The 65,869-nt window shown below is 37.0% G+C and overlaps 1 long non-coding RNA gene across 2 annotated transcripts; it reads right to left on the bottom strand.

Annotated features, from left to right (window-relative positions):
• Positions 1–19,129: 19,129 nt before the first annotated feature.
• LOC109368243 lies at positions 19,130–34,701 on the bottom strand. 2 transcript variants are annotated; one of them, XR_002116078.2, is made up of 3 exons: positions 34,241–34,701; positions 29,744–29,859; positions 19,130–21,697 (listed from the first exon to the last, which is right to left on the bottom strand). It is a non-coding gene; the product is annotated as an uncharacterized LOC109368243 (long non-coding RNA). The 2 variants fall into 2 exon arrangements; XR_002116079.2 differs by lacking the exon at positions 19,130–21,697 and adding an exon at positions 25,946–29,479.
• Between the last annotated feature and the right edge of the window lie 31,168 nt (positions 34,702–65,869).

Below are 65,869 nucleotides of genomic sequence, written 5' to 3'. Positions count from 1 at the left end.
ACAAATAAAGGAAAAAAAAAAAAAACAGCAAGGATTTGCTGAGTAACGAAGCTATAAAATGACAACATTCCCTCAAATCGTGTACCTGTTACACAGGAACTGTTATTCATGCTCAGTGAGTAACCAGAACCCAGATACAAGCAATGCCATAATGGTATGCTGATAATGATTCTTTATATTCTCAAATGTTCTGACAGCGAAAACTACTTACTTGTGCTAATATTACCACATCTAGGTTAAAATGATTCCAAAGGTGTGGATACCTTCCTAAGCAGTAAATAATAATAAAAATATTTCTAAATAGCCAGACTGAAACCTGGCAACAATTGTAAAAGCAGTGATGAGTTTTCCTTCTCAAGGGAAGAAAGAAAAAAGGTCACCAACGTTCATTTTTCACCTCTCAGTCAAGTGGATCCCAGAATGCTCTGCATAATTAACTTCCCATTAATACTGTGTAATAGAAGACGTAGAAGCAACTGAAGAAAGAAAATGTACAAAATCTTCTAAATAAATACTTAAGAAATCATATATATATATATAAAAAACTATTTTTAAGATGCAAATTGTAGGACTATTACATCCTGTCTGTATAACGCATCCCCAGCACAAGTACAGATTTGACAAGCTATGACTCTGAAGGATAGGCCCTAAATAAAAGTTGAAGTTATCACAAGAACAAAAGTCTCTGATCCTCAGGAGATTCATCTTCAACCAAAATTCAGTTGTGGGGAGGAAACAGTATTTGTGCTCATTTGCATATCAGCACTAAGATTCTGCCCCCAAAAAATTAGCATGAGATACTTCAGAAAATGATTTTTAATGAATAGATTGTACTTCTCTAAAAATGATTAAAAAGAATGTTCTACTCAGTCTCATTCCTTGCTTTCAGGATTTAACTCTTTCCATTTGTAAAGATTACAGTCTTAAACAAAAATGGCTAAAAGATTTCTTAACGTGTGCCTAGATGAGGCATAAAATTCTCTCTAAAAGATGTCTGTACACATCTGAAAACTGTGTATGAAGCAGTTAGTGAACGTAATAGAGAATTATGTACCTAATTATATGTTACCTACATGGTAGACTTTAACGTGCAACAAAAAGGAAGTTCTACAAAGCGTGCAGACTTATCTTTGCTTACTTCAAAACCTGCATATCCAGCACTTGGCGGGCTAGTCAGCTAGTCAAATCAGTCAACAATAGTATTCATCACCTCATCCCACCCTTCACAAAATGTCAGAAAAATGTCACAGAAATTTAAGACTTGGAAAAAATCTCTGGAGATCATCTAGCCCAACACCACTGCTAGAGCAGGTTGTACAGGAAAGCATACAGGCAGATTTTGAATATCACCAGAGAAGGAGACTTCACAACCTCTCCGGGCAGCCTCTTCCAGTGCTCCATTACCCTCAGAGCAAAGTTCTCTCTCATTCAGATGCAACTTCCAGCGCTCCAGTTCACACCTGTTTTGCCTCTTGTCCTACTGGGGTACCATCAAAAAGAACCTGGCCCCATCCTTTTGATGCTCAGCCTCTAGGTAACTGTAAGCGTTCCAATATATATGAATTATAATGAAATCTTTAATTCTTTATATTGACATACTCCAATAATATCTTTACCACTTTCTGTTGTAGCGCAATGCATTCTGACCCAAGAGGTGACCAGACATTTTGCAGTGTGTGAAGGATTAAAGACAGGGATCTCTTGGAAAGAGTCTAGCAGAGGGCCACAAAGATGGTGAAAGGCCTGGAGCATCTCCCCTATGAAGAAAGGCTGAGTGAACTGGGTCTGTTTAGCCTTGAGAAAAGACGACTAAGAGGGGACCTGATCCAGGTTTATAAATATCTGAGGTGTGGCGGCCATAGCGGTGAGGCCAGTCTCTTTTCAGTGGTACGTGGAGACAGGACAAGGGGAAATGGACATAAGCTGCAGCACAGGAAGTTTCGCACGAATGTGCGTAAGAACTTCTTCACGGTGAGGGTGACGGAGCACTGGAACAGGCTGCCCAGGGAGGTTGTGGGGTCTCCTTCTCTGGAGATATTCAAGTCTCGCCTGGACGCCTACCTGTGCGACCTGGTGTAGGGAACCTGCTTTGGCAGGGGGGTTGGTCTCAATGATCTCTAGAGGTCCCTTCCAACCCCTACAATTCTGTGATTCTGTGATCCCAGCTGTCTGATGCAGAATTCTATAGAATGGCCTGGGTTGAAAAGGCTCTCATGCATACCCAACCTGCGTACCTGTTTTATACTTTAACAGTAAACAGATGTCAAGTTCCATAACAGGGAATGCACTTGGCCTTTTTGAACCTCATTAGCTTCACATGGGCCCACTTCTACAGCCTGTCCAGGTCCCTCTGTATGGTTTCCCCTCCCTCCAGTGTGTCAACTCCAACACTCAGCATGGTGTCATCTGCCAACTTGCTGAGGATGCACTTGATTCCATCGTCTGTATCATTTATGAAGATGTTGAAGAGCACTGTCTCAATACCAAGCCCTGTGAGACACTGCTTGTGTCTGGCCTCCACCCTGACATGAAACCATTGATCACAATTTGAAAGGTACTGCACATGCCAGCACCTTGGCTGTGGGAAGGCAGCAAGAGGCCTCACTGATGAGGAAGCTGACTGCTTTGACTGCTCTTGTCACTGCAACAGCCTTCCTACAGCATGTTATACCCCAAAATATATGTTTCTTATCTTCCTGCATCAGGCAGCATTTGCAGACTTTTTGCAAATAAAGTCAATGGAGCTACACACACAGCATTGATGTGTATAGAGAGAAATCATTCTCTATGAGTTTCCATCTCAGTTCCTGCTATGGAGTCAAAATTGAACTTATTCCCTGATTCAAGGACTTAAATTCTAATAAGCGATAATATATTTGCTAATCTTTTCTTTGTATCAGAATACTTCAAAATATCTCAGATCAAGATCAACACAGATAAAACTAAACCCTGAACATCTTGGTTATGCTTGTCACTGAATTAACCTAAGGCAGTCAGCAAGTTCTGCCAGTGCACTACACCAAATGAGTTATGGGTCTTGGGAATGACAGCACAAGGCCCAGTAATTAAAGATTTTACTTTAACAGAAGTACAATATGTGGATGAATTGAAGCAAACTGAATTCCTGAATTCCTTAACTCTTATATTTTTTTCCATAAAAACTTAGCAATATAACTTTAAGTATTTTAATATGCTTATGTGTATTTCATACTATAGCTACATGATTGAATGAGAACTTTTAGTATACTTTTAATTTTTTTTTAAACAATGATGCAAATATAATGAAAAATTATGAAAGATAAAATAATCCAAATTATAAGTGATATAAACTAAAGAAGCAGAGAAACAAAAATTATTCCGACTTCATGGTAACTAAAGATGTGTTTTGTAAATAAATACATCTTCGGTAATAGATGTACAACAATGTACAACATTACTACATTGATGTCTAGTGCCAAACGTTGGCCCTGCAAGCCCTTTACCTAGTGTCTAACTTCAAGTAGACCAAGTGCGACTTTTCTTCCACTTTGTATATTGAGTTTATGCTATTCTCAGAACACAGTGGGGGTTACAGGCTTTAATATATCCTTCACTTGTTGCTGATGTTTTACCAGAGGTTGACCTTCATCCTGTTTAATCACTCTCTAATCCACTTCTGCAAAATGATCTAGACTTACAATGAATAAATAAAAAATACAGACTTAGCTGGAAGAAGAGGAAATGCAAATGTACAGCCTAAGGTTAAATCCACCTTGTCTGGATTTGGATCCCTGGAAGACTGAAGTGGAATGAAATCTTCATACAATAGTCTGTCACACTCAGCTGCAAGACACCAGGCATCAGCAACACCTCCAGAAAGGAGCTGATATAGTTTATGTAATCAAGAACCAAGGACAATTTTTGATGGAGGTGCTAGCTTAGATACAGTTACTGGCCTCTCAAATCTTATGTTTAGTGGAGTACCTACAACTTTATAACTGGATCAAACTTTCCTGAAAGTGATGCAGGGAGACAAGAAAAAGCCATGCATAATTAAGAGAAATTAACAGAAGTTAGGTTAGAGAAAGACACAAAGCAGTTTGCCAAACCTGCAGCATAACAGTGGAACCTACTCCAAGTTACTTCCATGTAATAATATTATGTCTCTGAAATAGGTCTCCAATTAGCTAAAACAGTCAGCAAGAATCAAATTGAATCCCAAGGTATTGGTTTTGGTATTCTTAAGGAAATAACTTTTCCTCTTGCATCTAAAAATGGCCACATCTAAGAAATCCATTAGTGGCTGAGGTTGAAGGATGAGTCTCACACTGCTTGGTACATGCAATGTTGTGGGGTAAACAAAGGCAATAACAGAACCTTTTTCTGGGAAACAAGCACTATGGAACAGAATAACAAAGAATTGACTCACCTCTTCCACATCTTTAAAATGATGTCAGGGGACTACTTTGGCAGTCTGGCTCTAAGGGTACTACTTTAACCACCTACCTTGAAATTTCTAAATATTACATTAAGCATTCAAGTCTTTACAAAGTCTTGGCTAATAAAAATAAATTATGAATATGAAGACATTTCTGGTTTTGAAGGGTCACAGCAGAATCAAGGCCTCTGCAACCAAAAGTAAAGTATGTGGCTACACTGGATGTAGACTACGTCGGTTTTTCAGTATACAGCCATGAGCACAGGCTAAAACCCTAAGATCTTCTTGCAAAATCTGTGTTAAGAGAGAGAAAGAGAGGGAAAGAGAGAGAAAGAGAGAGAAAGAGAGAGAAAGAGAGAAAACGTTGTCCATCTACTAAGCAGACAGCCCCCATCTGTTTCCTGCTGGACAAGACACCAATGCTAAGCAATGCCAGAGCTCAGCTGCACTTAGTTGTGTCTGTTTAACTTAATGCAGGAAGTCATTTCCAGATGGGACCCCAATTTAAATCCAGAAGATATGCCACTGTTTGGCTCATCAGGACTTCTACATCACATACTTCGCACCCTAGCTTTTGCCAGACAGTGTTTTCCCAATACCCTGCTGAGGTAGACAGTGCTGTTATTCTGATTTTACAGAGTAGAACTGCAAGCCTCTGCAAAAAAATAAAATAAAATAAAATAAAAATTACTTTCTTGCCCACCTTTATAAAGTTGATGAAAAGTTCACACACTTTCTTTAAGAAGGTTATCTTAAAAGGATTTTTACTTATTCTGTTTCCTCCATCTCTATATATCAGTAAGTTTTTAAACATTTAACTGATCCCTTGAGACTTTTTTTTTATTACTTTTTTTAAAAGATTCTGTGAAGTCCATGTTAGACAGTTTTTTCCCAAGAATTTACAGCACTGCGAGTTTTAGATTATTTCTGCAATGAAGCTATTACCAGCTGGCTCACATGCAGACCTCCAGCCCATAGAATAAAATGTAGTGCTATTCCATCATTCCTGAGTTTCTTCCCAAAAGGATCTAAAGGAAAAATGGAAAGACTCACAACATTTTGCACAGCAGAGTGAGTTTCCATCAGGTATTAATGATGCACTTTCAGAATTATATTTACTTTTCTTGGAGAGCACTGAAAATATTGAAATCAGTAGAATATTCATGAAACAAAAACAATAGAGGCAGTCCATGTGCCTGAATTATCATGGGGGCAATGGACAGACAAAACAAGGTCTACATATTAAATGCTGTTGCTTAGCACTGGGGACCCAGAAATATTCAATAAGGGAATACTGAAAATGGTACTGGCAAACAGGCCAGCAGTAAGCTAGTATCTAGTGTCACTAACCACAAGCACCATGAACTAAACATTGTTAGAGTCATTACTCCTTCTTTATCTTTCTTTTCCCTTAAGAGCATTGCCATACAGAGACAATAGTGCACTGTACGTAAAGTAAGAAGTATTGGTATATTGATCCTATTGATTAGAGAAGTTTATGTGACAAGAAAACGCCAATGAACACTAAAGTAAATGCCTGCTTCCTATATGACATTCTGACAAAGATTAGGCAGGCTGTGCAAAAAGAAATAATAATATTTTACACATTTAGATGAGCACTAGAGTCATACTCCTGCCACATATTTTTTCAAAATGCATATGCTTTCACTGTAAATCCTCAGTTTTTCATAAGTTAAGATTATGTGAAGGATTAATAGGGATTATAAGCATGCAACTGGTATGAGTAGTATGATTACAACAGTTGTAGCCCATCTGTTAAATAAGGAAACAAACATACTCATACTTTTTCTTATGATGTGAGATGTATTTGCAAGAAGCTTTCAAAAAGCATCTGAAGAATACTGCTTTACAATCTGTCAAATCCTTTCTTAAATTCTATTTTGCCACAACAGCTACTAACAAGCAGAAAAGATGAAACTTTCAGTGTTCCAAGAAGTTTCATGTTCACCACCATCATCTTGTTCTCGTGCATACCCCACCTGCATGCCTGTTTTATACTTTGACAGTAAGCAGATGTCATGTCCCATAACAAAGGATACCTTGCTCTTAAAATACAAATAGAAATAGCATTATAATTATATTATTAATGTAATAATAATGCCATATTAGATTAGTTTCCCTGCGGAGGCAACTGTTGAAGAGAAATTCATCTCTGTGTTTCAGAAATTGCATAATCATTTCATGAGAGAAGAGAAATATTTCACAAGAGAAGTATGAATCATTCAGAGATGCACGTGGTATATATGAATGCCACATCTTTGCATTTTGATTCCTGATTAATCTGACAGATGTGAGAAAATTCATGAAGTTAGACAAGTCCCAAGTGATTGCATGTGTGTAGATGCTGGAAAGCACAAGTTATTCCACCCGCTTTGGCACTAAAAGTACTGAGGTTTTTTGTAATTTTTTCCTTCTGGTTAACTGTTCATTGCAATATAGCTAAAACTGTGCATTATTAGTAATCCCATCATTTCACATCCATTAGGAAGACTCAACAGATGTTATAATAATAAAGCCTAACAGCAGCTTATACTCCTATATTTAATCTACCTTATCATGCTTTGAAAACCTTTAAAAACAAATGAAAAACTCACAACAGGCATTTTAGGCAACATGCATGACACAGGACATGAAGAATCATTTTTAAGATCAAGTATTGTAACAGTAGCACTGACCCATGAGATGGAAGCTAAAGTCATCACACAAACACACACACATATGTATATATTGTCATCAGTGTATGTTATTTATTACAGATTAGGCAGGGCTCTTACAGATTCTATGATGAAAATTCAAGACAGCTATGTGGGACAAGATTATATTCACAGACATCATGTGCATCTCCTGACCCTTCTTCAACTCTCAGAGTAATGCTTTGTAAAATTCACAAGTATGGGACTCACACTTTGCAAACAAACACAATTTGTTTTCAGTTTATGATCCTCACCATCAAATAGACAGCAAAACTCAATTTCCTATTTTATTTCTTTGTTCTTATCCTTCCTCCCTCTCTTCTGCTGGTTATTACCAGCAAATGTGATCATCATCATCATATCTACTTCAAGGTCAGTAGCCCAGCTACAGTGGTTATGTGTTTGTACAGCACCCACTGCAGTGTGGTTTTCGGTTCTAATTTGGTACTGTCACTCTGAATACTTTCTGTATGGTTTTCTTTGGAATTCACAGCTGCATAACTCATAGCTTTAAATTAAATAGATGGAATATACAACAAAGCAGCAGTAAAAATTATAAATATGTACAGTCAATGTTTCTATCTCTGATCTTTAAGTGGTTCCCTCCCCTGCAGGCTCTATCTCCCTTTCACTATGTTCTGATTGTCTAAGAAAATATTTCAACAAAATATATTTTTTAAGAAGTAGATTTTCTCTTGTAAATATATAGACCAAATATCTATTATATGCTGTACAAAATGGTCCCAGTATTATGCCTAAGGAAATAACACATATCCAAAGGCAAGTTAATGCCTTAACTTGAAGTAAAGAAAACAAAGTAATGCTGAGGTATTTCTTAGGTTTGTCACTTCTAATTTTCTAGTACATTATATGGTCTATTGGACTTCACTGCCATAGGATGTATGCAGCCCTGTAAATATCTGTTATTTTTTCCTCCCGATTCTGACTTTTCTTTCATGAGAAATCACAGAAAAGATAAAAACTTTCCCAGGTTTCTTTTTCCTACATCTCTAAATCTGTCTGGCTGTGGTTTACAAAACCATATGCTGCTGAAATTTATTACTGAAGCTGCAAGCATCTTGAGGTGGGGAATGACATTTCATTTTGCATTAATACCACAGCTAAGGAGGCAGATCTACTAAGCGGATGCCTATGGAAGCTGTAAGCCACCTCCTACTCCCAGCACATTAGTCAGTGTCGCTCACTTCCCTACCAAATCCTCCAGACAATTGACAGCCCACTGAGGCTGGGCAGCTTGACACTGTAGCGCTTAAAAGCCATAAAAATAGCCTCATCATCAGTTAAGAAAGGATGTTGTGATCCTCCAACCATGGATACCAACAAGAAAATTACTCTTTGCTATAAAAAAATATAATGTAAAAAGCAATTATTTTATTTATTTGTTTGTTTAGTGCTGTGCAAATCTAACAAGTGGGTGATGCAAAGCACAAGAGAGAGATCAGTGTTATTTCAACATAAACCATTTAAAGCAGGAGCTTACCACTTCATAAAAGCAACTGAAAGGAAAATGTCTCTCACTGGAGGTCACTGCGCTCTCCAAAAGGCGCAGTGGCTGATTCAACATGATGTACATCCACCCAACACCCAGAGAGCATGTCACATTATTTTAAGGGATATGATCAGGCTTTCTCAGCTAGTTGGAATTGCTGGTTCAGCAGTCTTGTGACTAAAAGCAGGGATGAAATACTTTAAGTGTCTTCTTTTAAATTATAAAACTACAAGGAGGCTGAATCTTGATTAAGAGACATGCAGGCAGTTGTACCTTGAATGACTAGTCTGATGTGCAATTTCCTATCATCCTGCTCAGTGAACCAGTAAGGTGAATGTAATCAAAAATGGTGTCTTGCATGGAGAGTTTACAGGATGATAATTGTAGGAAATGAATACAAATTAAAGCTTTTAAGAGAGATCTACTGCAGATAATTGTATCCAATTTGAGATATTTTCTACAAACTACTGAATTCACCACAAGATGAAAAAGAGGCTCTAAATCTTGCAGATGAAATAATGGAGAAAAACAAATATATAAAAACTATGCATCAAAATCACCACCATTTTGCCTAATTTTACAGCAGTTTTTGCAGTAGGAGAAAGATGCCTTTAGGAACTACTGGCCCAGATACTTTAGGAGTTTTAATCTGGCATGACTCAGCTAAAACAGAGGTGGCTCATAGCACAGTTTCAAAAAGAAAAAAATAGTTTATTTTTTCCCCCTCAAAATTTTATGTGGTTTTAGGTTCAAAGTTATTTTAGCAAAAGCATTTTTTATCCTATTATAGAAGCCTTGAGAGTCATTATTATAAGAATAATAACACGAAAATAATTGCCTTTCTTTTTGACCAAAGCTTTTGAGCAGAAAAAAAAAAAGGGAAGAGGGGAAATAGGGAAGTGGGGAAAAAACAGCAACTAGCCCATATGGCAAATATTTACAAACAAAGAAACAAACAAAAAACCCTTGCTGTATTTCCAGAACAAAACTGAGCTTAGACTAAGAAATTAGATTTTCTGAATTTCTATTTTAGACTTTTATGCTATAAACTTTCCTGCATCTTCCCTTCTGCTCTATTTTAAGACGCTCAGAAGAAATTAAGCCTCAGCAAAACAAACTGCAATCAGAGAAGCAATAACTGCGCACTCTGGAAGATGCAAGTAGGTGAGAATCCACTTGAAAGATTGACATAATGGTGAGATCAGATAGTAAAAATTTTCAAATAGTTTGGACCAAGCAATTAACATTAGAATTGTAATGAGAAAAGCATGCATAATAACACATTACTGACCCCTCAATGAATTTGTTCAATTATAAACTAGATGAACAAATGTATTTTGTTTTGTTATTTATTTAATTTAATAGGAGTAACTGAATAAGCAACAACATTGAATTACTTCCTTATCTTTCCTGACAAAGGGTTTGTAGAACAAGATTCCAGATTACTGGGCCTTAGGTCCACAAAGTGCCTTTTCAGAAAGCTCTGCCCTCACTGCTGAGCTGCACCAACCGATTTCACCCCATCATGTCCCATCAGCACCCTGCAGCTTCTGCAAGGCTACAAAACCATCCAGGCATCACTTATCCAACAGAGTCTGTGTATAGCTGTCCCAGCATAGTGCAGAGAAAGATAAAATAAGATGTCATTACCAAGATCAAATGGCTATGAACATTAGGTTTTGCTCCTAGAACCAGACAAGTACAGCAGAATTATTCAAGTGTTTAATTATCAAAAAAGTTCATTTTGACTTGATTTTTATTTGACAACAGGGGAAAAGCCATGAAAACAGGATTAAGTCCATTTCTTGAAGGAGTTATCTTTAAGCAGGACTGTAACTAATATTGTGGCATCTACATGAACTTACACAAAGATGAAACAAAGCATGTTATGAAGTGATAACTCTAAAATTTGCTTTGCTGAAGACAGCCTTCAGTCCTTAATCTAAAATCCCCTCATTCTTCACCTCAGCCAGAGAGTTTGTTTTACTGTCTAATTTAACCTGAGATCCTTTCATTTGGAGCCAGCTCTGGATCCAGAAGCACATACAAAAGAATCATGATCACTGGCAAAGTGTTTCAAGTGTTTCATTTGCTATTTCTGCAACCAGATCAAGTCATTCATCCTTCTTTCAAGGAAGGGACTTCCTCTATGGGTAGAGGATCTTTTCCTCTGTTCCTTCCCAGAATATCAACCTTTCCTCTCCTGGAGAATATACCATCACCAATGATGGATTGAATCAGCCTTTTAGTTGAAGCAGACTTCCATCAAGTTGGTCCTTCATACAAGAACAGGAAAATACCAAGCAAGATGGCAACTTACGAGAAACATTTTTTTTGTTACAGGTTGCCCATTTGTCTGCTACTCACCAAGGGTAATACAAATAAAGCATCTATAATGAGAGCATTTATGTAAACCTGGTTTAGTTACACAGTCTGTGTGCAAGCTCCTACCTCCTGTTCTCTCTGTCCCAGACTGTTGACTTACATGCAACAAAAGACTGACCCTGGAAGACTTTTCCTAATTAGTCTTCCATAAGTAATGTAAAAATTAAGGGAGATAATTGTGTTAGCTATACTACCAGGGAAAAGCTTTTATGAGCAAGGCCTAGCAAAGTGATTTAAAATCCCAAATACTCTAAGAATTTAAGAAAAGAAGGGGGAAAAAAAGAAAAAAAGAAAGAAAGAGAGAGAGAATGGTATGAAATTTACATTTTTAGAGAAGGAAGAATGGGGAACATCTTTTGTCACCAATCAATGAGCTCAACTTTCTCAGCTTTGCACCACTTGGAACCTTTCTCATGTAAAAGGTAAAGAGCAGAGCCACTGTTCAATTTCATAGTCTAGAAATTCTCCCTCCTCTCCTCCCCCAGCACCCAGAGATGTGCTGTCATACAGTGATAGGAAAAATCTCTTCTACTCCCTTTCAGACACCAGCATTTTTACTCTAAAACAAAAAGCATGCTGCTTGCTTTCTGAATCATCTTCTTAAATCACTTATTAGTTGAACTCTGATTTACTACTTGTTTGTATATTTGTCTTCCAGGTCATGTAAAGTAATGCAGTTTTGCTTAACCTAGCTGAAATTATTTTGTTCAGTCATGCACTAAGGCACCAGTACAACTAGGACTTTGACTCAGAAGTAATATTCAGACCCTCAGCGTCTCATAATTGATTGTGCTTCTTAGCCAAGGATACCTCTCTCCTCAACAGAAGTTACCTCCCTTAAAATCAGAGCTGTGATTCATGCCCTAAAAAAAAAACAAAATACTTTTTAAAAGAACTCAGAGGAGTTTAAGAAGAATTCTGAAGAATTTTTCAACCTACACATCTCAGAAGCTTGAGAGTTGAGGGGAAAAAGTTAATTCAAATGAGTGGCAATTTAAAAGCCTGTTCACCAATAGCTTAAACTTGAAAGATCATCTTAAACAGATAAATATTATTTTTCCAATTTTTTAAGTTCTATGTTGAAATTACTCCACAAATTCTCATGAAACCATGAGGAAGGAAGGAAAGGGAAAGAAGAAAAGATTGAGTCTGAAATCTACTTTGGATGAGCAAGATGACCAATAGTCACAATCAGTAAGATGATCAATAGTCTGATTCAGAATGACTTGTGTAAAAAAAATATTTCCCGTGCTAGAAACCAGATTGGCTAAGAACTATTTTGAATCTCTGATGTTTGTTTTTTTTTTTGGAAGGGGGTGGAGTTTTTGTTTGAAGAGAAATCTATGCTTCCTGACTTCAGTATCTTTTTTTTTTTTTTTTTCCCTTCAGTGCTCCAGTTAGCAAGTAATGAACTTTCTAGGGATGTTCTATTAAGTAAACCGATGGCAGGTCCCATTATGATTTCTCACAGCTTTACTCAGCCAAGGAGCTCTTGCTATTCTTGTCCCTGACATACTTATTTCTCCTTGCTTGTATCAGATCATTTAAGGCCATTTCAAGCTCAGCAAAAGTAGAATATTTATGTTAAAATGATACTTGAGATGAACAATCACAAAGAAGAGATTTCCAGCTGCTAGTTTTACAGAAATCAAACAAGATCTACAATACAAATGTTCAGAAAGAAAATCACCTTTGTTTAGATCAAAAGAGATATAAGATGCATTTTTGTGAACAGAGCGTCTAGCAATCATAGGTAGGAATTGCAACATATGGTTAATTTAAGAGTTCAAAGAACTTCTTATCCACACTCAAGTACATTATAAACTGCAAAAGTAGTTTCATCAGACAAACAGCACTTATCAGAGCAGAAATAGATTACTGAATTAACAGCACAGAAAAGATAAACATGATTTAATGCAAAAGAACAAAAGGCAAAACCTGTGTGAGAAAACTAGGTGAGGTGATAGGTATCAATACTGCTACATCATTCCCAATTATCAGATGTAAGAACAACCAGTTCTGAAAAAAACAGAAACAGTGCATATTTAAAACCTCCCTCCCTGAGAGGCAGGAAAGAAGTAGATACATAGCTTGCTTCAAAAGTAGTGCTTCCTATTTATTTCCATGGAAACTACTACAGAATCAAAGAGCATAATAACACTATTTGATAAAGCAAGTTCTCAACTATAAAATACTATTTTTCATCATAGTTGCCACCATTAGTTATGCATTTTTGCCAGCAGTGAACGAGAGCCTGCATGCCATGCTGATAAAAATCATGGTCATTCAGAATGTGGCTTTTCTTTCACTACTCACTGCCTCAGTGTGCTAAGGTTCACTGTTTGGCCTACATAAACATTCAGCAGGCACTGATGAATGTCAGTGGGTGCCATTTTTTCCACGTGGAGGAAGACAGTTCACACTGTCCCTTCATCTACACTTGCATGTCAGATGCCATTTTGTCAGACTACCCCTTTGCTGCTATTTGTGACATGGCCACAGAATCTAGCAAAACATTGGAGGGAAGGTTCAGTCTCTACTGCCATACTACCAACAGCTGCCTCTGACATTGTGGCCAACATAATAACATAGGAGGCATTATTTTGGAGCTGCAGTCATAGTTATGTCTTCCAATTTTTCCTTTGAAACAACACTGAATCATATCCTTATTCTTAAATGTGGAAGACTTTATAAAAATTGTGAATTTATTAGAAATTCACTGTCCTGACCATCACTCTGTAAGGAATAGATAGGTGAGCTTCCATGAATGCTCTGTGCTTGCACAGTGAAGCCAGCACATGAATGGGAGACATACTACAATTGTCTACAAAGCATCAGGCTGGTAGTAAGCTCCACTATGATGCTGTATTGCAAATCAGCAGTGTATGGGGAAATTAGTATCATACCAAAGAAGTATGAGTTAGGAGTGGAAAGAAAGACTCCAGGGGTAGAAAAGGAAGAAATTATTTAGATTAACTCAATTAATCAACAGGTTTGTTTTTGTTTTTTAGCTTCATTGGTTGGTGCTCTTTTTTGGGCTGTGTTGCTTTTCTTCTTTTCTTTTTTTTTTTCATTAACAAACAGAGCTCCTCAGCCTTTAGAGGTCAGTGGTATTTTGTTATACCACCTCTGAATGCTGCTGCACTGCCCTGAGACAAGGTACAAATTTAGTTACACCTAGCAGAACACTGTATGAGCACATAGAAAGAAATCCAAATGCAGAATATGCAGCTACTGCTCTAGCACAAAACCTACAGAATTCCCATTATTTTGATGGTAAATTTAGAACCAATTCCACAGCCTATTAGTAGTGATGTAACAAGAAGGGTGCACTGATTCTCCCTCACCACACAAGTAATATTCAGAGAAGCAAATGGATTTTAGAGTTGCATCATCTAAATTAGACATGTATATGCATACATATTTTCTGTCCTTAGACGTAACATAAAGCCTTACATTTAAGACAAAATTAAAATATAAAACTCTGCATAATCTATTCCAAAGCTGGATATTTAAAGTATCTCAAACTTCTTCTGAAACCTACATCTGCATTTTCCATAAATAAATAAATAGTACTTGTCAAAACTTTTTTTTTTTTTAATCTGAAGATCAGCAATCTCTCAAAGCACTGGATTTCCAAAATACTTGAACCACATCTGCATATAACTTCCTAGCTGCTAAGTATCATCCTGGCTGAATTTTTGCACTAAACATTCATTTGGAATCATCCATTATTTCTTTTAAATAAGAATGAGGGCAGATCAACATAATGTATATTTCTTGTTATTTGTTTGATTTTGCTCACATTGAAAAGGATGGGACCACACTGAAATATGGGTATACAAAATCCCACTGAAAGTATTCCAGATTTTTCTGGTCAAGGGAACACAGCACAGTGAATTAAATGTAGCTTCAGAAATAAAAGTTTCTGAAGAGAGATCAGAGCTTCTTTGGATACCAAATTTAGATTTAGTCCCTTATCCACATTGTCCATATATGCAGCATCAGCTTAAACAGGATGCAGATATGAGAACACTTTTATCCATATCACCACGTGCTTGTACTAAAGCTTTCTGATGCTACTAGAGTCCCAGCACCTGGAACTGTATATAAATACCTATTAAACATTATAGGAGTATCTCCTCTCTGCTTTCATTTAGACACCAAAAGGCTCTCTTCTGACGCCAAGCTCAAACCTGATACTCAAACTATTTGGAAAGTAACCATAATCAGAAAGGGAAGTTTCTCCCATTTGTCAGGGACCTTTAGTACTTCACCAATGCCTCCAACGTTCAAGATTGTTCCAACGCTGAAGTGGGCACTGTGCAGGCACAGACATTCTCCTATGACTAAGGCAGAGAATACAGGAGTGGAAAGTCTCTGAATATGCCCTCATGCAGTGCACCTATGAGAAACATGCAGATGAGTGATATGCAATGATTCCACTTTTTTGGGGAGGGGGGAATGGGAGGGCAGAAACACACAATTGTTGAATGATGATGTTTTGCCGGATTAAAAATAAATAAAGAAAAATAAAGATTTCTCTAGCAAAAGTCTCTTAGGGTGCAACATCCTGCCTCTAGATGTTGGGACCAGGACCTCCAGTCCAACATGCTGGGTCCCTGAACCCCTCACAATGTAAACTTTCACACTTCGTAAAGGCTATAAACACACAAGTCAGCACAAATGCAAGAGCCTACCAACCTTAAGCACTGTACCTTCAGATAGATCAAAGTTAATTCCTGTTCAATTCAAGACAACAGTTAAGTACAATTTGAGTTCCATTTCCCATATGATTTTTTTCCCCTTCAGGAAGCTATGAAGCTTCCCATTCTTTATAATGTTTGTAAGCCTCATAGTGGATCTCTCTGTACATAGCTGTAAATCCTGCGACTACTACCTTGTCTAAGACAAAAGTCAAATACTTACTCCATTTCTAACTCACTGCTGAAAAACAGAAAATAACAGAAGTTTAATCTAAAAATTCTTAGGTACTTTTTGTTAGCTCTCTCTAATTAGCTTACTCCTTTTAAGGCAATAAATTATAACTTCCATAAGTTTTCCACAAAGTTTGAAACAAGCATACTTCAGATCAATGCTACAGTGAGCCTGAATGAACAAAGCACTCTCACTTTCAAGAGACCTACTCTAAATCTGCATCAGTCAGGGATCCAGTACTAAGGAAATAGGACTTCACACCAGAGGAGAAACAGGCCAACAGGGATGTCCTTCTGGATATTTCCTCTGATCTCATGGGAAGAAATCCCACTGTTCCTTTTCCCTCAGAATCAAGCCATGTGGTGATACTCTCATATTCTTCTCTGCTGTATGAAAGACTGTTTCTGTAACAGAATCATTTCTCTCATCTACAGCTTTAGAATTAGAACCACACAGTTGTCTTAAAAGAGTCATAATTTAAACAGGAATTGCATATTTATAGTGTTCTATGCAGGTTTAATAGTTTGCCTGTTTGAAAAATAAAAATTAAAATGTGATTAGGAAGGTTAATGAGAAACATCTTCATTGTCGTCTTCTCAGTGGCCACAAAACAGCATTGCTCTGCTAACTTGCACTTGACCCTTCTTTGACTTATTTCACCTGTAGATCTCACTCTTGGTGTTGAATGTAAACTCATGTCTAAAGACCAAATGCTTAGATGGATTATATCAGTTATTCCCTTCTTTCTAGTTTATGAAATGAAAAGATTTGTAGCAGCTGCAGATCTAGTCTTGAATTGTTTGAGTTTTTAACTTTGACTAGCATAATAAGTATAGAGTGGCAAAATTGGCAAAAATATTGTTTATAAAACTACATATCTGACTGTGTATTAGTAGCTGAATATCATGCTTAAATATAAATATGCATAAATATTGTCTGTCAAAATATTCTCCATTCCATGCAATGGCCAACATGGTCAAAGTAAACATACAAAAAACAATGTTTGTTTGCATCTAGAGTTTACATTCAGAATTTAGTCTCCTGTTTCTTCCAGGATTTCTTTCAATACAATTAACATTTGTGGAGTGGACCCAAAAGATGTGCAGTCTGTTGTTGCAATCCAGTCAGTATTTATCTAGCTGGAGCCAAGTTTACTGACTTACTTTCAGCTTAGAATACAGGTTTTATTTATTAAACCAAAAATTGACTAACTTGGCAGCATAAAGCCAAGTACCAAAATATATAAATACCAAAATACCCTATATTCAGGTATTATGTAAGTGGCCTACTTTTCACAGGCAGAGAAGACCTGCGAATTTCAAAAGAAGTCAGCACCCTCTGAAAATCAGGTCACTTAGCTGCACAGATATGCAATTATCCATGTTTGAAAGAAAGATGCCTTCACGCGCATGGCTTAGGTATAAGAAGTGGCATAGTTGCCCTATGAAAAACACTTCAAACACACCTTTTGAGAGTTATAATTCCTCCTGCAAATTCTCTCACAAAAGCAATAACCTTCTAATTAAATGTATCATTGATTCCTTTCATCTAGGTTGAATATGATCTGACTAGTGAGTTGCCTAATAATGTTTTGAAAAGACCCCAGTGTTTTCACTTGCTTTCTTCTCATTTTAACACTGTGTAAATTCTCAAGCATCATCTCTTTAGTGGTTGTCTAGAGCTGGTTGCCTGAATGAACAGATAGTCTTCATTTGATTTGTGCAATAAAGCTATTAATTGCAGTACTGTTCTGATCTGCTTATGGTGTATCAATTACTGCATGACCTTCTATAGTTCCTATTCCCATATTATCAAAACATCTAGTCAAGTGTTTGGTACTTAAGTGAGTGAGCAGAAATGTCTATTAGAAAAGCTCTCATTTACTACCAGTCTAGGACTACAATAAAGGATGCTATTGCTAGAACACAGCTGCAATATTCTGGCTGTTGTGCCACTCATCACTAAGTCCCTGGTTATAATAGACAAGTCCCTCCTCTTACCAGTCATAACACAACCCTAGCCAAGTTAGTTTCAAGCTGTCTGCAAAAAACAGGAGTGGCTCAGCAGGACATGCCTTGATGGTGCTCCAAATATATACCAATAGCAGCAAGGATTTAGGCTGAAGTGAGCTGGCCAGGCAATATAATAGCTTCCATTTGGAATAGTAATAATTTTCTCTTCCTTTGTACTCTGGACAGATAACGGTCTTCAAAGCATAAGCAACGATATCTTTACTGTGCAAATCTGAAACCAAAACCAACAAGGATGTGATGCCTAAAAAAGTGACTAATTAAGGATTCTTAGCTTCTCCAATAATGTAAGCAAATATGCTAATGTGCATTATCCACTCTAATGAATGAAGTGTGAGGAAACACACAAAATATTTAGAGTTTTCTTAGATTAAGTTAATCGCACGAAATATTCTGAAGGTATTTTCTACATTTAGGAATGCACCTTGACAATTAATCATTTGTATGTATATATAACCATATCTTACTGTGGTCCGTGACGAGTCTTTTAAGGAACCACATTCCTATTATATTGCATACCTGATAAGTACCTGTCTCACTCCGATTTATAGGAGGGAGATGAGGTTCTTTTATTATATACCCGGCGTGAGATTAAGAAACAACAGTTCATATGTTAGTCCAACCAGTTTATTATAATCCTAATCAGGGAAACGGGGAAGGGAAGGAGGGCGATAGAAAAGATAGGAAAGAAGCAAAAATTGCGTAAAGCGGGATAGTCACCACCAGGATCCAGCAGCGGTTCCGAGGTAGAAGCAGCAGGGGGGGAGAAAGAAGCAGCGTGGCCGGCCTTGGGCAGCAAGCAGGTGGCAGAAGTCGCGGAGCCGATCCAGGAGGAAGTAGCAGGACTCAGGTAGCAGGCCCAGGGGAGTCCGCCAGCACGCAGGAATTCCGTGGTGAGGGATCTGATGGCAGACACCTACTCTCATGGTTTTCGGTTCCTCCTTTTCCTCCTGCCTACGTGACATCCCTGGGCGCTTGAGCAAGAGTCATGTGAGCATCCCCCGAGATGGCCATCATCCTGAGATAAGTTCACACAAAAGACCGCTTCACAGCTATTTAGCTACCGCTTATCTCTCTCTCCTTGCCCCTGGCCTTGTCCATCTATGTCCTTCAGACAAAGGATTTCACCACCTTTGCCCAGGACTTGCCTGGACTCGGACAAGTCCATCTGTGTCCCCAGCAAGCTTTGAGACACTGATATTAACAGAATATCTTACAGTACCAAACAAGAAGGCTCTATCTCTGCAAAGGTCTGATAAACTGAACCTTCCTGAAGTTCTGTATACATGAATTATAGAACTCTTTCAATCATAAAATTTATTGCATTCCAAATCATATGTACAGCATCATTTTGAACTGTCAAAGTAGCTAAAACTCCATTCTTCCTTGGCTGAAAAGTCCTAATTTTATTTTATCATGAACTTATTGCATTTCTATCAGCTTAGCAAGGAGGGAAAGCAAGAATGTTTGGCCGTTGATTCACTGAAGTATGAATTGGAAATTACAGAATTTTTGTATTATAGATAAACTCCTTTGAGTGTTGTCTTTAAAGCCTCTTTTTGCTATCAACTGTAAGGTAGTACATTATGCAAAATTTTGCAAATTGTGAACTGAAAAAAATGAAAAAGATTGCAAACACGACCCTCAAGTAATAGCTACAATATAAAGCATACTTTTACTATTGCATACTTGCCACAGTAAAGGAAAACAGTGCATAAATATCCCCAAAAAGTTCAGTTCACAGAAAAAGAGATTGTTTCACAGTAACCCCACTGCATTCCATACAATCGCACTGGGTTGGGTGCCTTTTCATGGTTGTAAACTAAAAAATTCACTCACGCCATCTTTATTGAACTGACCATTACTGAATCTTTCTGTTTTTATTGAATGTGCTTCAAATTATGATCATTTTATTAAGTTATAATTTAATTGGCAGTCTCAGTTTCTAAGTAGCCCAAGATAAGAAAACTGGCAACGTTAAAAGTCAGGGCTGAAATGCAGGCAGAGAAATATGGAAGAAACTTAAATGAAGACTTGCCAAAGACATATACTATTATAATTCAGGTTTGTGAGTAAGTAGTATAAATTCCCATACATTCTTAGCAATTCATTTCCAAAGACCCAGTTTGGAATTTGAACACAGAAACAGAAGTAATTATAGAAATTAAACAGAAAAATGGCTTATAGTTCTATTTTAGCATCAGCCTTTCCTTGGAAGAATGGAACCATGACTAGTCTGCCTTTCCTATGCTGCTAACTAAGCAGAGAAAAAAGGCATTAGGATCTTAAGTTTTATCTATCAGAATAAAAGGTTACAGTACAGAAAATACAGAACACTGATTTTGTTCATCTCCTGCAGAGAAAAATTGGCATTCTTAGTATTTTCAAATACTTTAAATAGGAACTTTCATAACTGATTATTCATACTTCTATCATTTTTCTTAGAAGATAAATCAACTGGTTAATATAGTACTTCTTAATCAGTAAGAATGAACAACCTATAAGTCAGTGATGCTGCAAATGCTATTTATTACAAGAGATACTAAGTTTCTTAATTGAACTAACATACTTAAGAGATCCTGGTACAATTCAATGTTTTGAGAAAATTGATCTTTTTAGTGCACTTGGTACATGAGCAAAGTCCAGTGAAGTCAAAGAGATCTTTTCACAGACTTTAACGGCCTTATCCTCTTCTCTGCTTCTAGATTTCAAATTGCTCCAACCTAATTGAACTCAAAATTGGGTTCATAAGTGCAAATTTTTCTTAATCATTTTAATTATACTTTCTCTAATATATGTTTTGTGTCATATAAAAAAATATATTCAGGTTTTTTTTTGCAGTGAATTGCATCACAGATGTCATGAAGAAAACAAGACACCTTTAATATAGAACAGTGTTCACATTAAAATTAAAGCAGCAGTACACATTACTTTGTTGGATTGTACTGCTAGATCCTCACATTTCAAAGGAGTTCTCAATTTCATCAAAACCACAGTAGTTTGTCATAATAGAACATTTCAAAAGTTAAAGATTTTATTCAAGCAAATGAGTCCATTTTTTTTAAAGTCTCTCATATATTTCCTGGCAAAATCACATTGGAATGGAAGAGTGAAAGCCCTGTTTTGTTTGTCTTAATGATGTAAATGTTCTCAGTCAGAAGACATAATTTTTCTTGCTATAATATCATGAAAAAATACCTATGTCACTTCTTCTGTTGTTGTTATTTATAAGGCAAATTTGTGCCTACTGATTGAAACAGTATTTCTTTGATACCATCAGTATTCAACTGACACTTATGGAAAGACATTAGTATGAAGAAAACACCTGAGTCGTTTTCAAAGACCATTGTATGGATTATCCCACTAAAACAATACCAAAAGCAAACAAATAGCTTTTGTCGTCGTTCTTTTATTTTATCAGAAAGGAGTTTTTGCTATTTGTTGAGTCTTTGACATTTCAACAGAACAATTGAACTTTTAAGATATCTTGAAGTTCCTACAAAGCAAGGTATGTTAGTAGGCACCAATTTTATCATTCCATTTTGTCTTCATTGAGCAAGAAACCTCAATATAGAATATTACAATCAGACAAATATATGCATCTTGTATTCATATGTATAATTATAATAGACACTGTGTAAGTCCTGGTGTTCATCTGTGTTTCAGGTGGCAGTTGATGTCATGAAGCTATGAAGTGCCTCTACTGGAAAAAAAAAAACTTTACTTATTTTGTTGTCACTCATTCTGCTTCCTCACTATCCACAGGAAATCCATGGAGATCAATCACCACAATTAGGATTGAGTTATTCCCTTGAAATAACACAATATCAGTTAGAAGAAATGAAGTCTGACAAGATAAGTCCTCTGAAAACCTCTTTTCATAGCTATAAGAGATATTCTTACAGCTTTTCACAGTTATAAGAAAAAGTAGTGGACAAAGAAACTGCCACAGCAGTTGTCATCAAATACTAGGAAAAGCAAAATCACAGACTAGAGAGGGAGATGTAGAAAAGATATTGGATTATGTTTAATGAACTATATTAATGGCTAATTTGGGAGGAAAGAGATGCAAAAGTTATCTCATACATTATCAATAGATGCAAAAACTTGAAGAGACTGTCTTGTTAAAATTTCAGGCGGTGGGAGGCCATCATTTCATCTCCCTCTTAAATGCCACATAAATAAGCTTTTTCCTTCAAGCAGACTTTCATCAATGGAAGAGTAAAGAATCCGTCTACTTTTTTGACCATATAGTGCTAAGCATATTCTCCAAGATTACACATAATAGATCACAATGGCCTCTAGACAAGCAACTGCAATTACTTTACCAGAGCCATATTAGAAAAGCATAAAAAGGACTATTCACAGATTATTGTTTTATGAGCTCTGTAGCACACCAACAAATTATTAGCTCATTTCCCATTTCTTCCTCCCCTCTAATCCCAAAAAGACTCATGAAAACATACATATTAGAATATTGCAACTGCCCTTGGAAAGCTCTGATTTTAAAATCATTTTCCTTTCAGGTAGAGAAAGCAAAAAAAAAATCTGTGGATTCTAAAATGGATTCATTCTCATGAGAATAGTGGTGCATAAAGAAATCTTTCATAACACTGAGGGAGTTATGAACTACATTTAGTATTACAGGTCCCAGTAATAATGTCTGAGAAGAGATGTGCTGAATAGTTGTGGCATTTCCCTGACAAATCATGTTTTTATTCAGTTTAGTTTGAAGGAAAAGTAGACAAAGTAGATCATGAAATTCATTTTCTTCTACCAAAAATTACATAAAATATCAGTTATCAAGGTCTAAGAAGTTCTTTCTTCATATGATGTTAATAATCAAAATTTAAAATAATAAGAATAAAGGAGGGCCCTACATTCTCTATGAACACACACTGGCCATTTTTAATAGCAGTTGATGAAAACTCCATTTTTATGAAAGTTAAAACCGTTAGGTTTTCTTAATCATATATTTTGAGACAGAATTCATTAATTCTCAGCCATGGTCCTTGGGGCAGTTTGTTTTAGATTATAGCCCAATGCTGCAATGGTTGTTCTAGACATCTTAATTTCTACATTCTAGATTCTATTCCCATATGTACATAAAAATCCTTAACACATTAACTACTTGCAAGACAGAACAATGGGTTCTGTTATTTTAAAGATTGAGCATCTGTGAGGAAATTCTTTTTGTAACCTTTTAAAATAAGAAAGTGACGTCTTCAAGCATACTAATAGACGGATGATATACAAAATTAAACGTCTTTGAAATAATAGAAAATGTTAGACTTCACCTACCACCTAGTAAAGGTCATTTGTAAAACAGCCTTCAGGAATGTAAATATTTATGTTAACAGTATTTCAATAGTATCTTCCTTTATCCACTATCAAACTCAGTAATTGTATGGAAACATATCCAAATATTATAAATTTAATTTTCATCAATGAATGTCCTCAATTATTTTCATAATGTTATACAGGTAACTTCTGCAGAGACAGGACAAAAAAGTTGATACATTATAACATTTAAGTTATTTAAGATTTAGGATAAAGTTATGAGATTACATGATAGGATACTTCAAGTCTAGGCCAGAACTTGCTCCCAGAGTGTTTTTGAGCTCCTTTATCCATTGCATTGAGAACCATTCTGGTGCTACACTATTAGGTATCATCAGTGTCTACCTCAACTCCTGAAGCATCAGTGAAGATTCAAAGCTTTGTTACAGTCAAAATGGTTGCTCGTTATACGAGACCTGCCAACTTTGAATATACTGAAATATCTAACCAAATGGATATTTATCTGCATTAAAATATAATGATAGTATTCCTCTGTATCACCCAGTCAAAAATGTTGACAAGCCCAAAATGAATTAATGGAAAAAAATCTTTGATATATTGAAATATAATAGCTTTTGTGGCAATCAATCAAAAAGCCTGAGATACAACTCAAATAATGTATTTCTTCCTAGAATGTGTATTAGAGAGGAACAGAATACCAGCACATACAAAGAGGCATGTGCAATACAACCACTCTGCATTATAGCTTACATAAGCGAACTTAAAACTGTAATGCATATTGCGATGTTCCAGTGTAGATTCAAGTAAAGCCAGAGAAGATATTTTTTTAAATCCGGCATTTCTCAGTACCAAAGATTGTGCAGTCATTATTAATTTTCAGAATGGATAGCATAAGCATATTTTTAAATGGTATTAGAAACAATACTTGAGTACCTGTACATTTATGAAGTGTCCATATTAAAATATGTCAATTAAGCATGAATTGTTAAAAAATTCTTGAAACATATGGAAAAGCAAAAAAGAAGAAGTTTCACTACAGAAAAGACTTGGCGACATGTATGGGTTAAGGAAGTAAAAGGAAGATGAGGAAAAACAAATTGGCTGCTGAATGGCACAAGTGCCCTGGTGACAGAGGGCAAGAAAAAGGCTGTGGTACTGAACATCACCTTCATCTCAGTCTTTACTAGTAAAACTGGCCCTGAGAAATCCAAGACCTTGGAGAGCTGGCAGTGAGGGGAAAGGAATTTATTTTGCTTCTACTGATTTCTACAGTTAAGTCAAAGTGCAGGCCTTTTCATAATACCTGTACGCCAAAAGAAAATGCAAGCCATTTCACCCCACCCTTCCCAGAATACAAAGCTGCAGTTTGAAAAAAAAAAAAAGTTGTCCTCCACAATTTCTGGTGTCTTTTCTGAAATTATCAGTGACTTTAAACTGTTTATTAGTGTCAGTGTCAAATTCTAAATCTATGAAGGCAGACATATCAATCACACACAACAATGATGACAGTAGCTGCAAATCAGAATAAAGTGCATTAACTGCCAAGGCCTCCCACACATGGAAAAACATTTAACAAAGACAGCTGATTAACTCATTCTCACACAGTCATTTATACTCCACTGCTGAGTGCATTTCCAGAGCGATTTCCATTACTATAATAAGCATACTATACAATTTGATAATAGGAACCGTTCACAGTCTCCTTGCAGCTTTATTGTATTAAGCACAAAAGGCAAGCAAGAAGTTCTGCAAAACATTCTAAAATCCCTCAGAGAAACCTTAACAGCAGTTATTACAAACTTTTAGAGGTATCCAGCCCTTGGATGCTCCAGTCTGACGGGAACTTGTAGTGACCATTCACAAGATTATTAGATCCACACCATGGCCCCCAATTCTTTGTCTCCCTACCTCAAAATTACATTAATCTAACTCACATGGGATTCTTCTCCTGGACTTTCGCAGTTTTCCACCATTCTTTGTCTGAGGCAGGAGCATACAGTAGGTTATTTTTAACAGTGAAAGCATTAGTTTGCAAAGTTTGTTTTAACCATGAAAATACCACAGAGAATCTTGACAACCTAGACAGCAGGGCAGTCATCAAACAGCATAAAGCTCAACAAGATCAAGAGCTTGATTCTACACTTAGGACTAGAGGACAAGAGTCTGAAGAGCAGGCCTGTATTGATTCTGAGTTCCAAGGAAAGAGGAAATGTTGCATAATCCATTGGGAGATTTCAGGAAAAGTTAATGAACACAAATAGTTGTTATCAATTCAGAATTCACAGACTTTAAGACCTGATACAGAGTTTATGGCCACAGAATGCTGTTGAATTACCTGGTACAATTTCCTTTTTATCTCAGGATTTTTCGAGGACTGCTCCAAAACTAATGACTCCTATTTTATTATTTTGGCCCACAGTGTCAGAGATGGATGTTTACTACCATATGGTAGTAAAGGTTGAACCATCCCCATCAATATTTGGTTACATTTAGTTGCTATACAACAGATGGCAGCAGAAGAGCATTCTGACAAAATAGTGTCTGACATGGAAATGAGTATAAAAGTATGGTATTGAATTCTTTCTTGCTGAAAAAAAAATGCTCATGTTGACATTCATTGACACTTGCTGAATATTTATGGAGACCTAACAGTGGATGTCAGCACAGTGAAGTGATGGGTGGCACATTTCAGCAGTGGCAACAGCAACATGAAAGACAAGCCACTTTTGGTTTGGCTATGCACAGTTATCATGCCATGAAAGGAAGAGCATCTTGATCAGCTCAACCACATAAATGGACTAATGGTAGTGAGTGTGTTGAAAAGTTTCATAGCTGAGAATTTATCAACTAGGGTTATTATGCTATTTGTATTTGTTGTAGTTTCCATGGAAATGAACAGCATTATTTTCAAAGTAATCTACATATGTTTCACTGAGAATGCATATACTGTGAAATTTTAGTCGACCTAAGTATACATCTTAGAAGTTGAACTAGAGACAGTAAGGAAAGACATCACTTCCCATCCACCTTTTACTCCTTGCACTCAGTACTTAGTTATTTTCACTGTTAAAATGTTGTCAGTTAATTCCAGTGTGAATTTGCCTAGCTGTAACTACTTCTTATGGTGAATCCTTTTCCCAGATAAAACCTACTTCAGAAGGTTTTTCCACATATGATTCAATGCCATTATCAATTGTATTCATGTTAAAACCCTGAAAGTTAAGGGTTTCCTCATAAGGAGATTTGATAGTTATACTAAAACAATTTCTGCAGCTGCTTCCTAAAGAGTTTGCTTTATAATTAATTGAATTAAAATGCACAGATCACACAAAAGTTAACTATCATCATTTGATATCTAATATTCTAGAAGTTCAGTTAAATTCTACATTATGAACATCTGTTTAACATTAGACTAAACATAAACAGAGGGATTTGGCCCTTTCTCCTTTCTTTCTACACTAGCAAAGTTATCTTAGAGAACACTTCATTAAAGTCTTTTATCACTATCTAGTCATTTACCTCATGGTGAGAGAAAAGAGATGCCAAATAGCTGACTGAGCCTTGATACATTTGTTTGCTGATACTGGCTTAATTTAACATATCCCTTGAATCTGTTTCTTAATACAATCTTGTAAATTACCCTTCCTCAGCTTTTTTTCTGTACCATTTTGATTTATACCTTGAAGACATCCATCATGAGTCGGAAGCAATATATCCACTAATGGAAGACCCACTGCTTCCAGCTCAATGCTTTTAATTCATTGCATATGTCACAGTGCAACACAACTTCCACCCTTCCAGTGCTGGGATCGCTGTCCAAGGTACTCCCAGACATGGCCAGGGAGAGGACACGTTGTGCAGCGGGGTGTGCTGCCCTGTTCGCCTGCTGTTCTCTCCTTTGCTTCTAGAGCTCTTCAGCTCCTCCTCATCAGCTTGCATTATTGATTGCATTCATAAGCTATTTGAAGGTACACCTGCTTCTGCAACTCTCACTATGTTGCATCAGCTACATATAAAATTTACCATTTAAAAAACAAAACAGAACACCTAAATATTCCCACATACCCATAACTACATAATTTATAAATATTTTGCTTTTGCCTTATCAGATGAAAACTGTTAACTTTCACATTGTTTATGTTCCCATGCAATCCTTTACAGATCAGGTTCCAAAAAAGCAGCCTTCCATTAATTACAAACTCAATTAATGACAAGTATAACTAATGGCATACAGACACCCATCTATCTGACCACACTCACAGAAGTCATTTAGTTTGAATGTTCCCCAGTAATCACAAAATCAATAACTACCTTCTTTTAAGAAGTTTCTCTGTATGTGGAAAGCCCTTAATAACTTCCTCCATTTCATGTATCATTTTTCTGTGACTACTCAGCATTCTTACAAAATGAGAATCTTCCCAAAATGGAACTTAATTTTCTATGCCTCCAATAGCTATACTAACAGAATTTTTTTGTATTGTTGTGGTGGACCATAACAGTTTTATTTTTCCTCTGCCAAGAGTCTCAGAGCTTTTTGAAACATACTGAAAAGTCTGATGATGCTATAAATGATGGGTCAGTGGGGGTTATTTGGAATGAAATTTTACAGAGAAGATATTCCTCAGGACTACTGTCCTTGTTAGATATACTGTCCTCACCTTCTACTCTCTGTCATAGGATACATTAACTGAAATGTTAATACAGCAATACTGGACTCACAAATAAGCTTCTAAGTGCACAATATTTGACAGAATCCAAAATCAGTCAAGATGAGTTCACACATCCCCAATATGTGGCAACAAATTTGGTTTACTTTGTCATCCAAATGTAACACTATGTTTTAACTTAAGCTGACTGTGTAAACTACTTTTTTACTCTTATCACATGTATAATTTTTCATGTCATTTCCTTATTATGAGACTCTTTCCCTTTTTTTTTTAAATTGGTACAATTATTGTTTAGTCACAGTAATCCTTCACATGAAGTAGAACTCTTCAATATTGCTTATTAAGGGAAATTATAATAGCCTATTGACTGCAGTTTAGTCAATGATCCATTCATTACTCTGTCCCAAAGGTTTTTGGAATTTGTAAAGTAATGTATTTGATTATCTCAAAAGTCAATATAAGCACAGATGGGAGATTGCAATGAACCAAACCAGTTAAGATTAATGTAGTTGTGAAAACAGGGTATCAAGCTGTTCATCCCACCACCCACTACACCTAAGTTTGAGATGCTTTTTAGCCTTATAGTCTCTACAAATAATAAGTTATAATCCCAAAATAAGACATTTGTTTCCCCAGAGATCTTCAGCCTTATATGTAGCATAAGCAAACATTTTAAACAGCAGTGGAAGAAGGCAATAGCTATCTAAAATGATACTTATGTTTAAAAGTTGAGACATTAAGCAGGTTTGTTCTGTATTCTGTTTGTTCTCTTAAAGTGTCAGGAACACAGATTAGGGAACATGCAAAGAGATAGACCATACAAAAGCTTGATATTTAATTGAATTATCAACTCCCATATCATAATTCTATTGCTTTTCACACCAAATTCTGACTCTGATTCTTTGTATTCAATGTAATTATTTTTCCCTAAGAACAAAGAAAAAAAATGAGATCCTCAAACAGCTCAAAAGAGAACCTAGCTGGGAAAGGACATGGTTAGACCTGCTTTTCACATACAGAGAACTGGTTAGAAACACCATCCCTGGAAGCTAACTTGAGCACAGCAACCATAAAATGGTAAAGTTTTCAACCTTCCTGAAATCAAAAGGGGAGAATGCCCTAGAATTGCCAGGTCACAGCCTTAACCAATGGTTGAGCACCAGATTTGGCTAACTCAGGGAGCTCAGGTGCAAGTAATGCACCTGCAGAAGGGGTAGAGTCAGGATTCATTCCCTCCTCTCTCTCTCTCTCTCAATTAAGGGTTAGAAGCTCAGCTGCATCTGAGTTTGCCCTTCTTTTGAGCTGTTGTCAGAAGGGGTGAATCAATTCTTTTATCATCCTGTTCTATAATACATGTATTCCAGGAAAAAGACTGTCGTTGTCTTTGTTTGCACCATAGGGGGGGTTAGCAAAACTTCTGCCTGCCCTTGGAGGGCAGATTTTAAACAGTTTAGGATACCGTCTGGGAGAATCCATTGGAAGTCAGTGCTGGAGAAGTCCAGGAAGGATAGAAATTCCTTAAGAAGGAAATCGTAAAAGCACAGGAAAAGGAAAAGAAAAGGAAAAAAGTTTAACACCTTTGAAAGAAGATACAGGCAACTTAAGAGGGATACAAGAATGTTGCTAGGGTATGTGGAGAGGTGATCAGGAAGGTGAAAGCCCAGTAAGAGATTAATCTGGCCAACATTATTAAAGATAATAAAAGTTTCTACAAATATATTACTGTAAAAGGTTTTACATATATAATATGGTAAAAAGGGGGGCCAAGGAGAAACTCTCACCTTAATTAGATGTGTCAGGGAACATTATCACTGAGTATGAGGAAAAGGTTGAGGTTCTCAATGCCTTCTTTACTTCTATATTTAATAGACCAGTTATCCTCAAAGTACTCAGTCTCCTAAGATAGAAGACAGGAATAAGGAATAAAATTAAATCCCTATGATTCAAATGGAAACATTTAGCAACCTACTGCTCCACTCAGACTGTCTCAAGTTCATGGGACCAGACAGAATCCACCTGAGAGTATGAAGGGAGCTGGTGGAATTGATTGCCAAGCTGCTTTCCATCATTTATCAACCAGTCCAGGTTAACCAGAGAAGTCCCAGGTTACTAAAAACTTGCCAGTGTGATGCCCATCTACAAGAATGGAAGATCCAGGGAGGTACAGACATATCAACCTGACCTGGTATTGGGGAAGGTCATAGAGCAGATCATCTTGAGTGCAATCATACAACATATGCAGAGCAGTCAGGGGTCAGGCCAAGCCAGCATGGACTCATGAAATCCAGGTCCTGCTTGACCAACCTGATTTCCTATTAGCAGGTGATCTGCTTAGTGAATGAGTGAAATACTATGGATGTAGTCTATCCAGACTTTCACAAACACAAATCTTATGGGGAGTGGTTGAGTGAAGTTGGATTGTTTAGTCTGGAAAAGAGGATGCTCAAGGGAGACCTCATTGATCTCTACAACTGCCTGAAAAGAGGTTGTAGTGAGGTGGAAACAACCTCCTCATACAGGTAATTAGTGATATGCAAAAAGGTAATAGCCCTAAGTTGCACCAGGGGAGGTTCACTTTGGATATAAGGAAAAAAATTATTCTCTGAAAGAGAAGTAATGCATTGGAACAGGCTGCCTAATGAAGTGGTGGACTCACTGATCTGGGAGGTTTTCAAGAAAAAGGTATAAGAAGCACTGAGGGACATGATTTAGTGGACATGGTTGCGATGGTTTGATGGCTGGACTAGATGATCTTAGAGGCTTTTTCCAACCTTAATGATTCTTTGAAGAAAAAACTGTATAATCAAACTGATGTGAAAGTAATGGAGTAGATTATCCACCTACAAATCTTATTTTTCTCCTCAGAACTTATCTTAGAGAACCAATACCCCGCATGAACTACTGAATGGTCAGTTAGGATCAAGTGACCTCATAGATTTACGTGGGAGGCACATGCCATGTTCATTTATGAGTCTCCAGTATGTGAGTATTGGCAGAGAAAAACATGTACAACTGACCTTACCTCAGGAAGAACATCACTCACAAGTGACCACATATTTCTGTACTTCCTGCAGTCATATCACTCAGAGTAATACAAGCAAAAAACACTTGGCTCTCACACAAACAATGTGGAAAGCAAACAGTACTCACACACAGCATGATACTTTCACACTGAGGCAGACATTAAAGCTCTTTCACATTCCTGTGCCTTTAAAACGCAACATGTCAACAGCAGTCCTTTTTTGCTTTAAAAAAAACTCAGGAATGCATTAGTTCAGCCTAAAATAGCTGTAACTAACACTCATCTCACTTAAATGATCTGTTTTATACATGAAAATGTTTTTTTTTTTTTTTTTGTCCATCACAGAGTTTTAAAAAGCTATTCACCAAAACTCCTGTCTTCCTTTTTCAATTAGAATCAAGTTATATCCTTCCCACTCTTCCACTCTACCTTCTGACTACAGCATAGCTCAACCTTTAACATATTTTTCCCTTATATAGGTGAGGAAATTGTTCCAGCAACATTTGAGAATATTAATATCCGGGTTAACTTTGTCTTAATAACTTGAATCCAGTTATCAAGTTTCATTTCTTTTTCAAGGAGAAAAGGACTGTCTTTTAATGTAAGTATGTCGTGTAAGTATGAAGTTATATAAAATATTATTTCAAATTTTCCATTGCTGCTTCTACGTACCTCTGCAATAAATTGTCACAATGGATTGTTTCAATTTCCAGTATTTATTTTCTCTAGCAGCTCTGTGTATCTGTGTATGGTACAATAACTACCAATTAACAAGCCAGCACATGTCAGTGCTCATTCAGATTCTGAATATATGCTGAATATACAAAATAAATCTACTTTGACCATATATGGAACCTTTTTCATTTACTGCTCATGAACTTGGGGATTCTTTTGTTCGTCTGTGTGCCTAAGAAAGCCATTTGCTAAACAGTCAGTTTTTATAGTCTGTGTCACAATTGTAGCCCATGACTCCAACTTTCAAATAATGCTTTGCACCTTAGCATCCTACAGTGATCTTTATAAGAGAATGAAAGAGCTTTTAATTTCCATAGTGTTTTTCCATGTCTTTACACTTTCCTGCTTCCTCTTCTCAGATGGGAAACTGCTCATTGCATTCTGCGCTTTCTCAGAGTATGTTTTTGAGTGCTATAAAGGCAACAAAACAGAGTTGATGATTTGGTCCACATACTTTTAGCCTGCATATGTTTCCATGATTCTTAATAAGACTGTTCTACTCAGTGCTAACCAAATGAAGGCTAGGCTCCACAAAAAAGGAAAAAAAAAGTATACAGCTATTCTGGCTAATTTATATATATTTTCACTTGGCTTTTAACTTCAATATCTTTCTTTTCTCTACGTGTAGCTGTCAGTATTAACTTACTTGGGTTACTACTCTGGAAACACCTCTTGGAATGTTTATATCCTATAGGAAAGGAACGGCATCCACAAATAAAAGACTAGCACTGTCACCCTCAGGAGTTCTAGCAGTTGTTAGACTTCCTCTAGGGACCACTAGAAGAGTAAGAGCTGTGATGTAGTTCCCAGTCCTCTGGAAAATGACCATAAAGTAGTAATTAACTCAGATCACAGTCTAAACTGCAGCCGTAAGGTAACACTGACATTTTTGTTGTAATCCAGACTTCAGACTCTACTGTGGAAACAAAATGCTCTCCTAGGTCAGAAAAGAGATTCTGCCATTAGTGTAAAAGGAAAGCAAAAGCAGTTAATATAGTGGAAAGCAACTTGAAACGCTGGATTCTTGGAAGAGGGAGACTGTATCTTCACCTATAGATTCATGTTCTAGGATAGGTTTGCTGACTCTTACGTAATAGATAAGCTTCTTTTACTTATTTACGGAATTTATATTTTTTTATCCTACCTTTTCTTCTTTTTCATAATTACATACAAGAAATCTGTTGAAAGAAAATTCCTTAGCTACTATAGCAACAAGTACAGTAAAACTAAATGTAAACTACAATAAATAGACACTGTTCTGTCCCTGTAAAATTTAGCACCATAAATAATTTAATCTCTGCTTCTCTTCATAAGCAGAAAATGAATTTAACTGATTAAACATTGATTCACCCTGTCACATTCGAAGAACCTCAATCTGTAGTCTCAGATTATGTCCATCAGAGAGGAGATAATAGGGCAATACCAAAGGGACAATCCAGATACTAAGTAGTTTGAATAGCCTTCAAACATGCCTATCAATCAAACTCTTTCAATCACAGAGGCACTTAATGCAACTCAACTCTAGAATTACAATTAAATGTTTGAAGTTGACATTAAATAAGTGTATTCAAATCTGATTGAAGTCTGTGTAAAAGCCAGAAGACCCTTGTATTGCTTTTACTGGCAGTAAGTGATTTATCTGTCAATACTTCAGACTTTGCCTGAGGAGCTGCCTTCTCTTTACCCCATTTCCAAATAATCATGTCAAGTTAACAAATACTCCTAATAAATCACTTCTTTTGCAAATTCTGTAAAGTTTTGCCACAATCCTTGAATTCCTTCTACCTGACTCAGTCTTTTCTCTAGCTAAATCATGATGGGCTCTGAATTCTGTTTACCAGCACCTAAAAAACCAAAGGTTCACTCAGCTAGTGTTATCTTCCTTTGAGCATATAGTGCACATCATTCAGAGAGAGTGCTCTCCCTAGCTCTCTTCTGCCTCTAATCTTTGCAATTCTATTAATTAGATATGCAACACTGGCTGTCAAGAACTTATAAACAGAAAAAGCATCCCCAGGTTATACTTTTGAAGAACGTTTTTCTGGAAATAACTAAAACAGAATATGAAAATGCAATAGTTTGATTTGCAGTGGAAATGTACTTTCTTCTAAGACTCAATATAAATTACCAAAAGCTTTCAAAGCTGACATTTAATCCATGAATTCAAATCATTTTTAAGATTTATGATCCATTATGAAGACAGTTTCAATTCCCCATGCCCTTGCAACATTTTAATGTATAGCTAGCAGAAAATACATTTCCTCAGTATGCTTTTCATAGCAACAATATCATTTATTGATAAGGCTTTTTCCTTTATGATATAGATGAACATGAGTTTCTTATTTGTCTATCAATAAATAAGAAAGAGAGGCTGAGTCAAGTCTTAACAGTTCATAAACCTGTTGAATAGCATTCTGTACAATCAATAGGTAGACAATTGTACAATCAATAGGTATACAGAGATTAGGTTTAGTAAGATTATCACAGTAGAAAGATCATCAGAATAAATGGAAATGCTCACCAGTATCATAGGCTCACAGTAAACTCCACAAGGAGCAATCTCCAGAAAGAGATCCTTCCCCAGTGGCAGTCAGCACTTAAATGGGATCTAGGAGAGGTGCAGCCAGGCTACACCCCTTCCGGTAGCACTGGTGAATTGCCTTCACCTGTACTCCTGTGGCTGACTCATTGCTTGCCTCAGGTGGTTAATCAGAGGTTCAGGCTATGATCAACAGTTCCCATACACATTCCTTTCTTCAAGAAAGGAATAGCATGAACTCTGCAAAAAAAATATAGGGACACTTAAAAGGGCAATCATGCTACCATAAAGATGATATTTGATGTATGCGCATACAACTAAATTAAAGTTTTGTGCAGATTTGTGCAGCCCTCCCACTTCTTATCTGGATATAATTCTTCCTATGTATACTATTTCTACCCCCAAGGAGCGTTATCTTGAGTCAGTGGCATGGATTGATAATTTCAAATACTTCAAGATGTCAATCCAGAAATGAAGAATAAATTATATCTAATAACCTGTAGAACTGTAGCATTAATAAGGTAAAAACTTATTTCCTGCAGTTTCCTTAATGATAGCATCTTTCTAAGTGTAACAGCTAATTCAGGGACAGGAAATATTTGTTTTGAATACTTGAATACTATATAATCATACAAAGCATATTGTATTATTTTCTCATTCTTCCCATTGCAACAGATTTTTTGTGTGACACCTGAAAGTATATTGCCCTTTGTGCACCCCCAAGGTAGGGTCCATAGAGCCTCTTTTGGGCCTTAAAGATCTTCAGTTAAGCATCCAGAGCCTGTAGCTATCAGATTCTTATTTCCCCGGAAAAAAAAAATATCCTGAAACATCAATTAAGTTTTGTACTATATTATTTTATTTTTAACCAAAGGAGAAAAATGTTACCAGTTTTAATTAACCATCTTAAATTATGTTTCTGTCTCAAATCAAAATACACATTCTAAATTCAAGAGACAAGTACTTTTTCTCTGAAGAAACTGCTTCAGTTTGTTACCCTAGACATATACTTCATTCTTATTAAAACGTGTTCTACTGAGCTTTAATTGACTGGATTAAAAAAATAAAAATAAAAGTACTATCAGAATTTTTCTTTAATGGTCAGTATTTGTACCTTTAACTTGAGTTGTGTCTGTATCTGAAAGCAAGCCTGAAAAAGCAGGAGCAAAATGTTGTTATAAAGACTGTGTCGCTGGATTATGGGCATTAAATATATAAAACAAAACAAAAACAAAACAAAAACAAAAAACAATTTCTGCACTTTCTGGAGGTAAAGTCACAAAACCAGAAAGAAATCCAGTAGGGAGTACTGACCTTCTCTTCTAACTTACTGTCTGTGGGCAACTTCATTAAGACTGAAAGATCAAACTTGCAGTCCTCAGTGTACATATCTGTAGCTTGTGTACATATGATAACCAGTAGTCTACTGACTTCTTAATTGTTCCAAGTTTTTTACTATGATAACAAATGCATTTGCAAGAAGCTATAATAAAAAAATACTATTCAAATACAATAATTGATCTTTGCTTAAGGTAATTATTTTAATACCTCTTCTCAGCTAAAACAGTTTAGAATAACATTTTCTCTTAGGTTAGCCTTTTTGCCTTTCCAAGACAGCACTGCAGTTTTAATGGAGAACAATTGCTCTTCCTGAGGTAATGGATTTTTTTTTTTTTAAATAGGACTTGAAGATTTGGATTTAGCTTTGGTATTCCAGACTTCAATGCAGAAAGCTGTGATTTAAAAAAAAAATACTGTCTCCAGGGGAGATTCATCTGGATGTTCTTACTAAACATATAATTGAGGCTTGGTAATACATCCTCTGTGTGGTTTTCAGTAAGGCTCGATTTTTGATCAATCAAAAACTGACAGTCAACACATGTTTTTTGTTTTTAAAAATTGTTTGCATTTGAGGTACAATCACTAACCTCACAAGTCTACTGGAAAACTACAGGTCTGAAAGGAGGTGTCCTCTCTTTTCTTTTTCCTCCAGTTAAAACCTTTCCATTACTGCCTCAGAGCAAGTTTCCAAGCTTCTATGTGATACCACAGGCTTCTTAAAAACAAACCAGTTCCAGATGTAGGCCCTTTAGGGTGCCAAATTGGCTGATTTTCCCTTTTCTTCCCATCCCCTTCCTCTCAGCTACCCTCAATAGCTTTATCTCCACTTCCACCACCCCTCCCTCCCCCGAATATTCAGTGAGTGTTCTAAAGACTAAAATCTTCATTCTGTAGTGGATTAGTGTAGCCATAATTAAAAAGGCAGATATATTAATAGTTTCAAGAAAGCAGTTAAAATATTTCTTCAAAGACAACCAAACTAAATAGAAATTCCAGATGCCACTTTGATAAATACACTCTCCGAAAAGGAGTAACAAAAGAAATCTTTGCACAAGTAAATCCTTTAAAAATGTTCATTTGTAGGTCAGAGCCTGAGACTATCAGCTATTAATTATTCTTCCAAGGAAAATAAATCCAACCAATTCTGCAGAGGAATGGACATGTATTTCAATTATGTGATGGGCCTTGATAAATACATCAAAAAACTTTCTTATTAGCCTTCTCTGCAGAACAAAAATTATCCACTCTCATACAGTAGTTCAAACAATAAATGGTGTTCAACAGGTAACCTTGAATAATTAGGATCACAGAATTGTGGGGGTTGAAAGAAACCTTCAGAAATCATCCAGTCCAACCCCTTACTCAAGCAGACTCCCTACAATAGATCATACAGGTAGGCATTCAGGCAGGTCTTGAATATCAACAAAGGAGATTCTACAACCTGTTCCAGGGCTTTGTCACTCTGACAGAAAAGTTCTCTGTTTTAGTATAGAACTTCCTGTGTTCCAGGTTTCTATCTGTTGTCCCTTGTTCTATTGCTGCACGGAACCAAAATGATTCTGCCTCCAAAGACTCAACTCCCACACTTTAGATATTCATAAACATTTACTAGACCCCTTCTCAGCCTTTTCTTCTCCAGACTGAAGAGTAACATGTCTCTCAGCCTTTCCTCATACAGGGCAGCTAATCAGTAGTTGGCCAAAAGTAGTATGTAGAAATTTTTGAACTGCATTTGTAATTTTTGTTGTAAAGCCAATGTTTAAAAGAGCTAAGCAGAAAGCATTTTAATATATTCATTAAATCAGTGTCTATGCAGTCTTTAATTTCTGAATGATTCTGAAAACAGGCACTTGTTCCCAAGAAGATCTTGTGCTTGTTACCAATATTTGTTTTGAGGAGTGACTGCAACTGTCAGCAAGTAGAATCTGTACCTGTTTCAGTGTCTAAGAAACACTTAACAAAAATCTGCAAGTCCCAAACTGATCTTGCTTCATTTAGATTTGAAGGAAGCCATGTAGACATTAGGACAAAGGAAAAAAATAATAATAATCATAAAAATCTCAAGAATGTTTTTATTTTACTCACAAAGAAAGCAATATCTCACAGTGAGAACTCTGAGGAAGACAGAATTTGGGGCTGGGGGTCATGAGAAACTATTTCCACTGGGGAAAAAAAAAAAAAAAAAGTAGTACAGCAGCCAGATGCTGGCAAAGAAAAATATAAATCTATGTTAGAATATCTAAAACAGTAACACAGAACCTGCATGGCTTGCTGCTAAAGGTTTTCAACTGGAGATATTATTGATACTGCTAGATCTGTCTCCAGTAATGACTGATGAATTGTGAGTGGGAGAGAATATGGTTTTTGGTATGTTCATTACCAATTCAATAATACCATTATCCTTTTGGAGAACTGCTGTTGAAAAACCTTCTGCACTGATTAGTTATTTATCAGATATTTCTACAACTTGTGCAGTAAAGAGTCACTTACCTACTTTGAGGTTTTAGTTTAGAAGAATATTTCCCATAAGATGCAACTACAGCAACAACCATTACTCTGGAGATAGCTGAACTATATGGGATTGCGCTGAACTTCAAAAAAGGAACAATTTATTCAAACAACATAGGAATCCTGCCTGCCTGCAGAATGATAAATGGTAGAAGGAGAAAGAACTTGATGGGACTTTAAAACTTTGATTCTACTTTCATGCCTAACTAATTAAAAAAATGTGTTTGTTTTTTTTTCCCATTATGTATGGCTGCACCAAGAATTCTGAAAATTCACTAGAGATGTGACTGAAGGAATCAAGGAGAAAAAATATTGCAAAAGCATACCTTATATTACAGCAGAAATAACTCCTGGGTATTCCAAGAATATTGTATTCGGGAATATAAATATTATGGCCACAATGTCCAAAATCTACAGTGAACTACAGTTCTCCCACATAATATTCTTAGGAGAGAGAGGAGAGGTAAAACAAAATAAAACTGTAAGCCTTAACAGAGATAGAAGCCTAACCTCATGTCCCTCTGATTTCCCACTCAACCTCAAGGTTAAATAGGTGCTTTTGGGAATATCAATACCTTCAAAGATTCAGACAACCACTTGTGTCTGGACGATATTCAAATTGCTCATCTAAGATCCAAATCCTTCAGTATTATCTTGACTGCAAAGAACTGTTAAAACAGCACAAAGACAAGTCAGAAGGGAAGACTGATGTTGCCATTAATACAGTCACTAGAGAATACACAAACTGCAGATGGAAGTTTCATAGCTCAAGAAGCATTATCTTCAACTAAAAAAAAATAAACTAATAAACTGGAAAGCAAAAACAATATTGCATATATTAAATGGAAACAGTTAAGTACTTCTGATCTAACTGAAAATCACTGTACTGCAGCTATATTTCCAAGGGAATTGCCACAGAATGCAGCGGTTGACCCTAGATATTAGGGGAGAAATCAAACTGACGCAAGACTTAACATAGTGGTAAATACTAAAGATGACAGGTCATTGTGATAGAAGAAAGTAGATTCATGTTGTAAATTGTAAATAGTGTGTAACTCCAGGTAGGTCAGGTTAGCTTAAGTAAAGTGCTTCTGTATTTTAAACAAATCATTTAAATCAAATAAGTATTAATTCAGTGAGCAACTAAATTTTCAGGGAAAATTTCTAACACTGTATAATTCACTAAGCCACGTCCTATCACCAATGAGGAAAATTTATACTCAAAGTCAATGTCTCCTCATAAAATGACCTTACAACTATAAGACCAGCAAATACCAAATGAGAACTGAAAATAATATATTTTGATTACTCCATTAGAATTTATACTATGAGTAAGCAGTCCTGTGAACAGCATAGAAGTACAATGATCATAAGATATGAATGCATATGCTAGGCATAAGGCTCCTGAAGATGTTTTCTCATCTATTTATTTTTAACCTGCAGCTGTTTCAAGAGAAATACTTTCTTACAAAGTTAGAACTTTGTAACTACTGTTAGAAGACATTAATGAGTTAACAGGCAGTAATGACACTATTAATGTTTGTCACTCCTCTATCTGTGAACAAGATTCAACACGGAACAAAAAAGTAGCATTGTTATGTAACGTAGAGGTGAATTATGAAGTCCAGAGTGATTTCCCAAACTGTATATTGTCAAAACCCTTTTTAATTATTACATCAAAGAAAGCAATAAAACAGTAACTTTGGCCGCCTTTGTGGTAACAACAACATAACAAAATCATAGTCATATAGCCAAAAAACTTTTAAGATCATCTAGGATTTGTTTTAAATATTATCAATCATGTAAATAATATATTTAATTAAAAGCCCATGAAATTTTCCAGTGGAAGTCTAATTTTTAGTACTGCATTGTCTTCACTACACCAAATACACAAAAGAGGATGGAAATTTATCTCAACCTCAGTAAAAAAACTTCTCTGTGTCAGGGGAAAAAGGTAAGCAACCTCTAGAGAAAGATATCCAGAGCACCTAATCATGATGCCTAAAGCAGATATTGTAAATAATTTCCTATGCATATGATCTTATATAGGTTTGATTCTCTGCTAAGATACATTTTAAACATCTATAAAGAAAGAGATTGAACCAATTTTTATTTTGATTGGCAGGAGTCCCAGCATTCCAAATTAATGTAAAACTAAAAATATTCACGCTAACCTATGATAAGAACTCTTATTTATGATTACTTTGAAGTTAAATGTTGGAAGTGTTAGAGGTGGTACTGCAAGTGAATTACAAAGTGTGAAGCTCTTGTATCAGTTCTTTGGATCTCACCATTCTGATAGCTTTGCAGCATACAGAAAGAATAGCAAGATTTCTCCTATATCCCATTAGTGACAGAAAGGAAAAATTTTAATATAGTCGGGCTTGCCTTTGAAAAAATAAGTAAGCCAAATTAGAGCCAGGAGGAAAATTTATAGTAACTTAGAATGCAGTCATCTTTACGTTACCTTCTATACTGCATACAAAATGACAGATATCCTCAACCACACCACTTTCTTTTCACTGGTTCATAATTTAATATGAATACAGACTAATACTGCTAGCAAAGTTATGAGATACAGTGCCACCTCAGACAGCCTTTCCTGATACTTTAGTGGACAGCAGTGAAAATTAACTTCTCACACATTCCAAAGGTAATGGATTTGGGTCTTATCTACACAGAAAACCCTGTGGTCTGGTTCCACCTTCAATGGAACTATGCTGACAAAGGAGTAAGTTGTAAAAACACATTCTGCAGCATTTTGCTTTTGCTAGCTAGCTGCGCATCTGAGTCTCAGCTAAAACAGTGTTAACTTCACACTGAGGTTTTGGTTGTTTCTGAATAATGGGAGCATGGACAGGGCAAGTCCACTCAGTGAGAATGAACTGCCTTTCTGGCACAGCAGCAGGGGACATGGTAGAGCCAGGACAGATGGCCCAAACTAGGCAACAGATTATTCCATACCATATGACACCATGCAGAAGGATATCAAGCAGTGGAGAGTTGGCCAGGGGTCAACTGCTGCTTGGACGTTGCTGGGCATCAGTCGGAAAGATATTGCATTGCATTGTGTTGCTAGTAGGGAGTCAATCAGCAGGCTGTTGTATTGTTACTGTGTGTCAGACAACAAATGGCAAGTAATCACATACACGCACACATTGTTATCATTGCATATTTGTTTCTTTTTTTGTCTTAATAAATAGTTTTTATCTCAACTCATGGGTTCTGTTTTGTTTACAGTTCTCTCCCTCATCCTATTTGGAGTGAGAAATTGACTGTGTGGTGCTTAGCTCTTGCTGAGTTAAGTCACAACACAGCATTAAAGGGAAATGAATAGATAGGTTATTTTTTTTCCATCCCTAGGAAACAGTTAAAAATGAATGTTATGAACTGCTTTCCTATAAACGCCAGTGATTCTGCAGACTAGGAACAGTTGGTAGGATAACTGCTTGCTACTTTCCAATCTGATCATACCAACATCACCTTTGTCTCCTCTGTCCTTTTTCACAGGACAGGAAAGGCAGCACTGGACACCTGCCAGTGCACTGTTTTCCTGCACTAGTCCTAAACTGAGGTCCTGTTGCACATAATCTGGAGTAGTTCTAGAAGACTATACTGCCTCTATTTGGGGTCATTACAAATGTGAGTGACTACTATTGTTAAATTCTGGTTAGCATCACTTTTTTGAAAAAAAAGAATTTCTCTTTCCTCCAAAACTGACATTTCATGGGAGCTCTGCTGGATTCTTCTGCCTCAACATACACTATCCTTTGACTTCTTACAGCTCATCTCACATCCATAACTCATCTTCTGGATTTTACTTCCAAATATACTGAAAAACTAGATGAAGGTAACTGAATTTGTTCTTTGCTATAATCTATTTAATGACAGTAGAGCATTAGAGAAGTACTGTCAGAATAATCTTTAAAGCTACATTCCTCTGCTTGGCAAACATTTATTTGTGGTGCCATGCATCAGGACATGTGTGGAATACAAAATTTAGTGCAAAATACATGAAATCATGATATTGTTAGAAATTTCATCTCAAAGTGTAGATTTAATTTGTCTATACAAGAAAGAGCAGAAGATATGCTGTTCACTTATTTTAGCTGGAACTACAAAAAAAAAAAGAAAACCTAAATTATCTTGTTAATATAATAGATTCATGAGCTCAGATAATATTCTTCACCATCAAGTTACAATAGGTCAGTAGAAAAAACAATTAATATATTGTTCTTGTAGTACAAAACACTAAGAAGAAGTGCTAATGTACAGTTTAAAAAAAAAAAAGGGCTAGTTTTCATATAAAAAGCAAAAGTTACTAAAATTTACATTAAAGATTTTAAAACATTTATGGAATAAATTATTAAAACCATACTCTTTCATCTAGGCTATTTAAATTACTTGAATGCACAGTGCAAGAAGAGTGCAAGAGCAGCACACAGGGCATCAACAACAAAGCTGTACAAGAAATTAAAAACATAATAAAAATGCAAAACAAGTTACCTAATCATGACTGTACTGTATAGTAGTTTGTCATTTTTCATAATTTAACTCTAGAAACTCTGCTACATATAAAACCAAGCCCAGATCTTTCTTTGTCATTTTGTTTGAAAGCCATCCAGAATCCAAACATTTCCGAAAATATTCTTGAAACATTTATTTTTTACAGTGAGCATTTCATGATAATATAAACAATTTTTATTTGTATGTGTTAGATGATTGGTTCACCTAGCTGTTGTTCTTTTCTCTCCTTTCCTACCCCCCACCCCTCCAATAATTTTTCTTTGTCTAGGAGATTTTATTTAAATGCATACAGTTATAACTACAAATAAGATCATTTTCAGACAATGACTTTCTGAGTGCAGAGCACAAAGATAAGAAATAAGAACTTCTTTGTGGTAAAGTTGAATTTGACTTGAAAATATAACATTTAATTATGAAAGAGTTTCCTAAGAAGTTCTTGTCTAAACCTAACTAGGAGGTACAGACTACTGAACAGTCATTGCAAAGGAGAAATAATTCAGTAAAAGAAAAATTACTTCCATCTGGCTCTATAATAAAAGTCCTTGGCCCCTATTAATTCAAAAGTGGGATGCTCAGGCTGCCACTTTATGTCTCGCAAATCTGAAAGGAAACCATTTAGATTTTATCTGACACCAAAAATTTGCAATGCTAAAAATAACTTCACACAGTAAAGCATCAAGCACAGATGTACATATGAACAGGAAATCAAAACTTGACTAATAGATTAAATGGCATCCAAGATCACTTTCCTCATGTACTCTGAAAAGCCCTCTAACTACATCCCTTGATAACTTCATGTACTGACCTAACATGTGTCACATTTGATCTCAAACTACGTAGTGATAAGATATAAAAACAAGCAGCTGAGAGCCAGCATTGTTACTTTTATTGCCACTGAACTGACAGACAAGTCACAAAAGCCAACATTTTCAAGATTGGCATGGGACTGAGGAAGGGGTTGAAATTAAAGCTTTTATATGTGTCTGATGTTACAGAACAACCTAAAAGATCAGAGATGTCAGACTAAGTGCAGGTGTAGAAAGACTTCAAATAAAAGACACATATAATGGGAACTATTTGTGGAATGGCCTGTCAGTAATTAAAGCAGTCTGTTTCATCATGGGCTATAGAAATCAACATCACATCTGAGTGAGTAATGTAACTACCCAACAACCTGATTGCTCTAGAGAGTAATATCTCCACTGCATGTGAGGCACTAGCTCACCTCCAGCTAAAAACCAAGATCTTCAGATGCCATGCCGTGCAAACTGCTTTGCCATTATAACTCTTGTATTTGGATTCCATCCTTTATTACTCTGCTTTCCTATAATTACACTGATTTCATTTTACTAACATTTAGAAATGTGCTATTGACAAATATAGCACTGATTAAATTAACATTGGATTAGAAATGCTTGATATCAGCAAATATATGTCAGCAGACATTAACATGCAAAAGAAAAAAGACTGCGGGGCTATCATGAGAAGTACTCACCACATATTGGTATGTGTTAATGGCTTATATCAAGCACAGAAATATAACAGACATTCATATTGGTTTTACATCTATGTTTACTTAGACAAGTTCTTGAGCAAAAAGCTGTTCATCTTTAATTTCAGATTTAAGTCTTTTAGCTATTTACTTCTCCACTATATATAATTTCAACTTATTTATATATTGACCAGCAAATTCTTACTGATGGGCTCATTTTTCTTTTAACTCAGTTAAATCACATAAGATGGAAGTTGAATTCATGCCTCTATTACACAACTCCAAAAATCTTTAATACAAGAAAAGAATCATTCACCAAAAGACACATAATCCTATTCAGTTAGTACTTCTTCACAGAGTGCAGAACTTCAATAAGCCAGTTCCAAAAGCAGAAATCATTACAAACACATCCAGACCCACAGTTTTTCTCCTTTTCACGTGCCCATCAATGTTAATTACAGCCCTTTGTGCTAACAAAGTATTACACAAGTTTGGACTTGTTTAGGCAAGTCTCTATATTTGACATGCCTTGAAATTGCCAAATTGTGTCAAAGAAGCCAGCACACACAATACGCAGCTTATGTCAGCTTAATACTGTATTTGAACTGACTGAGAGAAGAGCAGATGGTGCCAGTATGGTAGAAGACAGCAGTGGCACAAGCAAGGCTGATCTGCCATAAAGCCAGGGGTTCACATGCCAATATTTTCTAAACACACTTGAATCAGAAGAATGAGGTAGATCAGGACTTTGTGCCACAAGAGGAAAAAAGAAGTGTTTTTCATCCAGTGTTAAGTTCTGCAAGATCAGATTTACATTATCGTGCAACCACAACTTAAGCCAAAATCTCTGCTGCCTACATTCTGAAGTGATGTATTGATAAGATAAATGGCTCTTAGAAAGGAGAAGATTGCAGAATAGCCCATCAGGGAAGATTCAGCACATGATACAACACAGTCTTGAATTGAAATACATAGTGTCTTATAGCTGGAGCAACAGAGTCTATTTTTCTTGCTTTCTCTTCTTTTCCTGTGCTGGGCTAAGCACTGTATTTCTTCTCAGACTTTGGCACCTTTAATAAATGTAAACCATCCTCTCTCTGTTCCTGCACTGGCACTTTATGAGAGAAAATAAAGAAATATGAAATTCAATTTCCAGAGACAGATACTTAACTACATTTGTACTACTTAAACAACTCTGCCTTAACATCCAGTTTGAGTACTACATAAACTATGCGAAGTAATTACACAGGAGCATGAGAGAAGATGATGCCATTTTATTTTCAAAGGATTATTTGTCCTATTTATATTTACTTACCATTCTTCCAGTGACCCTTTCAGTTAAAATGGACATGCTGTTCTCTGTTCAAGATGGGTGACAACTACAAAGCAGTTAGATGGCAAACACCTATTCATTCACTCTAAAACCAAGCCCATGAGGGTTAACACTCCTTAGTTAAATTTCCTGAGGACTTTGCCCAGAGCCAGTTGTTATCCTTGGTGTCAGGGCTGAACTCTTCCACCAGCACACAAAGTGTTTTCATTCAAGTGAAGAGTGATGGAAAGGAGACTGCCCTTCCTCCTAAACGGAAAGCACACCCTACTCTCAGACCCACAGGCTACTGAGGGTTGAGGCCTTTATTCTTTCTGGGTTTAGTCCCTTCTATGGAAGAGCTGATCATCAGCTGGCTGATGAAACATCCCACTGTGTCCTCTTTGGTAGAGCAACCTTTCTGACTGAGCCAGGCTACAGAATTAATGCCTGGGAGAAGGAAGAAAGGATGAAAAAAGAGAATGGAAAAGGGGATGAATAAACTTATAAATATCTTAACTATGAGCTAGTGGCCAAATTCCCGAAGACAGACATAATTCTGACTTCTTTTGACTATACCAAAAGCCAAAACGTGCTTAGCATGTGGCTAAGCTAAGTCCCAAGCTTACTTTTTGCTCTCTAAATCAAATGAACATCTTTAATCTTTTATTCTACTCTTGATTCCTGGAATGTCTGCCACAGATATATCTGTACCATCCTTTCTTCTTTAATGCCAGAGAGTGTATTTTCATTTAGAGTTAGAGAAGAAACAGAAAAAGAAATAACAGATTTAAACTGTTTTCTAAAGTTGCAATGTCACTTCAAGGCAACAGTTAATGGATAAATTCTTATCTTCCCTCAAAAAGCAAGCTCAGCAGAATTGCTGTAGACAACTGCCTGCAGATCAGGAGAGATGATATTGTTTAATTACCGAACATTCTATTTTACCTTGAAGTAGATAAATTTGCCTATTTAAAATGTTCAAAATTAACTCTGTGCCCATTCACAAGAGTATGTCATTTCCAAGCCTTTCAGAAAAGTTCACTGGTACTTATCCATTCAACCACGTATCTTCTTATCAGGTCACCCAAACAAAAAACAAACAAACAAACAAAAACACCACACTTTAGGATTTGAAGGCAGATATTTGATTTCTTCTCCCTATTTTTATTGAGCTATGCTCTAGGGAGGCTGATACTGTTGGTGCTGTTTTGACAGTCTGCAGAAAGCTTTGTCTTTTTTGCTTGTATTTCATCTGAGAAAGCCACTTGTCCTGATCACAGTACTACTAAGTTACTCCTGACAGCAAGTTCTTAGCTTTGGGATTACAGCTTTTTGATATTCGGGTTTTTGTTGGCATTTTTTTTTGTTAGTTTTTTGTCCTTTTTGTTTTTTCCCAAAGATAAATTTTTTGCCCCTGAAAAGGACAGGGTAATATCATGTTATGGTTATGAGAAAGAAGCTTTACCCATATGAGTTGACAAACTCTCCACCCTTCTACTAATTAAAGAACCCTTTGCAAAGACAATCCAAAGGAAAACAAAGAATATATTTATTGATATGAATACAATATAATAATTTAATGAAGCTTAATTGTAAACAACATTTGAGATGACTGGATACACTTATTTACCACATAGAGGGTACAGTAAACACATTTATAAAGAAGACCCTTCCACTGAGTCATGAGATTTAGAGCAGAATCCTTTTCTTTCTAAAGTGCTTGAGCCATGGAAGTAAGGAGCTGGGGCGCAGCTGGATCCACTCTCAGTCCCAGACTTGGTCAAGAGCTTATGTCTAAGGAATTATATGTACACAATCAAAGGCAATCTTAGCAAAGGAAATACATCATAAAATAAAAGATACAAAATTAGTGAAGCTAACAAAGCCTAAAACAGTTAATCACTCACTGGGGATCTGTATCTGCAAGGCATCTTGACATCAAGGCGTAAGGGATGTCTGCACAGGAATAACCTTGGGAGGCCCCTCCTACTCAAGGTGCAGCTAGCTGTCCCACAAGTGAACTCAAAGGGGCTCTTGGACTGCTTGATAATTACGGGGTAAGAGGATTGACTCATAGTCATAGGTGGTTCTAGGCACATGCTCAATGGTCCTCAGCTGTTAAGCCAGGTGTCTATCAGTTTGTTCAGCCCCTCCTAGTTTGAGACAGATTTGTGGTCATTATTAATACTGTTGCTCACTGTCTTACTGTGTAAGACCTTGTGTGTGAGATTGGGCCAAAGGAGGGAGCTGAAGGAAGAAAGATGAGGGGAAACACACCATCACAGCACTGCCTGCTGATTTTCTGCACATTGCAAAGACCTTTCTCTCTAAAGCCTAAATGCCCTTTTATGAGCATTTAAGCATCAAGTGCAATTACAACTTTTTTTTTTAATAGGGCTGCATTGAGATAATGTAAAGGGAGATGAATGAGGCTCAAACCCAAGAGATATTTAAGCGTCTGTGTGATATCGGAACAGTATTTGCTTATAAGCCTGAACAAAGGATTCAGTTTCCTAAGGCATAATATGATGTACTGTCTTCGAAAGCCACCAGTTATGTATGAGCACTGGTAAATTATTAAGTATTCAACAAGATGAAAACTTATATGGTGGTATTGTGTATTAGAGGTCTTCAGGCCACAATATATTAAAGTACGCAAACTGACAATAGCTCAGGGAAAGCTTGAGCATACACAGGCTGAGAGAAAGAAACAAATTGTAAAAGCTAAGCCTAATAACCACTAAGGTAGTGGGTGACAGCCAGCCAGTACAGTCCATATGAAATCTTCAGAATAACTGCTGTCAGACTGGAATTAGTATTAACTCCAGCCCAGGTGCAGGTTAACACAGTGGTTTCACTCCATCAACATTTCTTTTCAAGGTTATCAATACCATAGCCAGTGGAGTTAGTCTGTTATGCTGAGCTGACCCCAAAAGAACAAGCTACTCTTCTTTTTTTCCAACCATGCATCTCCTCTTTTCCTTATTTCTTTATCTTGGATGGTGAACTTGTAAGATTTCACAAGCTAACTGAGGTTAGCTTGGGTCATTGGCTAGATATAACATCCAAAACATGACCACTGGGGTCTTTCCTTTAAGTTGTTAAAGGTGAGTCTGGAGCAAAGTCATTCAGATAAGATCTGAACTTGCAAAAGCCTGAGAGCATTGTGATTGAAAGTTTTGGTGTGGGCACATTACTAGGTGAGGGCGCAAGGTTAAGTAAACTGTGATACCAAGAAAGAATAAGTCTCAGCTGCTCAGATTTGTTAAAAAACTCACGAGACTCTTGGAAGGACATTTTTCAAATAATACACAAAACCCTATCATATTTAATGCTACAGAAATCATTGAAGTTCTCTAACTACTTCCCAAAAGTGAGTGATAAATGTTATACACCTGCTCTCTGACTTATATAGATTATTACTTTCAAATTTTCTTCAAGAGCAACTACTCTGCCATTTTAATGCCAGAAATTTCAAAGGGCTAAAAAAATGTTTCCTTCACACACTTAGAATGCCACTGTCTTGGAAGTCTGGATTTAAAAGCATGGTTTAAATGAACAGAAAAATATTTCACATTATTTCAGGCTGTGAATGAGCAGCTTTCCCCAAACATTTTCATCTTGTACATTTTCCTTCCTGCTAGTCTGCTGCAGTTCTAGTAAGTTAACAGAGAAAGGGCCACTGTTGTTTTCCAGCCTCATCACTAGGCTTCCTGTTCATATGGCCTTCGCAATTATTACTGAATAGCATACAGAGCATGAAAAACTACCACACTTAAGATCTTATCACAATAGTTAACCAGTGTTCAGTGAAAGACTTCTTTGTGCTCGAAATAAAACGAAGTCTAGCATCTCTTCAGTTTTGAAATCTTCATAGCAACTCAATCCAATACTGTAGCCTGGACTGCTTAGCTTACAGCTAAAATCACAGTAAAGCTGAGAAAAGGCCCTATCACAGCTGATGAATGCGGGTAAAAAAGACAAATGGCCCTCAATGACAGACGTCTTCAAGCCTTGAATTTCTTATTTACAAGCTAAGTAAAGGGGAGGCCACTGCACTCCCAAAGTGGATGGAATTTTTATTATTGACTTCAAAATAATGCAGGCACTCATCCTTTTGGCACATGTTTCTGCTGTCACTGACCTAAAACTGACATGTTTTATTTGTGTCTGTTTAAACTTCAGAGTTTAATATCTGCCAAATCCTGTAGCATAAATGTAACACTGGAGTGGATTTTTTTTTAAATGATGAGAGAGAAATACTCTATTTTTAGAAACAGTTATTTCTCTGTCTGCCAACTTATAAATACGTTGCTAGTTCCCAGAATGTGAATTCCTTATGTCATTACCATAACATTGCACTTTTAACTCTATTTAATATGCAGAGAGAATAAGCAATTGGTTAATATTACTTCCTTGACACAATATTGTATTGGAGCAGGTGCAACTGCAGAAGAGTTATGAATACAAAGTAGAATGGCAGTAAGTTAGTAGCTACATGTCATTTAAGACTGCCTTTTGAATTTTACTGAGGTATAGAAAAAAGGCAAGGAAAACACAAGCTACAAAGAGCAGAATAACACTATATGATAAAGCAAATTCTCACCTGCGAAAATGTTCTTCAACATAGTCACCACTATTAGCTATGCATTTTCAAGAGTGATGAATAAGAGCCTGCGTACCATATTTATGAAAATTTGCACCAACAGAGGTGGCCCACTGGCACAACCACTGAAACTCACCACCTCACTGCCTCACTGTGCTCACATCCCCTATTTGGTTTCCATAAACATTCAGCAAGCATCAATGAACATCAGTGGGTCACTGTTTTCCACATGGAAGAATTCAGTGACAACCCTTTTCTTCAGAGACACTTCCATATCAGATACCATTTTGTCAGATTGTCCCTCTGCTGTCATCTGTCACACAGCAACAACATGCAATGGAATGCTGGTGGGAAGATTCAGATTCTACTGCCAGTCTACCAACATCTACCTCTGATGTCATGGGACAACATAATAAAATAAGAGGCATTACTTTCAGGGCAGCCTTCATATGTACTCAGAACTAGTAGAGGTTGACAATCTGAAGAAAAAAAACCAACCAATGTCACAATGAGAAGAGAGGTCCATAAAACTTCTCAGGCACTTAATCACTGACCATCCATCTTCAGAGGCTGAGCACACTGATACTTTCTTAGAGAGGAACTTACCTATACCCTCAGACTTCAATAAATAAATAGCCTCCAATACTTGTTGTCAATGTTTTCCTTAACTACGTATAAAAATGAAAAAAAAACTTTATACTCAATTACCAGTTTCCAGTCCAAACTGAATCTTACACTCATATTTAGAAAGGAGGCTGATAACAAAGGCAGTAAGAAGCTTATAACTCCAATGATACTAAATGTCTAGATTAATCTAGAAATGCCTTTAGATATTTCAATTTTTTGGACCATGTACACAAAAATATCTTGAGTTGAAGCTTCCAAATAACCAAAGATTTGATTAAATTCTAGCTCTCACATTTCATCACATTTGGCTACTTGAATACTTTGCAACTAAAAGTCATTTGGCTTACCAGTTTCAGATAATTTTTTGAAACTTTTCTACCAATATCATAAAATCATAGCATTCTTAGAGTTAGAAGGGAATCATGAAGGTCATCCAGTCTAACACCCCTCCAATGAACAGGGACACCACAGCTAGATCAGGTTGCCCAGAGCTTTATCCAACCTCACCTTGAAAGTCTCTAGGGATGGGGCATCAACCACAGTACTAGGTAACTTGTTTAGTGCCTCACTACCTTCACTGTAGAAGGTTTTTTCTTTTTATCTAACCTATATCTGCTCTCCTTGATCTTGAAACCATTCCCCCCTGAACTATCACCACAGACCCTGCTGAAGAGTCTGTCCCCTTCTTTCCTTTTCCCCCCCTTTAGATACTGAAAGGCTGCTATCAGGTCACCTAACAGTCTTCTCTTCTCCAGTCTGAAAAGCCTCAGCTCTCTCAGCCTGTCCCCATAGGAGAGGTGCTCCATTCCACAGATCATTTTTGTGGCCCTTCTCTGTATGTGCTCCAAGAGGTCTATGTCTCTCCTTTACTAAGGATTCCAAATCTGGACTCCAGATGAGTCTTCACCAGCACAGAGGGGCAGCATCACCTGCCTCGACTTGCTGGTCACTCTTCTTTTGATGCAGCCCAGGATATGGTTGGCCTTCTGGGCTGCAAGGCACATTGCTGGCTCATGTCCAGCTTCCCATCCACCAGTACCCCTAGGTCTTCTTCATCGGGGCTGCTCCCAATCCTTTCATCTCCCAGTTTGTTGTTAGTAATGGGGGTTGCAAGACCTTGGCCTTGGATTTGTTGAACCTCATGAGATTCACCTGGGCCCACTGCTCAAGCCTGTCTTGGTCCCTCTGGATGGCATTCCATCCCTTTGGTGTGTCAACCACACCCCATTGCTTGGTGTCATCAGCAAACTTGCTGAGGGTGCACACAACCCCTCTGTCAATGTCACCGATGAAGACATTAAAGAGTATCCACCTCAGCACCAACCACTGACGGATACCACTCATCACCAAACTCTACCCAAACATTGAGCCATTGACCACCACACTCTGGACTCAATGTATTGAGTCCACATGTATCACAAGGTTGGAGACTGATCTACAGTCATTAGGCATAGGTGAAAAAAGAATTTCTTGAACCACACTGCACACTTCTCGTTCATTATATCAGCCTTCTTCAGTGTATATTCTATGGACCCTGAGGACCTCTTTACACTCCTATAGAATCAGCAAAAGAAAAGAAACAAAACAAAAAATTGTTGTCACTAGGACAGAATTTTTAGTGTAAGGCCTGACACATGCTTCTGAAAATGCTAAGAGGTTTACAGATGAAAAGAGATTCACACAACATGCATTAGAATATAGGTTTTGAGTTTCACAAAAATCTTGACACCAGTGTCTCATAGCCATGGACTTCTGCTTCTGAAATGCTGACCAGCTGGTGATTCTTTTCAAACTTGCCAGTCAGTTGAAATGAATTTTTCAACGATACCTTTGCATATAAAATGGAAAGAGTATTCATTTTTCTTCATTATGGATAAAGTATATGAAAGCATTCTTTAGAATTCCAGTTTTCTTAGATCTGTGCAGCTGTGAGTTTCCATATCTTTTCAGACATTTTCCAGGTGAATTCATCCCCAAATTTCTAATATTGTTTAGAATACCTTGGTTCAGCAATGTGTTGCTGAACTTACAGTGTGGATTCTGAGGGAATCATGCTTGGGGTCCTGCTATTCTTATGTACTGGCCAATGGCCACCGTCAGTTTCAAAAATGACAAGTCTATCCTGTATTTTTCTCAGCAGATGCAGAAATCCTGTGATTTGTAAGAAATAATGTATATGTAAATGTATGTAATACACATCTTATAATTACATATAATAAATATGACATGTTTATGCATATTTATCTTCAGTTAAAAACAAAGGAGAATCTTTAATGGGAAATGAAGGAAAAGTGTTCTGTTTTTTTATGTCAGCTCTGTAATATTACTGTGTCAACAGCAAAATATTTTGACCATTTCCCAGAGGCATAACACCTCCATTTCTTTAAACAGTTCCATTTCTCTTTAACATCCCAAGTCAGAAGTTCAATTCAGGTCATTTCTCTAGTTATCACCTTCATCTGACTCTCCATCAACTTCTGCATCAAGTTCAAAATCCTCATTGTCAGGACACAATCAACAATCTGCTAACATCCAAACTCTCATTCTCACTTTGTCTGCATATTTTACTTTCTGTCCATCTAAAGAAAGTTCTCCTTTATCATTTTGCCTGATAATTTGCTTTTTTTAATGCAAATAAATGTATTCCTTATTCTGTGTCATCCTTAAGGCATCTTTCATGGAGCAACACCATATCTGTAGTGGCATTTTACCGAGCCTCATTTCAGGACATTTTCACAAATACTGGGCACACCTCACCATGGCTAGCTACAAATACTCCTTGGAAAAGAGTACTCACTCTATGAATCTCAAATAAATATGATTGCAGTTTTAGTTACACACAATTTCACTCTTATGCCAGAAATAGGAGATACAATGACTCTTAACACTAGTCTTAAGGATTCATAACAAAAAAAAACCTAGACCCTATGATCTCAGTTTATTCCCTCTCTTCACAGCATCATGTAGATAAAGGAGACATTGCTCTAACAGAGCAATGCAGTGGGTAGCTACATATCCTATCATCATGTTTAAACAAAGAAAACAGGCATGACAGATACACAGGCTATATGTAACCAGTAAGCCTTCAGAGTTTCCTGGTTGTCAGGGACAGATTGTGCAACAGAAATGGCAGCACCATCCCTCTAATTTAGACTGTAAACAACTGGGAACATTCAACAAAGACAGACCTCTATGTGAGTTTGCATATGCGTGTCAAAGATGCTGGGTTTTAAGCATCATTCTCCATTCTATTAGAAAACTGCTGCCAGTTGGTATGTGTGCTGCTCTGCAGCTTCTCTGGTTGATTATTTGCTACAAGGACTAGATCTGTAGACATCTTAACCATTTGTTGCATATGCATTATGCAAATAGTCATGCTGATGTGTCATCCTTTCATTATGAAGTGCTACAGTGAATGCATTTTCTATTCTAAACATACAACACTTAAATATTCCCATCCTGGCCCCAAGTAACGCTCCATATAATCCTATCTTCACTTTCCTGAAAAAATCATTCCTTCATTGTATTGCTCACACAGGTGTTTGATGCACTAAATGATTATGATGGACTCTTCATTACTGACAATTTGTGGAGTTTAGCTGCCCACAGTTGAAGTCTGAGTCTTCGATGTTAGGGCCAGCAGATGGGGTGCAGATGGCAGAGCTGCTGCCCAGAATTTAATAGTTGCTGTAGAAGAAATCACCATGCTAGTTTGCTGTTTTGTGGGAGTTTTGACTGTGATACCAGACCTATCGAAAGTTGCTGTGATGTAGAAAGGTAAAAAATAAAAATAAAATTAAAAAAATTCACTATTGCTTTAATAAAGTGTGTGTGCGTATGTGTGCATAGCAATCAAATAAAGTATGCTTCTAATGACAAGATTTCATACTTCAGATATTGATGCTTGGTATTATTTAAATCATCTGGCAATGTGGAGAGACAACCAGATAAGACACCAAAGGAAAATCCTTGGAAGTGAGTAAAGACAGGGAAGATGGAAGGAAATGCCAACATCAGTTCAGAAACTGCAATTCTTCGAAGTGAGTGTTACCCCCAGAAAAACTCTCCCCTCTTACATCAGGGAGCTGGGGAGGAATTGTCTCACTGGTGCTGTGAAAGAGCTAATGAGGCATCCTGACCCAATTTGACAAATAAAGGAAAGCTTCTTCTCAAGATAGTATTTCTGTTGGCCACTCTAACCCATTTGTTACAAAGAGACAAAATTTTGCCTCTTATTTCCAGGGTGGTGAACTCACCTTCAAATCTGTGGAAATACTGAGGGATCTCAGCTTCAATATGGAAGGAGGATCTTATATTATCCTTCCATTTTGGGAAGATCATCCTTTATTGTGAAGATCTGTCATTCCCACAATTCATTTTCTGTCATGTTAGGCTTTATAAAATATAGATTCATTCTAAAGAAGGAGAGGGGAGGCAAGTCCACAAAAAGTCCAGGTATCATTCACAACATTTGTGAAATCAAGACCTCCCATATGTCTTTTTAACTCCTTCTGCACAAAGACAACCTTTCCTTCCCATCCTCTAGAGTATGTTTTATGACATATTTTTCATTTGCAACTTCTCTCATGATCAGCAAAAGAGCAATTCCCTTCCACCTGTTAATTTTCCTTAATATGGATTTCTATGTATCATAAATACTTCCTAAAAGCAATAAAAGCTCCCAGACATGCTGAAAACAATTAGGCCACCTCTAGCAGATGCAAGAATGCATAGTGAAGTGGATATGCTTTTGAATATAGAGCCAGTTCACCTTACTAACTACACCCATGTGAGGTGCTCATGTGGTGTACAGATGTGAGTCCTCAGCAGTGAAATTGCTAGGAAGGTGAAATATTGCCACATAAAAGTTCTTTTCGCCCACAGAGGCTTTCTCCACTGCTTGGGAGGGCAGTTGTGCACTGCCGTCTTACATGATGGAAGCTTCCCACCTGTCCTCAGAAACAGAAGCCTATATGAAGCGACATTTGCACACTCTATATCTCTTCTTCAACAGACTTCAAGCCATGTCATTCACTTATCAAACAAAGAAGGAAAAGGATGCAAAATTTAATGAGTCTCATTAATAGATACCCTATGCCCCTTCCTCCATATTGAATATGGAATACTACACCCTTAAGAGAGATAGCTATCAGCTTTGCATTTCATTGCAAATGCTATGGAAATAGGAAACTAGGCCTTTGATCAAAGCACTGTTTGCAATTAACTTATGTTGGAAAACTTAATTCAGAGAAAAACATCTGGTATCTAACAAGTCTTGCCTTCCATCCAGTTATCCTTTTGGACCAGGTAAAGAGCAAGGAGATTTAACTAGCTGCCTGTGGTGACAGAGGAGCCCATAGCTCCATCCAGGCTAGAAGCCAGAACCCCTGCTCACCTCTAACTTCCACATGTCTCTGCAAACCTGGACATGCCAGACCTTCCATACTAAAAACTTATCCATCTGGCTCACAAGCTGGATACAAGCTTTTCTTCTCCCTCTGAGCTGCTTTTTTGTTGGCTTTTTTGTTTTGTTTTGTTTGGGGTTTTTTGTTTGTTTGTTTTTCTTTTTTATCTTGTTTGTTTGTTTGTTTGTTTGTTTTGAATCTGTGGCAGACACGAGTGTTTCAAAGCATTATTATTCTAATCAAGAGAACAATGGTCTTTTTAAGGCCATATACTGAAAACCTGTGGAAAGACACATCAAAGCCAATTAGAAACCAGATGTTGCTGGTAGGGATTGCCAGCAAAATCAACCAGAGGGGGAGGGTGCCAAAGGGCTTCCCAGATCCATGTATTTGAATGCTAAATCTGTAGCTTCAAGCTCTTTGTGACCTTGCAAAGCAGAAGCGTTAGGGTGAAATCTCAAAGGTTGTTGTTATGTTCTGTCCAAGACGTATCTTTTGTGTATGTAACAGTTATATCCATATACATGTAAAACATACCTAATGCAATGGAAAGTGCAGCAGAGTAGCAAGGCCTCAGGCTACATCAAGTGAGAATTTGCTCAAATGCAACAGCTATGGGCATAGAAATAAAGGAAAAAAAAATTGCTTACCTTCAGAAAGCCCTCATGTATGTCATATATGACAGTTTCCTACTCCAAGTGTCTCACAGCACTTTCAAATAAATGAGTCTGAAGCTGTAAGTTCAACCATGCAGCAGTTTTTAGTGAAGACACATGCCTGGATGTCAGGACTTGATCTAGCCAAAACTACAAGTTTCCTCCTCATTCTTTCCATGATGTCCATTAGCTCTTTAAATCTCATCTGGCAAAAGCAAAAGTTTTACCAAGTATCTTACTTATGTAACTATACTTAAAAACCCCTTGTGCAAATGCTCACAGGCACTTCCATACAGACAAATGTCTAAAAAGAAAATTGTTGCAATGTTTCCAGACTTTAATTTTCACTACAAGACAACACAGTTCACTCTCCTTATCAGCAACACAGTGTTGCTCACTTTCAGAACAAGAATACAGAGAACTCTCTGCATGTCCAGCTAGTGAAAATTCCATTTCACATCAACAATCATCAAACTTTGTGCCAGTTTGCTAGGTTTCTCCTGCCTACAGTATTAGCCTACACTAATAAAACTCATTTTTCAGGTACTTGTGCTTACAGCAACTATTTGCAACTCCCAGCAAATTCCATAGGAGCTACGTCTGTGTATATACAAGTTCTGGACTCCGTTTTGCTAATGATTTCCTCTAGTACTGTTACTTTTAAGTCAGAGTTTATTGTCTGAACTTTCATTTTCAAATAACTGTTACACAAAAGAACAGGGCAAACAAACGCTAAATCTAGACTTATTTCAGAAAGTGACAAGTTTGCCCACTGATTTTTGGAGGCTGAGGGGTCAGAAAAAAGCTCAGAAATATTGCTTCACCTCCTCCAAGACTCCACAATTTCCTCTACAACAGAGTTCATATGGCTTGTCTGTTTTTTTCCATTCTTTAAGAATTAATATCCTTCATTAGACCCACTTGCACTTTGCTAAAAAAGAAAAATGGATTTAAAAATGACTGCTGGAGCCAATGGACCAGAACAACTGTCAAACCCTGTCCATACAGTGGACTCTAATAGAAATCTTGACATCAGATCAACGGCAGGCAGATGGTGGAAAGCAAACACAGAAGAGGACATGCTACAGAAGAAAAAAAAAAAAAAGATGGAAATGAGAATCTATTCTAAACAGTGCAAATTCACTGACTTTGAAGCAAACACTCCAAGGTAAAAGCAAGGTAAATGTTGCACTTGAGGTATGATTCACTTATTCCCCTCTAAGCATCTGTAAAACATAGACAAAACATAATAGAGAATTTAAAAATTGGTATTTGGCACCCTTTTAGATACAGAGACCTATACAAGTTTGTAAGTAGACAAGGTAACATAATTCTGCTGTGCAAAATTGAGGACTAAGCAGAGATACATGCTGATGACATGAGGAATATAAAAGGCCTGAAGAGATAGGCTGAGTCTCTCCTCTTATCACAGCCATAAAGTCTGCTGCAGTGTTTGGGGAGTTGTGGAATTAAGGACTCTTCAGCATGGCCAACACAGCAGAGGAGCACTTCACAGCACTTGACCTCCTCACATGCTAGAAGGATGTTACTCATTTGTTTACAAGTCATGTCCTGCTGCAGTTCAGACAAGAAATACGAGCAATCAGGTAAGCACTTAAACAATGGCATGCAGGCAGAAGGAATAAGCTGGAACAATAGGGGATTTCTGCCTGCCTCCCTCTTCACCTCCTCCACTTGACTTTTCCTTCTATTATGGAGCTGGAAGTAGCGCTGTTTTGACTTAAGTGTCCCTCTGCAAAGCAGCGCCTTCAAGAATTTAGACAGATAGATGAAAACCTCGACCTTTTTTTTTCCAGTCCTTGTTTTCAGCCATCCTTGTGCCCTTCACCCAACCACTGCATGAATAACAACAGCTGAAGAGTCACGCTAAATGGCAGGCTGCTATCCAGTTGAAATGTGGCAGAACTGTTTTTCACCTTGCCAAAAGGAAAAAGAAATCTTTGAATAATTCATTGTAAGGTTCGACAAACTGACCAATGTCCCTGCTCTCTCTTGTCCCCTGTCTGTGTTTGAGGAAGGAAAGTGAGTCCTCTATGCACTTTCTTCTCACATCCTCCCAGCAGCAAGCCCTGCTTGAGAGCTGAATTGACTTCACTGTAGTAATATTGTTCTGCTGAGACAAGAGCGATGATCAGCACAACAGCACTGTTAAAAATGTTATAGGCTTCATAAAAACAATCACATCAGCTATAAAACGGTAGGTGATCATGACTGCTGCACTGTTCCCGTCATAACTTAGCTTGACTTCTCTGGATGGAGAAACAAATTATAGACAATTCCCTTTTCTTTCCCCATTACTGTGCAAAGTGATACAGTGTCCCTATTCCCTGCTACACCTCTGATGCTATAAAGGTAGAACAACGATTTTAAAAGATTGGAGATGAGATTTGGGATTGGAAATTGTCTGCATAGTGTTACAAGGTCTGTTAAAAAGCAGAACTAAGTAATAACCAGCATACATTTAAGATTCATGAGAGCCAGTAATATAATTCTGGATAGCTCATCTGTATTATTAGATTAAGAAGCATCATCTGCATTCCTCACTTAGGTAAGGCTACCTCTGTTAAAACCACTGATAGTTCTGAATCAGGTCCTGAATATATGTTCTCTGAAAGGCTTATGCTAGCATATAACCAGCATTTTGATCTTCTCTTATGCTCTACACATGTTTACATGGCATAAGGCATCAGAACTTAGTATTCAGAAAATCATTCAAGAAAGACTGTTTGACTTTGGTCAGAAGAATGAGTGATGTCACTCAGGAAGCTGTGGGAGTTTTCACTTCAGAGTGACGTGTGAGTCTCCAGCAAGGTCTGTTCAGGAAAGAGAATTTATCTGCCACAGTGATGGCTGTGCAAATAAACAGCTGATTTTTCAGAGGACTATCCAAAAAGAAAAGAGATGAGCAAGCAGCTTAGGCTTTATCAAATCAGACTTCTTTTGCTTGTTCTTTTGTTTTCCTTGCTGAAATTAAAAGCCCAAGAAAAGGATGTTTTATATACAGATGGCTCTGAAAGTAATATCTCCTTTTATTTCCATGGAAACTACAACAGATACAAAGAACACAATAGCACTATTTGATAGAGCAAAGTTTAAGCTACAAGATAATATTTTTCAACCATTAAAATTTGCACCAACAGAGGTGACCCACTGTCGCTGTCATCACTGCTGAAACACACTACCCACTGCCTCACTGTGCTCACATGCACTGCTTGATCTTCAGAAACATTCAGCATGCATCAATGAATGTCAATCAATCATTCTTTTCACATAGAGAAATTCAAAGACATCCCTCTGCTTCCATGATATATTTCCATGTCAAACACCATTTTGTCAGACTATCCCTCTACTGCCATCTGCTGTACAGCAACAAAAGGTAATGGAATATTGGCAGGAAGGTTCAGTCTCTACTGCCATACCACAAACATCCTCCCCTCATATTGTGGGCCAACATAAAAAAATAGGAGGCATTACTTTTGGAGCAGCCCTTGTATTTAGTGGAACAGTCTGAGAGGTCCCACACTAAATGTGCTGATTTGGATGGACTATACTCTGCTCTGCATTTGCTTTTTACAATGTTTACAAAGCATGAACAAGAAAATAACTTTCCTTTCCTCCCACGGTGAAGGAGTTCTTGGCTTAGCTCATGGGTGTCCAACCTTTTCACTTGTCTGGGCCTCCACTGAGTAGAGAGAAATTATCTTGGGTCACATGTAACAACATAATTAATAATACAATTAATGCATGGTTTGACTTGGCACTGCTAGGCTAACAGTTGGACTTGGTGACTTTAGAGGTATTTTCCAACCCTAATGATGTCACCAAACAACAGAAGATCTTGGCCTTTGCAAAGGCAGGGACATGTCCTGTCTGCCATGACATGTGATGAGACGTTGCATATGTTCTGCCTCAGCTGCGTCCAGCGGTGAGCGAGGCTGAGAGACAGCTGTTTGCTGAGCAGGACAGCCATGAGGCCCATCAAGGTCTCTGTGTAGGGAGTTGAACAGTTGATAGAGCGCTTTGTCTCTTTGCCAGCAGTGCCAGTACCCATTTTCCATCGACTTCCATCATGGCACCACACCAGCACCAATGGCACTGCAGCATGCACTCTATGCTCTGTGCTATTGCCATCCCAGCAAAAGGCTGTGGAGCCAGAGATAAGGGTAACAGTGGGTGGCCTTCTGCCTCCTACTTCATTCAAATCATTTAATAAGAGCTAGAGTAGTAGCAGCTACTCAGCATCTACAGTCTCACATAACCCTGTCTTGTCCTCTTTTTTAATTAAAGCATCTTTACAATGAATGTGTTTTTTCTAAATATCTTAAACACATTTTTCTGTTTTCTACCCTTGGTCTTCTGACTTTTGTGCTACCTCATACCCCAAATATTATTTTTTCATTGATCTAACACTGTGAGATTCATATCAAATTTACAAGAAGACAGTTAAAGATGTGACATATGATGGGAAATAGAACACTATCCGGAAATTGAAAATTTATGTATAAATATTATCTGTTGTAGAAGGAAAAACACAATCTAAGTACAAAGTACCATATAGCATATTTACGTGTCTTACTGAAAGATTAGGTCTTTTTTCTTCCCTAAATTCTCAGTATGCAAAGCCAAGCACTATTACTACAGTAAGAGATAAACACAATATCTTCAGATGGAGGGAGAAAACAGTAAGTTTTAGAAGTTTCTAAAATAGGTATTTCATATACAATAATTCAGGTACATTGATTCACACTTCCTGAATATAGATGCTTTGAAACTAAAGCCCTATCTCATTGAGTAGTAGTGACTCATGACTTTTGAATGACAGTAAACTGCAGTGTCTAGCTCTGACAGCTCACAAGACAGTAAATTTTTGATCTGTCATTGATCTGAAAGTATTTCTAGTGCTGGGCTTTTGGGAGGGGAAAACCAGATGTGCTGACATCATTGTGAATGATGCTATAGAGTAAAAGCAAAATTCCATGCTTGGGAGAAAATGAGAAACATTTTTTGTGGTCTGGTGTTTTAACAGTATTTATTGCAATTATGCTTATTTGCAAAATACATATTTTTGATGGAAATGTATTAGCAAAGAAATTTACAAGTTAAAGAATCATAATTAGATGGCATAAATTTCCCAAAGATATGTTATTGGCTATTATGCCATATACTGTCATAACAGTGATTTTTTATTAAACGTTATTTTGAGCTGAGAAACATTAAAATCTAAAATATTTGCAAAGCAACCAAGAGAGTTTAGGACACACTGCTCAAAAGTGTTTATCATTCACTACTACATACAGTAAAATCCTTTGAGTTTGGTGTAGAATGTTACAACATGATTTGAAACATTGCCCAATTTGGAGAATTGAAGTGGATAAGCCCTCTCAGAAGAAGATGTTTTAACTTTATTTGCTATTTTTTTTTACAGAATGAATCCTTTGCAATAGTAATTTCACAGTTTGCTTCCCCTGCATTGATCCTCCATAGATTCTCTGATTGTTTCAATGTAAAAATTTATTACTCTGTGCCATAGCCTTTTTGTCAGCAGTAGGCAGTACGTGGACAGGGCAAAGGGGATATGTAGGGTCAAGTAATTCAGAGTCTTCAAAGCCACAAGGTTTGCTCTCAGCATATTCAGCAGACCTCCACCCTCCAGATCACAACATGATAGTGCAGTGGAGCATTCCTTCTCAAAGACAATTGTGCTCCTCCCTTTTACATGTTCGAAACACTTAATTTTTTATTCTGCATCAGAATAACATTATATTGCAAAAACTTGTCTTTACTGCAGAATGTAGAAGCACACTTTTCCAGACAACTCTCCTATTAATGTCTCTAAATCAGGATGAGAGAAAGATTTGAAACTTTGCCTCACAAAGTTTCACATTTTCTTTTAAATGTGAAATTTTCTTTTAAAACAAATACACCATTGTGAAACAAATGAACGTGAACAAAAATGACTTTCCAGGTCCCATAAAAACTGTGGAAGCATATCTTTCTAAGCCCGGCCTAGCAATAATAGAGTAGCAGATGGCACAAGCTAGTCCTAAAAGCAAACTACAGTGCTTTCACAGTGAAATTCTAAATCTAAATTCTTGTTTTCTAAGCTTTCATCAGTGAAAAGGGCAAGGACTGGAGTCTTTCCTACCCACACATCCTGGACACGTCACTCCATCCCCCCAGAACATGATATGCAGATCCCCAGCTCTCTTCTGCAAGTGTTCTGATGTTGCATCTGGTATTGGGTTAGGTACAGTGAGGCCAGAATGACCAGAGTTCTCTTGAGACCTCTGCAAACTGCAGCCGCTGGCTCAGAGCCAGGTGACTGATCTCCCTCATCCTGTTGTTACAGAGAAAAACAGAAGAATTTTCTGTCTGGATTTAAGAAAAAAAAACAGGTTTTTTTGTGTTTTGTTTTGTTTTGGATGTTTTTTGTTTTGTTGTTGTTTTTTGTTTTGTTGGTGGGTTTTTGTTTTCTTTTTTTTGGTTCACATAAAATCTATGCAGTTTTAATTTGAAAATTCAGTTCTGACTAAGAATTTTCTTCCCTCCACATCCCCCCATCTGGCTGTTTATTGCTGACTCTCCTTCCAGCTGAGAACAGTAACTGGCACATCACCACCCACAGAGACTTTCTAATGATCCAGGGGAAATCTAATCACACCATACCATCACATATATCACAGCAGTAAGTCTGTGACTTACAAAGCCCTAGTGAGGGCCAAAGTTTGAGCTCCCAATATTCCAAATCAGTTTTAAGGAGTGTGTTTGATTATTTTTTCTTTTTTTACTTTATTTTTTTTTTGCAATAGATCTGCTTTCATTTCTGCATTTCACCTGCTGAGTCAATCTAAGGCATCGTAATGGCCCATAAAACTACCATCTGGGACATAAAATCTCCAGTTTCTGCTCACTAAGAAGTTCTACCACCTATTATAGCAGAACTTCCCCTGCTATGATGTGCTCTGATTAGCCCAGGTTGTTACAGAGGGAGACGGTGCATGTATGCAAGCTACTCTATTATAATAGCACAGCAGTACAGAGGGTTAAAGTCTAGGCTGATTTTTCCCTGCCAATATTTTAATTTAATGTAAATTAAGTGATTTCAGTGGAAAATTCCTACTCAATGCACATGCAAACACACACGCAAAAATCACATATTCTCTGCTTACACAATCATATCTGAAATGTGCTGTTGTGATATACAACAAATGTAAAAGGAAATCGAGCACTCAGCACCAAATAAGTAGAAGGGCTATTTTTCCTTTTCACAGGAGGATATTGACATCAAGTCATGATGAATCAGGAGAGTAATGATACTCAGAAACCAATTGATCCTGCACTTCAAAAGAGATCATCCTTCTGAGCACCCTCTCAGTATAGCATCCCTTAGCTATACTGAGAATTGAGGATTCAGTACTGCTGAGGATGAAGCAATGAAAGCATTAACTCAACAAGAAGAAAAGCATGGAATGACAGAAAAGAAAAATGCTTCAGTAGAAATCTTTTTGTGGCATCAGACACGACATGAGGTTTATGGTATCTATGTGAAAATAAAACAAAACCAACTTCCCAGAGCTTGTGTCATTCAACTCCTCCCTTTCCTCGTAGCTTTTGTTTTAGCCAAAAGGAAGCCTTGGTTGAAAACCTTAGGACATAAATTTATCCGATTCTGATTTACTGTCTCTACTTATAGCAGTTATTCCATCTGAAAACTAAAGTCCTTCCTAAGATTAGTTATTAGATATATAATCGATATTTAAATCACTCATTGATTCATTGTTTATCAAAACATAATAAACATTTTCAATAACCACACTAAAGTATTTAAATATGCATTAAAACAAACATTTCCTAATTTTAGCTCTTGACTGGAGGGCACAGTAAGCAGCAATTCATCTTAAGTAAGGTCATAAATTTGTGCGAGAATATCAATGTCAAAACCAAGCCTGAGACCAATAAATAGAAAGCACAAAAATTTTTCCCTTACAAAAAATGATCACAATACAAGAGAACTCTGATATTAAGACTTTAAGGTGACCAAAAAAAAACCTAGTTACTAATTGGCAATTCAAGTTCAACGTAATCTAATTAATCTCTCTCTCTCCCTCTTTCTTGCTTTCATTTTTTTCCTTTAAAAGGAAGAAGAAAATTCTAATTTAGCTCCTGGTGCAGCATTTCATGGAATACTGATGAATTTTAAGAACTGAAACGAGTCAGTATTGCCTTAAGAGGAAGCTGATGTAAATAAAGTATTATTATAATTGAGATGGTAAAGGGACACAGAGGTACAGTTTTGCAGAATTAGATAATATAATTGATGATTAACAGTTGATATGTTTGGAAAAAATAAAAATCAAAAACCCACATTTTCAGTCTCAGAGTTCCATAAGCAAGCATTAGCATAGAGTAAGAATGAAATAAGTAAGTGCAAGTTACATAGGCAAAGTTGGCAGGGAAGATGAAAAATATCACAGAGCAAAACATATGAAGCTGTAGACCAGTTTGAGTGGTCATGAGTCATGAGCCTCTGAACATGCTCTATTTGGCACACATCTTTCACTTGTGCATTTCATAATAAGGTGTCTGGTGAAGGCACAGCAACAGGCACAGCCCACTAATGAGATCTAAAAGGACAAGCATTGTCAGGAAGCATCAAGATTAATCCTGGCTGGGTGCTCTGATATTTTGTAGTCCGCTCTCATTAGTCTGCACTTAGCAATAGTGGCCATTGATTTATGTGGAAGGTGACTACTTCCAAAACTTGGCTAAGAATAATGTTGTTTAGGTATGTGATTGAGAGCAGGATCCTGGACCTTGCACAGATAAGGAAGATGTGGCTGCCAAAATAAGTACAAGAAAAATCCCTTATCCAGAAAACCAACACATATCTTCTATGTCAGAGGTCAGAGATTCAACATTCACAGCAGATCACATTTTCACAATTCTGGACATAATTTTGGTCTTAAAATGCACGTTCCCTCTTTGAGTCACTTCTGAGCCAATCATTTGTTAAGTCTCGATGTGTTGATTTAACATTTTGGTGTTTTCTTTTCAACATGAGTGCAGCCTGGATGACTGGCAACTTCATTAACTCTGGACATACAGATACAGATGTT

The sequence above is a fragment of the Meleagris gallopavo genome, chromosome 6, assembly GCF_000146605.3.
Source record: "Meleagris gallopavo isolate NT-WF06-2002-E0010 breed Aviagen turkey brand Nicholas breeding stock chromosome 6, Turkey_5.1, whole genome shotgun sequence".
NCBI classification, from domain to species: domain Eukaryota; kingdom Metazoa; phylum Chordata; class Aves; order Galliformes; family Phasianidae; genus Meleagris; species Meleagris gallopavo.
This window is presented reverse-complemented; position numbering and strand designations above follow the sequence as displayed.